Source organism: Rhipicephalus microplus, chromosome 1 (assembly GCF_043290135.1).
Source record: "Rhipicephalus microplus isolate Deutch F79 chromosome 1, USDA_Rmic, whole genome shotgun sequence".
In the NCBI taxonomy this organism is placed as follows: Eukaryota; Metazoa; Arthropoda; class Arachnida; order Ixodida; family Ixodidae; genus Rhipicephalus; species Rhipicephalus microplus.
In genome coordinates, this window is record NC_134700.1 from 290,626,734 (window position 1) to 290,698,822 (window position 72,089).

General features: G+C 45.0%; 3 protein-coding genes across 3 annotated transcripts; 2 read left to right on the forward strand and 1 right to left on the reverse strand.

Moving 5' to 3' along the window:
• Positions 1-4,378: 4,378 nt before the first annotated feature.
• Positions 4,379-18,267, forward strand: LOC142763027 (junction-mediating and -regulatory protein-like). The gene is made up of 7 exons (XM_075865117.1): positions 4,379-4,797; positions 5,989-6,149; positions 9,546-9,632; positions 9,990-10,085; positions 12,271-12,564; positions 17,402-17,577; positions 17,670-18,267. The coding sequence occupies exons 1-6, from the start codon at positions 4,569-4,571 to the stop codon at positions 17,486-17,488; spliced, it is 954 nt and encodes a 317-aa protein (XP_075721232.1). The 5' UTR covers positions 4,379-4,568; the 3' UTR covers positions 17,489-17,577; positions 17,670-18,267.
• Positions 18,268-33,731: 15,464 nt separating this feature from the next.
• Positions 33,732-35,870, forward strand: LOC142767380 (endothelin-converting enzyme 1-like). The gene has a single exon (XM_075868909.1). The coding sequence runs from the start codon at positions 33,732-33,734 to the stop codon at positions 35,868-35,870; it is 2,139 nt and encodes a 712-aa protein (XP_075725024.1).
• A 2,085-nt stretch (positions 35,871-37,955) lies between these two features.
• On the reverse strand, positions 37,956-39,206 carry LOC142767383 (membrane metallo-endopeptidase-like 1). Its single transcript, XM_075868912.1, has one exon. The coding sequence runs from the start codon at positions 39,204-39,206 to the stop codon at positions 37,956-37,958; it is 1,251 nt and encodes a 416-aa protein (XP_075725027.1).
• Positions 39,207-72,089: the final 32,883 nt, after the last annotated feature.

Below are 72,089 nucleotides of genomic sequence, written 5' to 3' on the forward strand. Positions count from 1 at the left end.
CACCATATTGGCACCATCATAAAAAGGACAGATCGGAGCTTAAGATAGCTACAGAGGTGCATTGCACCAATGAAAAATAAAGCCAGCTTCCTTCTGAGTTCTTTTTCTTATCTTTAAGCTGCATTTTTTTTAGCTTCGTTTTCTCAGCTTTAATTTTTTGAGCAGTTGCTGTAAGTCATCCCTGTGCCATTTCGCAACAAATGAAGATATAGCAATTCCATTTTCTGCACTTAGATTCTGAGACATTTGTTAGTGCTGTGAAGCTAACCATATTTGTGTGCACATCATACAGATTTTTATTTTATTTGGCTTTTTGTAAAAGGTGTTAGTAAGACAATATGCCCAGGACATTTAAAAAATCTTTTTGTGTGCTCACACAATTATTGAAAAATAAACCAAATACAGTAGACTCTTAGTAAATGGAACCTGAAGGGACCGGGAAAATATTTACCGTTTAACAGGAGTTCCGTTTACTGAGAGGTGAATATGAGCGCAGAATACAAGCCCGAAACCAAGCATTGCAGAGGCAGCAGTTCCGTTTAACAGATTTCTGTTTACTGAGAATCTACTGTAAACCAACTAAAGACGTTTTGCATTACAGCACAGAATGGGCCCTTGTGAATATTTTATGCAAAAATTTTGATAAGCTCATCTCTAATTAATTAATTTTGGGATGACGATGAGAGTATAACAGGTGTTGTAACTAAAGAACTACACTGGTTTCAGTTATGATATCAGCTTAACAAATTACATCTGTATGGCAAATTTTGTCAGATAATCTGCATAGATAACAAGAGCAGTTTTTATTGCCACATCCCCACTTAATGCTATGATTGAGTAGCAATTGAGACCATGCCACAACAAGCATGAAAAAGGAGCTGAAGTTGCTTTGTTATATCTATTTGTACACTTTAGTTGTTGCTTGCCCTTTCAGCCAGTATTGCCCTTGTGGTGACACGTATCCCAAAGGAGTACGGCCACTAGCGTGGGTCCGGTCTAGCGAGCCGCAGGGCACGCGTGAACCGTCGCCGTGGCGAGAACACGATACTGCTCAATGTCGCAACACCTTATTGTCTGTGGCAACTCCAAACGCAGTACAGCCATTGCAAAGGTGCGGCGGGAAAGCAAATAGGCTTATTCACGCCACTGGCATAAAAGTACTACACAGGGTGCCATGAGCACGTCTTCGTTGTAAAGATTATCCACGGAAACACCGGGACCAAGGCCCCGTTGCTCGAGCGAGGGCAAAGGCGCTCTCATTGTCTTCGGAGAGATACGGGTCGGCGTAGCCTGGCCATGCACTAGGAACCCGCACCACTCTTCGGCCTAGCGTTCGGAAGGGGGGGGGCGACATAGGGTAAGCGTTCACCGCGGGTGCAAGGCGCTGTTGGCGAAGTCCTAACGAGTTTCACAGGGAGCTGACGGACGGAAAAGAAACGCGTGCTTACCCCCTTGTCGTCCCCAGAGAGGTCTCTGCTCGCTCCCGACTCAGCGCGCGAAAACCTCTCGGGAGACTTCGTGCGCGACGCCACAGTCAACATCCGCTTCCGGGTGAGGGTGTTAAACGTCACTCTGCTCTCCCAACGTGGCAGACAGCGGAGAAGGGGAGACATGTCGGGACATCAGAATGGCAGAAAAGGCGGCAAAGCCCGCGCAAAGGCAGCGGGCTAGCCTCAGGGCAAGTGCTGTAATGTACGCGGATGACACAGCGCTAGTTTTCACCACCCCGTCACTTCATACTGCGGCACATATTTTAAACGACGAACTTTTAAAAATCAGCGAGTGGTTCACAACAAATAGGCTTACTTTAAACACCGATAAAACCAAATATATAGTTTTTAAATCCCCTTGCAAGCCTGTAGAATTCACTATGGGCAAGCTGAAGATCAATGATAAAGAAATAGAAAAAGTCGGTAGGATCTCATATTTAGGCGTAATGCTGGACGATGCGTTAAACTGGAAGCCCCATTTAGACACACTGGGGAAGAAACTTTCCTCTGTCTGTTTTAGCCTGACCAAAGCTCGACAGCATTTTGAAACTGATATCTTACGCAACATCTACTTCTCTCTGTTCCAATCTCAGATAACATATTGCATCAAGTGTTGGGGATTCACCCATCACACATACATCAAGCACATAATATGACTACAAAAGAGAGCCTTGAGAATAATAAACCATGTTACCCCTCGTACACCCTCTCAGACTCTATTTTCCAAAACCGCAATAATGCCCGTGCTTACGCTACGGGATTATTGTATAACTCTCTTGGTATATAAAATAATCTGTAACAACTTCCCCTTTCCTAGAACTATTTTTCAAACACCAGGTAAAAGTAGTCGCTCTGCCTCCGAAGGCAAATTTTTAACCCCCCTCTCTAATAACACATACGGACAACGCCGTCTTAAGTACGCCGGGGTTAAAGTTTGGGATGATCTCCCGTCATCCGTTTTACAATCAACCAGGGTAGATCAGGCGTTAAAAGACATCTTTTTGCATCACACAACATCCACCTTATCGAAGAACAAAAAAGTAGGAAAATAACATCAACTTATAATACCTTGTACATGTTTTTCCTACTGCTGCTGTTTTGGGGACGATGATAAAAATTGCAGCCTCTACCACTGACGATGTACTGCAGTCCTGACGTGTGGTCTTCTGTATGTGTGTTATTGCAATGAGAACTATACGCAGCTGTCTTATTTATAGTTTTTGTATAAAACGAGCGTTTGTTTTTAGCACTGTTTTATCTCGAATGTATCTTTCCTATTCATACACATGCTTTTTATGGACAATTATTGGAACACCTGTATATACTACATTTCCCCCCAAACATGTGATTGTACATACATAGCCCCTGATTCATTTGTATTATGTTTTGAATGGATCCATTACTAACCAATAGGCTAAGGATCCAGACATTTATGCATGTATTTGGTGAAAATGAAAAAGAGACAATAAACAATCTTGAATCTTGAATCTTGAATTCCCACACCCTCCAACAGGAGGAGTCAAAAGTTCTTGGTGAGTTAAGCGGCGCCACTTAAAAAATGTGCTCACATTTATAAGGCTGACAGCTTCCAACACTGCTGAACAGCGGAAGTAGTAGCAGTGGCACGCTACATGATTTCAGCCTATCTGGCACTAACTGTTCATTAAACCTTAATTATGTACTTTCTGTAATATTAATCTATAAGCACATTTGCTCCTGATTGTGCTTGTATTAGAATTTCAAGAAAAATGACATTTGCTGAATAAATCAATATTAGTTCATTATAACATTGGCCAATATAATTAGCATTAACAGTGTGCATAACATATTTTCTTGCATACAAGCCTGGTCAGAAAATGGAAAAATGTGCCTTAAAAGTGTGGTTGTAGGCTGTGCGTTGGGGTTATAGGCAGTTTTTTTTTGTTAAGTTTGGGGAGCCTAATATGTGCAGTGATAGGTTATATGCGAGAAAATATGTAATATTTGCTTGTTATGTTTTTCTTATGTCAAAAACTAAGTGATACTTAGATATAGGTTATTCACTTTCATGCCACTCAATGCTGCCATCGGAAATGCTGAAAACAAAGAAAAATGTGGAATAATTTTTGCTGCACAATTGCCTTAAGGCTGTTGCACTGACCGAGTTCCAGTTGTCTGAGCTGTGTTTGAAATTTCATTGTGTAAATTTTGTGCAGAGCAGAGAAACAGGATGCTTGAAGACCAGACAAAGTTCGGTCGGTCGACGTTTGAACTGTACGGTATGCAGCGCCTTCAGAAGCTGGAAGTGTTTGTCTGCCAGGAGCGGCTCAAACTGCTCGCTGCCATCAAGATCACCCGAGAGCTGCAGCATGGCAGAATCACCAAAAGGGTGAGCTGCAAAGAAAGGAGTTTTGTATTACATGTGCACTTCAGAGTTTCACATGCTTCTCAACATGCACGTGAAAGCACACTTGATCCATCACAGTGTCCATGATATCATGGAACAGTGCTTTCAAAGCAGGTGATACCTGTCATATATACCAAAAGCTTCAGTTTACATGCGTGAAAAAGTAAAGGTGAGGAAAAAAAGTGGAGAAAAACCAACTGTTGTGCTAGCAGCCTCCTGAAAATCTGCTAGCATTTATCTTTTTGCTACATCAAAGTTTTAGTCATGAATTTATAGTAGCTTTCTCTTTACAAACCTTTAGGGCTACAGAAATGACAACAGTCGTAGAGCATGTTCGGAAACATCCCTTTTGACTGTTTGTTGTGTGGAACATCTTGCATAACCCCCTTTTTTTTTTCCTAATATAATATTGCCTTAGCATGCAAGTTGGAAACCACGGGAAATTTTCAAACATTTCCTGGGCTTTCTTTTAAACTTGTGAAAAAGAGGTGTGTATGCAGTAGATAATATGTTGCAAATCATTGTGAGTGTAATTGTAAAGCCAGTAATTAGTTCAAGAACTATGTACTCAAGACTAAGGGCTCAATTACAGCACTGCTGACTTGTTTAGGTGGTTGGTTACAACATGCAATTCTTTCACCTTTCATAGAAGGCCTTTTCATAGTAATTGGCTTGAAATTCTCCTCACATTAATGGCATGTGAGAAGTATAGCAGAAGAGGGAGTGTAGTAGAATGTGCAGCATGTCTTGTTCTGCTGCAGCTGGAACAGCAGGCATTGCGCGGTCAGTGCACGCTGGAGGAAATGGAAGAAGAGGTGTACCGTTCTCAGCTGGGCATATTCGATATAAGCTTGGAGATGCTCAAGGAGGAGGAGGACATACTGCGAAGACAGAAGGACATCCTCGATCGCGCTTGGCAAGGTAATAAATCCTCGCACTGCTCATGCGTTGTGTTAGTGTTGATCAGGTACTTCAAGAAAGCACAGTTGACGGTGTACCGAATTTTCCTTTCTGAATAAAATGATAAAACTGAGTCCTACGTAATCTTTTTCAGTTATTTGAGTGCCTCAGCTTTAACTGCATCAAAATGGCAGCAAACCAGTGCCCTTGTTTTGACTTTGGGCAATGTGGTGCGATGTCACAAAATGCACACATGTTGGAAACTGTTTAAAATGAAGAGCTTCAGCTGCGATGTTCATGCTGGCATAAAACTCGCTTGCTACTTTGTGATGAGTGAACGATCAATTGCCAGCCATTTTTTTGCTGGTGAAAAAATTGTGCACATTGTGGTGTTGGGATGGTAGTGCATATTAAGATATTTAATTGTTCAGAGCACGTTTTGATATTTAAGACATGGGTGTATTAAAATGTGGCCATATTGGAAACAAAGTCTCGAATTATTAAAATTCAGGCTTTTATGCTGCTCTTAAACGAAATCGGTACAATATTTACATGGTCGTAAAAAAATGCAATGATTTAATAGACACTTGCTTGTTGTTTTCTTGATACTTTTGATAATCTGGCATTTAGTTAATTTGGAAATTTTTTGACAGTACTGCATTTCAATGATGACCTCCCTTAAGTTTTTCTTGGCTTCATTGCTTGTTGGTTTCGTATGGTTATACATAGCTTGCCATAAATGGGCCGCTCAACCAATTTAAATTTTTATGTTCATAGGTAGCGTTGCGCCATTTACTATGCACCCCTCTTTTAAAAGAGAACTGCGACATTCTAGGCTGCACCTTCTTGAAAAGCATAGTTTTAGGCAGCTTATATATGCAGTAGCCTTTCTAAAATATTTTGCACCTGATATATGAAGGAATGCATCATGAAACATATCAAAAATTGACAAAAGAAATGTAATGGAAGCCAAGAAATTCAGCTGCTATAGTACTGCTAAAGATCAGATTGAGTCATGAACATGATAACCAGCATCGACTCAGCTATGTGAAGTTCCTTTTATGTCTAAACTACAAGATAGATTTTCAACCTGTGCGTGCAGACCTAGACATACAAGCTGTTAGTATTGTATAAGTTTTTCTGACAGTGCTATGTTATTTGGAATCTTCAATTTTTGACAATACTTTTGGTTTGGACTTTGGTTTGATGCAGAGGAGCTGGATGAGGGCATCTTTTATGATGCAGTCGAGGAACGAGATCAGATTGAGGATAAACTTGAGATGGAGAACAGTGGCCCCATGTCGAGGCGAGACCGACTCAAGCTTCGTCTCAACAGGCTTTACAGAAAGCGAGCCATCCTCAGAAACAAGCGGGTAGGTGGGCGTGCATTCCCCTTTAGGTATCTGCCTGCAATCAGCCGTTTGTAGTGGTAGAGAAGCAAGCTTTTCTTTGTATGTCAATAACACGGTTGGTCACAGTTGTTGCTCCAAGGAAACAGTGGGGAAACATGCTGAACTCATGGGTAGGAAGTGTGAAAATGAGAGAATAAATTGGTTTGACTCTTTCATTATCATGCAAAAATGGTAATCTTTCATGTGTAGTTTCGAAGGTAGTTTTTGTAGTTTGGAACATAGTCTAGCACGCATCGCAGCATATCAAGTTATGCAAAATTAAATGCTTTTTCCCAAAAAATGTAAGTGTTAGCACAACAAATATATTTTGGAATGAATAAAAACATAAAGAGTGAATAATTTTTGGTTGCCAGCTGGTAAACAGTGTAATGAAGAACACTATATATGCAAAAATATTCAAAACGGAAAATTCAGAATATACATTTTCAAGATAAATGACCCAGGAACTGTAGAAAAGATATTAAATATTGTACAACATGTTTCTATTGACATAGACTAAGAAAAATCAGAACCGAAGTGCTGCTACATTTCTCATGCCAGGCAGTGAAGCATTGCTTGGTTTTTTTGTGAGACACAAGTGACATCGTACACGTTTCTCAGTAAATGTATTTATTTATTTTTTTTGCGATGAGAGTTTGCAGGTGTTCGGCTATAAATGGATACCCGTGATGCAAAAAAATTTGATGTCCAATAAACTTCACTTTTTCGTGTAGCATCACCTCTTCCCATGAGCCACCTCACTTCGCATAGGTTGGCTTTCCAATATATGCATCCAAGCATATTTCTTTGAATTTCTGCACATCGTATTAAAAAAAAATATACATGTATATCGTGCGCGGTCCTGGAACGTCTCATACTGCTCCGTAGTCAGGGCTAAAATGTACTCTGGTGGCCCTGTCGTGAGGAGAAGCTCTACAGCCGACGCCAGCGTATCGCGCCCCAGCGGCATGTGGACCTCACACGTAACCAGAGTAGCTATGAGATTCTGCGCAAAGGTCAGCAGCTACACACTTGCGGCAGAGGAGACAACTTGAAGCCGTAAAGAAAAACCCACGGACAGCTGCGGATGTCTCAGGCTGATGCAAAACATCATTGCCATAAAACTTGAAGCTGAGGTGCTGTCATCCTCGAACTCTTCGTCCTCACTCAATTCAGGTGCACTTGCAAGACAGTTTAAAGTGACACGTGCTTTTTATAGCACAGTTGCACACGCAAGTGAGCGTGACTACAATGCCATTGGAGCGACTAGAGACACTAGATGCAACCCTGTGTCTGATATAACAATTTAAACGAAATCAAAGGTGTTGAAAACTGTATGAGAAGGCCACCTCCACACTTTATACATGCGGTGGACCTTCGGGAATATTTTTTGTATAACAAATTTTCCAACTCCCAGCAAGAGCTTTCCATAAAAAAGTTGGCATAAATGTCTGGCAATTATTAACGCTCAACACTGTCAGATTGCGAAGCTGACACCTTAATTTGATATGCGACTTGCAAAGGCTCTTTTGATTACATAACCTTGATGTTACAGTTGCATAAAAATGAGGGGCACACACTTCTGTCAAGTGCGCTAGTCAAGTGCATTTTCCCAAGACACCTCCATTGGTATGTGCAAAAGTCTGTCAAAAATCACTATGTTGCCAGAACAGGCAGATTGAAGTTGATTCTGAAAGGCAATTAGAAGGACTAATTACTAGGAAGTTTTTGATGCTCGAGAAACAAATTAAAATGCCAAAATTGGCAATCCAAAGCATCGATCACCAGTGATCGATCTGAATAGGCATGATAACGAGAGAGTTAATTTCTAACTTATCAACTATAAATGTGTACAATAAAACAGCCTTGTATTGTGTGGTCTGGGTGGACAAGTGTAATTTGTCTTTGTTCTTGGTCTCTTCCTATGTTCTTGACTGTTAACAGATTAGTCTTCCTCCTCTCATTTTGTATTTTAAGCACTTCATTAGGGCAGAGTTGAGAAACAACTTGTGTGTAGTGCTTCACACATGTGCCTTTAGCAAGTGTAATGTATTTAAAATGAGAACAATGTGCCTAGCAAGACTTCCACGATGACTGGCGTGAGTTAGGGGATATTCTGTGGATGAATTGCAGTTTGCCGAGTTGCGTTTATGAATTTCCATTGCAGTTGCTCAAGTGGTGTTGTAATTGCAATCCTTTCTTTGCATCTCAGACCCTTTGGGCAGTCCTAGTAACCTGCACTGGCAGAAAACAACAGAAAAAACTTCATGTTTGTCAGGGCTTCTAGCATCGCCCGTACTTTCCAAATCTCAGGCTTAACTGTACATGACTGCCTTTCATAGTCATGGCCACTGATGTCTGAGGCTGTGTCATATGTGACCTCTCCTATCTGCTATGGGTCTTCATGTGTGAAACAAACAGTACTTCAAGATAAGATCAGATAAAGTATGAAGAATGGTGAACTTTGAAGGAAAGTTGGGCAAACCATAGTGCAGGGTCTTGGCAGGTCACATGCTTGAAGCTACTGCATCAGAGTGTTACATGTGTGACATAAGCGATTGAATTGTACAGCCCAGAATACAGGACGAAAGGCAAGAAGCATGCAGTCCTGTATTCTGTGTCGTACAATTTATTACATTATAAACAAAAGCAACTAGCCTGACTTCCTGCTCTGCTATGCATGTGACATCTTAAGGCAAGAAAGTAAACTAAGCGTATATTTGGTTTATTTTTCCCCTTACTAATATAAACTCAGTCAGGTAGGCCAGTCACCTGTTCGTCATTTATGGTTTGCAAGTTTGGACACCCAGCTACCAAATGTTAAGCGTTGTTAGACATTTTACTGATAAATTAATATTTTCAGAGCTATGAAATATAGTAGAAATTTCTACAGAATATAAATTCAGCTTGTTCCTCATCTTTCTTCACTTCTAGACATATCTTTGCATGCTTTGGAGCAGTTATGAGAAAATTTTTATGTCTCAATTATGAAATAGCTCATTTGTAAGAAAGGCGTAATATAGGGGGTATCCTTGATCCGCAAGAGGGCAACACCATTGCCACGCCATTTTGAAGGTCCGTTCATGTGCACCGTGCTGCTGTCCATGTTTTGGCATGCAGAAAGTGTTCCGGAGGTTTCAAGCATCCATGTTGCTGTGCAGATTTGGAACACAGCGTATGCAGCGAATTTTATGCGTGTGTGGCAAACATGCAGACCTTAAAATGGCGACCCCCAACGCTAGCGATCCTCGTAGATGACGTCAAGTGCATAACCCCTATACCAACATTCCTTTCATCGGTTAAAAATACCAGGTAGTCAGAGTAGAGATTGTTAGTAATTTCCTAGTATCTCTTCCCATTTTGTATTTTTTATTATAGAAAGCCTGCATTGCTGAACACCAGAAAAAGGTAAAGAGAAAGGGAGAAAAGAAGAATCGTATCAAGCAGCATCACGCTGTCCATATGGTAAGTTTGAAACATATAATTTGTAGAGATTTAAGTTGCTATGTGCATGTTATGTTCTGCTTATGCATGATGCGATGCAATTTGACAAATGAGTATTAAAACAGATATATTTTTTGTAGGTTAAGGTTAACTTTATGTCTGTTATTGTGGCTTTGCTTAGTTTGTTTTCGGTCATCAGCCTTGAATTTTCTAGTAAAAGTGTACATTTATTTGTCTTGCCTTTATTGTGTCATTAGTTTTTTTTTTGGGTGTGTGTGTGCATGGGTGTATCTGTCCAGCTTGACTGCTTTGTTCTTGTAGTTTGCCTGTTCACGGGCCGGTATTTGTTGATGACTGACATGAATGGGCATTTTGCAGAGACGAGAAGAGATACGCAAGACGTTGGAGATGAATCACGAACGCATTGATAGTGAGCGCAGGAAGACACTGGAAAGGCTCAGGGAATACAAAAAGGTATGTCAGCAGGTGTTACAGCTGAAGCAGTGCAGGTGTAAAATGTGGAGAGCTGCGAAATCAATGTAGAATATTTTTTTTTCATTTTTATTGGTGTATGTAGTTGAGAAAATTGGTGAACATTCAAGCTTCATCAGAAAGATTTGGAACGGAATAGCGTTTTCTGCAATACACGCTCTTCATCGCAAAATCATAGGAGGGCAGTGTCATCTTCCCATAATGCTCATAACCGCAGGTTGCAGTGGTTGCGAAGTGCTCTAAGAGCAGCGACAATGTCAGCGGAACCCTCAAGGTCTTAAAATACTAGTGCATATGCTCATTTGCTAGGTTCTCTTTGATTCAGCTTTAACTGCTGAGTCATTGTGGCTGTTAGGCCTGTATGGGATTTCACCTTCGCCCTGTAGGCCTAAGCTCAACTTCCATCCACACCCAAAATTTTTTCAGTTTAATTACCTTGCTTGCAGGAGCTCCGCCAAGTAATATGCCATCAGTCTGAGCATGTCTGTTATAAGAGTTGTCAGTTCCGCTTGGGGGATTCTTTTTTTCACTGGGTCGCTTGTCGAATTTTCCAGTCGCTTGTCACATTTTTTGGGATTATTTGCACTTTCCTGCAAATATAGTATAGTTAATTTAGTCATAATCTCATCACCAATGTGTGCATTTGTTGTTGACTAATAGTATGTTTGTTGATGACTGAGCAGATGAGTGCATAGGCAAACGCAGGGTTCCCCATTGAGAGGGGCGAAAATTCATCGCAGCCCCCTCCCCCCCACTCGTCCAGCGGGTGCGGCTGCCCCCCCTGAGCCCATGGTTGAGTGTTTGACCATACATTAGGGGCAATTCATGTAAACATTCAGTCAAACAAACGTTGAGGAAAATCACAAGTAAGGTTAGTCATGCGCTGGCAAATGTGCCTTCAACCAAATGGAGAAACTACTCAAGCAACAACGTTTAGTAGTAGCTACACTATATGCTTTTGTTCATGGTACATAGTTTTTTTTCAGCACAAGGCAATTAGGTGATTTTTCAAACTACCCTTTGTGAGTGACATTTAAAGAAATAATGATTAGAATTATTCTGAATAATGGGAAAATACATTGCGTCTACTCTTTTGGGCTTCTTTTAGGGGTGAAGCACCTTAGTCTCGACCCCTGTTTGGTGTCCATTGTCACGGCTACATTATTTGGGACAACCCTCAAGTATAGTGTACAATATAGTTGAAACATATGTGAGACACAAAAAAAGATTTAATAATAGTCTTATATTAATCATAATTGCGAAAGAACAATATAAACACCTACAAGCGCAAACCCTTTATACTAGTCAGCGACTCCGACGTATGGAGCTCGAGAGCTGGCTTCGCCTACTTGTCATGATTCACTTCGCGAGATGCGGGGATTTTTTGTGATGAGTATTCACTTATTTGCTTGGTAGCATATGGCAAAACTGCCTGTTGCTATTTTTAGCATCCATAAGAATTTTTTGCTCATTTTGACTATGGCAGATCTTCTGCATCTTAACACTCTAGCGGTAATTTGATACTTGCGCTTAATATTGAAAAACGATTTCCTGTAGCGTACACTTGAGTAGTGTATATTCATACGTGATCAGCACAACTTAAGTGCAACAGCCTACACTAGTTGTTAAGGAAGCAGTTTAGAAAAAATTAAGGCAGCAGTTTAGGAATGTTGGGATCCTTAGATGTTCATCAGTGAGAAATATGAAGCTAAGCTGAATTTATGTGTTGGATTTCTGGATTTGAATGTCGTTGATCTCGCTGGGTTTCGGACTTTAGGAATGTCACTTAATGTAGTGCATTTGGTGAGCCGATAAAATTCGAGACACACAAGACTGGCTGGCTATGGTGCACTGAGTGCGTGTGCTACCTACTTGTGAATTCATGGATAAAGACACTCATTTGGGACTACTGAAAAAGTTAATGTTGCATACTAGAGCAATTATAGATGCAACCTAGTGCAACCTTGCAATCACCAACTGCTGTGCTGCACTCACTGTGTTTAGTTGCATAGCAAGCATACGTCTTTTATAATCTTGTCATCTAATACATTCATTGCAAAAAGCAAGTGGGATAGTACGGTAGTGAGATTAGTTTCCGACATTGTTACAGCAACTGCTTTTGTGCCGTTAACTACGCATGACTTCATATGTGCTCCAACTGATGCAGAAATATCAAAATGGCAAAAGAAATGCTGATGGCACTCTGCTGGAGCCTAGTGAAGAGCGGATATCGAGGTCACCATCTCCGAGGAGCCCAAGGCAGAGCTCAAAACTCCAGAATGGCACTGCAGCGGACAAAAGAAAAGCATTCAAAAACTCCTCCGAAAACACCAAGACCAAGAAGGATGACCTGTCTCTGCCTGTACCCCCTTCATTACCACCGCCTGCTGTGCAACTCCCACCGCCACCACCGCCTCCTCCTCCACCGCCTCCGCCACCACCACTGATGCCAGCATTAACGGTGAGTCCGTATTGCAGTGTATCTGAAAAACAGTTAGGCCTGGGAGAGCATAGGTATTATTTGTAGTCTTCAGCGTTAATGTTGCAGTAAGAATGTAAATGGAAATGAATTAAAGAAAACAAAATGTCTCCCTTTCTCTTGGTGGGATTCGAACGCACAATTGGCAAAACGTGTCCAGTCTTGTACCAACTGAGCTACAATAGAAGGCGCTTCTATATCCATTTCCTTGGGTAAAGAATTTTTGTATATGTAACCGCTTGAAGGGTTAGACAATGCCTCCCGTTGCCAAGGCAACAAGTGGGGGACCTTCTTTGTGGGAAAGGGTACCATGGGTCACATGATTTTTGCATGAGGTGGAAGCTGACCAATGAACCCTTACTAACCTAAGGCCGGCCTGGGTGAGGCCCTTTCTGTGAAGGAAGAAGGGGAAATTTTTTCGGTGGTCTGATTTCTTCTGCGATTTGTCGTTAACGTCAGTGGCGGGAACTCTCCTGCAGAAGATCAAAAGCAGTAAGCAATCGGTGGTAGCAAGCACGGGTACTTGCATCGTAGGACTTGCAGTGGTATTTTATTTTCATAAGGTGACCCAGAACCTCAAAAAGGTGGCAAGCAGGTATGATCTCCTTGTTCTTTCTGCCCCCGTAAAGCCATCTCAGCTCTGCCCTCGCACCACTGCTGAAGGATCCTCAGGCTGTGGTGTTAAACATGCTTCGGCTTACTCTAAATGTGAGGCCGGAGTTATCTACCAATTCCCCTGACTTGTGGCAGGTATTACGTTGAACGTATGAGCCATGCAATATGACCGTATTCTAGTGAAAAGAAAAGAACTCTCACGTGTTCCTGCAAACTGCAACGTCTGCAAATGCTAACCACAATTTTATGAGGTGATGATCCTGGGTTAGAGCAAGTATTACACAGCATGTGAGTAACTAGAAGCCTTTCATACAGGAAAACCCCCGTTGATTCAGACTTCACGGGACCGGAGAGAAAGTCCGAATTACCCGTGGGCACCAACTATCACGAGTACGAACAAACCACTTGAAGAATGTCTCCTACACCATCAGACTTTCATTTCTTAAAAAGTCTGTGATAGCAGTTTGCTTCACGAACGCAATGTGCGACGCAGTCACAATTTTGCGAAGTTCCTGCAGGTGGCTTAGTCTGCGCACACTGTCTGAGGAAAACATGCACATGTCCTCCAAAACGGCGAACGCATGCGCAGCCTCTGTCATTATGTGGCGTCGACGCTCGTCAGCATCACTTACATCCTCGTCAGCCGATTCCACTTCGCTGTCCAAGACTTCTTCAACGATATCGCTGTCGGTCACTGTGCCGGCCACGGCAACCAAGGGGCACATGAGCTGGCATGATGCTCACATAGCGGCCATCTTGCTCTTCGCCACTTTCCTCACCGGCCACCACACCCGGATTAGCAGCGTCGTGCACGAAGGTCATGCCTAAAGCAGTTTGCGACTACTGCAGGCTGTGTGTTGTTCCACATGTATGTCAGCATTTAGATTGCGCTTAGCAGGCTTACTTCGTACTGCTTGCCTGACTCCATGCAGAGCAACATCCGCTCGAGTACCTATCGTTGATAGCAGCTTTTCACGAACTGTATGATTCCCTGGTCCATCGGCTGCAAGGGAAGCCGTTGTGTTCAGAGGCAGAAATAGCAGTTCAATGTTCTCGAGCCCAGACACATTTGTGTGCGTACTACAGTTGTCTAGCACGAACAACACCTTCCGAGCCTTGGCCGCAAAGCGGCGGTCGAGCTGATGCAGCCAGGCTTGAAAGAGTTCGGCAGTCATCCAAGCCTTTCTGTTGAACCGGTAGTCGACAGGCAGCTGCTTAATATTCTTAAAACATCTTGGCTTCGCAGCCTTCCCGATCACTAGCAGCGGCAGCCGCTCTGTACCGGTCATGTCAGCAGCCAAAAGAACTGTCACGCGCTCTTTACTTCGTTTTTCATTGACGCACAGGTTCCCCTTAAACACAATTGTCTTGTCAGGCACAGCCTTATAGAACACCGCTGTCTCATCATTGTTGATAATGTTGCACGGCTCGTACGTAGAAAGGCGCGTGGATAGTCCAGACCACCAGTCTTGCACTACACTTTCATCAACTGCACCTCTTTCACCACACACGTTGCGGAACACCAGCCCATGTCGCTTCTTGAAGTGGTCGAGCCAGCCTTCCAACGCACTGAAAAAGTCAATGTTCATGATCACCGCAAACTTCCCTGCTTGTGCGCAGATAAGGAGGCCGCTCAAGGGCAAACGCGCATTGCGCGAGACGGCGAACCAGCGCAACAGTGCTTCTAGCTTGAAATGCGCTGCCGTTCAAAGCCTCTTCTTTTGGTCGCCAAGCATGTACCCATCATATGCTTTCATAATCTGCTCTTCGTTCTTCACGCAAGTGCTCAGTGTGCTTTTCTTCACATTAAACTTTTCCATCACTTCTTTTCGAGATGCTCCCGCTTACAACGGCTTCAATATTTTCACCTTCGCAGCCAAATCCTTTGCTTCGTACTTCTCCCTCTTCGCTGCGGGAGTTGGGGCGGTTGGGGCCGCAGGAGACGGAGGGGAAGCCTTCCAGGCGTTGCTTGCGCGGTGGTCACGCGCACGCGAACGAAGTAGACAACACACACACACCCACACACGCACACACACGTGCATGCGCTCGCGCGAAAAAAAAGCACTGTGATAAAAATGAAATAAAAACCGGCGAACTCTTTAAAGAACAGCAAATAGTAAGACGGCAGATAGAACTGATCATGTACAGACAAATAGTTTAAAGCCCACTAGAGGTGAGCAATTCAACTCAACCGTCACGCAAACGGGTTCGACGCGCAAGAAAAAACGAAACTCAAATCCGTGGGTTGCTAGTAGCTGATGACAGTAGCGATGCACTGCCTTCCATTTTGGTTGTTTAAACCACCCTGTGTTTTTTTTTGTGCCTTCGAGATGTACTACCCATGAACGAAGTTTTGAATCAGACCGCAATCCGGTCCTAAATTTGTCTAGGTACACGGTCGATTTGGCCGATAGAATCCGCTGCTGCTTCCCCGTCACGACTCGACCGCAGTCGGGTGTTCGAATTAACCAAAGTGCGGTCGAATTTGTCCGAATTAATGAGAGTTTTCAGTCATAGAACAATGTAAATTTTGTACGTGACCAGTTGCCATGGCCGAAATAACCAAAATTCCAAATTAATGGGGGTAGAATTAACGAGATTTTACTGTATCAGTAAATTGGGGGATGAATGTATGAGTGACACGTAGATAAAATTGCTATCTTCTGAGATTAGATTGTTTGAGAGGTGGGTAGGTTAAGGAGTGTTGCTAATCTGTGCATGTGTGGGTCATTTATATATATCGCTCTGCTTCATACTTGGAATAAACCAGCTGGAAGTGCCACCCATGTTGCCGTGTTTGTGTCTTTCTTGTGTCTGGGGTTTTTACTAGCGGGAGAATATTATGCAGTGACTTGTTCTGCCATCTAGTAACATAGTACTGTAGACTCTCAGTAAGTGAAACCTGAAGGAAACGGGAAAATATGTTCTATTTAACAGGAGTTCCGTTTACTGAGAGAAGAACATTGGTGCAGAATACAAGCTCGAAACCAGGCATAGCAGAGGAAATAGTTGCATTTAAGCAGTAGTTCCGTTTCACAGAATTCATTTTACTGAGAGTGTACTGTATAACACTTTTGTACTTGTAAACTCTCCCAATTTATGCAGAAGACACCTGGATCTTGAGTAATGTTTCCGATTGTTTGGGCACAACCACAGATCTCCCCGAAAAGAAGTGTAGCCCTATCGTGAAAAGGAAATAATGTCAAAAAAATTCCGCCTACATCTTCCCAGGGGGAACTCGAGTAAATGCGTCGCAAAGGTGGGGGGGGGTATCCAATGAGTCTTGCATAATTGAGTATGGCTTGGGAATTCTTAAATCCTTATTATGTTCATTTATTAAATGAAGAAGAAGCATTATCTTCAACGACTGGTGGGATGCTGATGTGCAATCCAGCGCCTACATATATGGGGTGGCCAGGGAATGGTTGTGCAGCTCGAGCAGTCTGTTTTTACTAGCAGACGCTGCCTGCGTCGGCCTTTCGAGGTGAGAGAGGCATGTGGCACGATACGCAAGGCACAAGCATGCGTAGTGGGGGTTGGACATCACTGCCAACCGACGCACAACGCAAGACATCGTGCGACTAAGAAATGCTCCGCATATTAATGCAGTGTTCTGCAGTTTTCTTGGCTTGGTCTTTCACACCCGACATGCTCAGGTCACCTCGCTGCAGTACATTGGTGACATGTAGGGAAGCTTATTAAAACTGAAAGAGGCCTACTAGTGGTCACGAGACGTTGCAAATTTCCTGCTTTATTACACACACTTGTGCGCCCCATATAATCATGACTACCTGTATGATTACTGATGTCTAAGAACTTCACTGAACTATACTGGCTATCATTCAGAGTTTTGTGTAATGTTGCTGCAGCCTTTAGAAACAATACATAAAAACATAAGCCAGGTTTTTTTGTCGTATATTTTACCCCTCCTCACACTTTACCGATATCCAAAGCTTTGAGATGCCCAAGTTGGCAGGTATGAACTTTGCAACAGTTTGTAAAACCTCGAATGAGGCTACATTGCTCAATACCTGCAAAGTGCTTGACACTGCATTCATTTCTGCAGTGCATGGGGGGATCATTGCAAATTTTATGAGTTTTAATATTATTACATTGTGCTCCAAGTGATAGGGTTATATAGCTGAATACTGCTTGCAGGCAGTTGCATATTGAGAGGTTTACTGGATCTGATTGTCCATTGCAGCCAGCTGCCCTAAATCCCATTCCACTGACAGCACTCAAGAAGCCTGGACCAAAGCAAGATCTGTCAAAGCCTAACCAAGCACTCTAGCAAGACTATCAACCTCGCAGAAATTCTTGCTGCTCGTGGCAAACTCAAGAAAGCCGCTAACTCTGACGATGACAAAAATAGAAATTCAGGTAGTCATCTTTGTTATAATTTCACGCAACGCCATCATTGAAGAGCACCTTTACAATTGTAATTCATTCATGCTTTTTTGTTTTTTTTTCAGCAACTGGAGGTCAGTCCAAGGACTTCAATGCAGTTCTTAAAGCAGCTCTTACAAAGATTAACATTGCCTCTCATGGACCTGATAACTCCGACCATGAGAGTGAAAACAGTGATTTTGAGTAGGTTGCACCCCATAAAATTTTAAAATGCTGAAGTTTGCACTTCAATTTCCGTCCTTAACAGGTCTTGAATGCATTGCAATGCAGATTATGCGCAGCTTTTATATTTGTGAGTGCTTTTGTGGTGCTGTGTTCGTGCACATAAGCAGTCTGCAGTAGTCAAAACACTTCTTTCCTCGAGCATTGAAAACTGGGTGAGCTAGTAAGGGTTCATCTTCTGCACACTTTCCTAGAAGATGAACAGCTTTCCTCATTGTGAATGCTCAATGCATCAGATCGTCTGCAGCATTTTGCTTCATTAGGTGGAGTTATTGCTGTAAAGGTGTGCTCGTAATATTTGCTTCACAGAAATTAATCACTCATAAATCTCTGCATGAAACGCGTGTAGCTGTCTGTGAGGGTCTTCATTTTACGACGGAAAGGGGGCAAAGTTATGTTTGATTTTGTGCTTGTTTAACTGTGATCAGCGCTTTAAAAAAATTAGGGCAGACCCTGAACTTCTTGAGATTATAGTCATTGCAAGAATTCACATTTTTTTGCAAAGCTATTTATAATAGGGCTTGCTGCTACATGCCTGTCAAGGGAGTGAAAAAATTTTTGCTTCCCATTTGCCATGTAACATTTTCATGCGTTAGGCTGGTAACAAGTATACACTGGCAGTCTTCTCATGCCTTGTTAGGTGAGAAGGTGTACATCAGCTATTCTCTGCGCTTACTTTGATTTACAAACTCCTCTAATCAATGTTTGAAATTTTTCTGGTATTTCAAAAAAATTGTGCATGTGAATAAACCGCCGGTCTCGTCGCTCTTGTGCTTCTCCACTTCAAGGCGCAACTAGTGTTACCTCTGGCCTATAGAGCTTCAGAGGCAAGCTAATCTCCTCTACAACTTGTCTCCGAAAATTCTCTTTGGGGGTTAGGTGCTGTTGTTGTGGTTGGAGGGCTAATGCTTTGGGCAAGGAAGGGCACATAGGGAGTCATTATGTGGTGTACAGTTATGTCGTTCACCTCTTCAGAGCCTAGACAGGGCTGCTGGAGATAAAAAGAGTGAACTAGTGTGTGTTTTTTCTTTGTGCTAGCCTTTGTACAAAATGGTGACCAAACTGATTTCAGTGCATATGCGAATCTGTTTGAGTGCGATGGGGTGGAGATATGTGAAGACGCGAGGGTGAGGAGCGGAAAAACAGGTGATGGCCCGTTCTACAATCGCCGTGCTTATGATTTCAAGTGCAGCTGTGTGGTTTGGACTCTTGGGCCAGTGCACTATGTTCCTGTTAAAACGTGTTGGTGTGATATGACATACAGCCTATTAACGACTGCTTGCAGCTTTGTGAAGCATCCTGTCTGTGTGGCTGGTCATGGCACTGGTGTGCATCACCTTGGAAGATTATGTATGTGACACTGTTGTCGAATGCCAAGAACTGCTCTATTTGCAAAAATGTAGTGGCATTGCACTATTGATGTTTCTTATTGTTTTAGGCACACAGTGTCTGTTGGCATAAAAAGTGCAAGATTACGGCATAACCTAATTTCACAGTGTCAGTGGTATTCAGTGAACAATGTTGGCTGTGTTCTGACGAGCGTGATACCTCTGTTGAAAGAGAAAAGCTAGTTATAAATTATTTGTAGTGGTAAGAAGTTATTATATGTGGTGAGATCATTTATATATTACATGTTAGCTTGATCAAGTAATATAGAATCGAAGAGTTCTTGTGTGGTTGTTTTTTGAACACCAGTTTTACGAGACCGAGTTGTTATATGTAAATACCTTTGCGTTTAGCATCATACTCGGAGTGTGTCAAGATATAGTTGTACATTTTCTATTCTGTAATTTTGTGTACATTGAGTCTTGATGCATCTCTACTCTTGTGTGGCTGCTATTTTGGCGGCAGTTCTGAAATAATTGGTTCCACCGAAAGGAAGAAACAACTTTCATGTGACCTTTTTATCATGCATGAACTTGGCTTTGTGCTGTCTATACTTGTGGTTTTAGTCTGAAATGGTCTCGTGAACATTCATTTCATGAGTGCACTGTTATGTGTTGTGTTTCCACTGGTGTGTCTGAAAATATCTTAAGAGTTTGCAGGCTGAATGTTGACTCCCCTTCCCGCAAGATAACTTGAGATATCTTTTTTGTAATTTAATGCCTAAATAACAAAAATACCCTTACTATCTCTTTTATAACTTGTCAAGGTGGGGGCTGCATCTTAATGTGAAATAGTTTCTACTTTATGAGTGTGCACTAACCCAATTTCTTTTTACTCCATGCTTTCAGCTTTTTACATAAAGTGTAGCATATTTTTTTGTGTGCATGCACAAAAATGCCACTGCTATGCCTCACCTCCCCCTCCCCCCTCCCTTAATCAGTTGTTCAAATGCAGTCATTTGCACAGCGGTCTTGTAAATCTATAAACCATAGAGTATAGTTAAGTTGAAAATGTCTTAAATTGATGTAGCATATATTTTTTTTCTGTCAAAATTCGAATTAAAATTTCATTTACTGTATTGTTTTTGTTTTCGTGGTGTACTGCAAAATGCAGGTTTTGGATACAATTAAGGCAGATTCTTCAAAGAATCTGGAAACTTTAAGGTTAGAAACTTTGGTTGAAATATTTGTCTCAAGCTTTAGCAAACACATCTGCAGGAAAATTTCTCTTGGTTTATTGATTACTACAAAGTTTTGTTCAACATGCTGGCAAAAAATATTGGCTTTGTGCTTTGTAACCTGTGTTTGTGTACCAGGGCTTGCTGGGTACAAGTGCTTTAAGAGTCTTGGAGTTTATAGTGGGTTACAGCCTAAGAATAAATGCAAGCTCCATTGCCATCCCCCCCTACAGGCAGAATTTTCATAAATGTCGCACTAATTGCAGTCGCTTAATTATGTGATGTTGGGACCTTTTACGTATTTCAGGCAAATGACTTGGCTGTAGAGGCACGTGTTGTTCATTGCGACAGTTTTCGATTGCAAAACATTGCTTTTTCGCTAATTTCATAAAAAATTACAAGTTCACTGCTCAGCCAAATGCAACATTTTAACAATAAACGATGAATCTTTAATTTATTATATGCATAGTATTTGAATTAAAAGCAAAAAAGTTGTTATGGTTTGAACAGAAATCGCCAATCATTGCTCTGTTGCACAGGTAAATGACAGGGGAACTGCAGTACTGGGGGCAGATCGGGTATTTATTCTTAGATTGTAACCGACTATAGTAAAACAGCACTCACTTATTTTTATTACAGTGCATGCCTTCTTTTTCTGTGATCTCAACTCAAATTCTTGCTGAATTTTTCTCTGTTGCATTATGTTGACATTCATATTATATGCATGGTTTTGATCCCAGTTGCTTTAACTAAAATGTTGCATATTTTTCAATATTTAGAACTGTGCCTCGAGCCTTCCTGAAGGTATCGCTCAAATATCTCACCTGCTCTTTCTTCATTTCAGACACTTCAGGTGACATATAAATTGCTCCATGAGGCGCCTTTTTTTTGGTATATGTACTGTATTGATGACTGCTGTCTATTGTCTCTTTCCAACTATTTCAAGATCTTGACATATATCTGTACTCGTTGTTTTTGTTGAACTCGGTTTCTACTGGCCTATTCTAATGTGCGAGTAGTTGCCCAGTCAATTTATGCAGCATCTGTTCCTTTGATAAGTGTATAAACTTGAGTGCTCTACAACCTGAATGTCTAATATTAGCACAGGGCTATGTTTTGCTGGCACCTTTTAAGTGCCAGCAAAAAAGTAAACAAAACTCAGAAAATTACTTTTTTGTTGTTGTATATTTAACAAGTGTTCCGTTCTTTGCTGCATCAAAATTTGTTTAGCATGCTGGTAGTAATCTTGCAACCCATCTTTGAAACTCTAAATCACGGAGTTTATCACAAAAATACCTAGAGGGCAATCTGGCGCCGCCTTCTATTCGAAGATCTTAAGGGGCGCCGTTGGAATGCTGGGAATGACGGTACAGGTGCCTGCGAGGCTTGTGTTCGCCGATGTGAAGAGAGGTTTTAACTTAAAAGTGGATACGACTCCCCAAATAAAGCTTCTCAAAAACAAAAGTTTTATAAGTGGATATCATTTAGGCATAATATATTCCAAAATGGAAGTCCACTGAGCTCTGCGGTATAACCAAGCGGCGAAATAAAGAAACACACAACTAGCAGTGACAGAATTAATCCTGGCTTTTTCGTCTGCCTGCCAAGTTTAGCACCCATTCATTACCTTCTACGCTTCGTGAAATTGAGCATCAATGCAGAAGTTCTCAATGTTAAATAAAATTTGTTTTTGTGAAACGATAAAAAATAAAGAGCTTACTTTGTGCTCCTTTAGTAAGAAATCAACCATTTTAACACAAGGAACGCATTGAAGCTAGATGCGTCTTAGAGGTGTTCAGACTCTTCGTGAACGATACAAATCATAGTCAAGTTCGAAGCTCACATTTCCCGGCATTCCCATGCATCCAACAGCTTGCAGCGCCACTTTTCCTTCTAGGTAAGTGTAACAAACTCTGTGCACTAAATAGCCGTGCGCATTAATTGACATATGAGTGCTTATGATGGGCAGTCTACTGCTGCCTTTCATCCCTGGACACTGCAGTCATTGGAAATGCTTTCATGAAGAGTACACCTGCGTTTCAGCGAATTGAAACCCATTGCTTTGTTACATAAGCAAATATAGCTTGAAACTGCCGCTTTTACTTCTGTGGTATGAATGAACTCACTAGGCGGTATAGTGGCCAAACAGCAGGCTATCCAGAATGCTAAATTGGTGTGATAGGACTGGTCTCATCTTTGGCACCTTTTGCAGAAGATATTGTGAACATGCAAGACATGACATAAGACATGACAAGCATCACATATTATGGGTTAATCAATTGCATTTTTTAATATTAGAAAGACAACTTCGAATACTTTTATGCCTTGAGCATAACTTCATTTGCTTGTCATTGCCAAGCGGTGCAAAGTGCCTGAGTGTGCTTGGAGTTCCTGCCTAATGTGAATTCCAAAGTATTGGTGGACCATGTACTGGTGCAATAAGCCTGTGTCCTTCTAGGCAGTGCAGATACTTTTTCACAAAGTCAGGCTGCTTGCTGGAACTGATGAACATGCTTTTGGTCACAACACAATCAAGAATAAAGCACAAACAATGACAGGAATTTGTGGCCAGCTACCATTGATGGAACGCTTGGGAGAGCTTTTGTATCACAAGCATTTGCAGATTGCATTGTGCTTACGCAGCAACTTGCTTGTTTCCCCTCTTTATATATGTGTATAATATATGCCTGTATACAAGCTAGTGAGCTTGTCGGAATTGTGTGGCTGTGTGCTAGTTTCTTGTAAATTTCTTAGTACGGCAACAATCTGTTAGTCATTTCCATAAAGAATGAAAAAGAAAAGTGAAAGTAGCGCAGACAAATATGTAAATGAAAAACACAAATTGTTGTGTTCATCATTTTTTTGCCTGTACAATACCTTCACATTGTTTTATTTGAGATGTGTACACTTCAACCTGCCCGCCTCTCAGTTTTGAAGCAAATCTGTTGACAGGCTTGAATTCCATTCTTTTCCATTCATTCAACAGGTGTTAATGCAGGCTAGCACTTGCCATATTTTGTGGATCAGTGCTAATATTCGGTTTATGTTATGATTTGATGTTTACATTTCTGTGTACCACACTTCTGCATGACTAATTAACAATGCAAGTTTTGTAGCATCGATGAACCAACCTGTACCTAGCATGTTACTTCTGTACAATACAGCACCTGACAGTTGTGCGTTGAAAACAAGCTAGCTTCTCTGTGCTTTAACATTGATGTTTATGATATGCTACGCTTGAGGTGTTGACAACAAAACTTCAGTTGCGTGATTTTGAACATCTCGCTATATTTGTACCATGGCTTCAGTTTTGGTGAAGTTTCTGTGAATGTGCTAGGTGATGAAACAAGAGTTGAGCTGTGAGTAACAGTGGCCGTTGATAACAAATTGTGGCTGCACAGTTTGCAGGAGCAATAGCATAAATTGAGACACTATTGATAGAAGAAAAGAATTGCAATTTGCTAGCTTCATGGACTGAACGTGCAGTGAATATACTCTTTCTTTTTATCTCATAATAAAGCTGTTCTGTTTTTACAGGCATTGCCTCTGCTATACATGAGTGTTTGATGGCATGTGCTGGCATTATTGTCAAGCTGGTGCTTCGGAGCACCAAATTACAAGGCTATGAAGGCTGTCATCCGAAACTGTTGCAGTGCAGTTGCTATGCTTTGTCCTCACACTGGCTGCAGTGAACTGTATGCCCTTTTAAAATGTATATGTTCTAGGAAGCATATTTTTGCCTTTGTTGTGCATAATAAAGCATCTATCGCTTATTGCCCTTATTTGTGTTGCGTGCCTAACGTTCAATATCGATAGCATTGTTGCAATGTAATATTAACATGTAGATGTTGGGGTGGAACGAGCTTATTGAATTAGCTCTATAGATCCTAAAAAAATCTCATCCCAGTAAGATAGAATCACAAAGAGAACTGGTACCTGTAATTTAAACATCAGGCCGCCATTTTGGGGTGGTCTAAATATTTAAAATTTTGTATACAAAGCAAAATTTTTATAGGAATACTTGACTCAAGAATTCACTATTTGGAATTGCTGCGTAAATACTGGTTTCATTTGTATTTTTAAAACGACACTGAAATGAAAGAACGAATGTCTTTATATCGATAATTTCTGTACAACGAAACTATAGTGAGATTAATTTGACTGTGTCTTGAAAAACGGAGAAAAAAATTAAAATGGGAGTTTACTATTAAGGTTCGCGTTGAAATCTCCACACCTGACGTCACAGATTTCAGTCTTTTTGTCGCATTTCGGCGGCACTGCAGTGTCTTCTTTAAAATAGGCTACTGGCACCATTTTTCGGAAGTGTGTATACTCTGCGATACAAATCTCCTGGTGGCGCACCTACAAATATCGACGCCAACATGACGATAGGCTAGTGATTCTGGTGACTTCGCGCGCAGGTCTGAATAGTTGCGATGATGTCAGGTACCAAAGTTCTCAAAATTTCCGCTTGCATGACATCAAAACATTCAAAATGGTCTCTTTTGCGTCATCAACGAAGCCATGGTGCGAAGCGGCCGTGGAAACTCCCGGTATCTTGCACGAGCACGTGACGAAGAGCTCATACTGTGTTGTGACGTCAGCGTACAGTAGCAACCACCACTATTTTTGAAAACATGCTGTAGTTACTTTTACAGGGTGCACACACAGCTGTACATAGTCTAGGCTCTTGAGGGCTCGGCCTTTCATTAAACGCAAGAAGCGACAGCTCAAAAGTTCCGCGTCACTACCCATTTAAGCATTGATTGAGGGAAGAAGAATGATGGAAGGACTGCCCTGAATATCCGCTTGTAAAGGGAAATCCCTAATTACTCGCGAATTACTTTCCCGGAGCGTGGCGTATCCATATCCCCCGCCTTTATACACTTTTTCCACGGGGGCCATCTGTTCTGTAGAGGGTGCTTCACTGCAGTGTTATTGTGTATGCGGCGGAGATTGTTATACAGGTTGTCAAAGCAGTGATTCTTAATCTTACCGTCTCATTGACATTAGTTCGCAGAAATCAAATCAACCTCGCCGTGGAAAACTTTCATACACTGCCGAAATTCGGTTAAATAAAATTTCAATAAAGATTACAACACTACCTAATGCGAGAGTTGGGCGCAGTTCTGCACGTGCTTTCGTTTCGCGATTTACTGGCAGACGCGGGCAGTGTCTCTTACGGCAGGTTGCAAACGTAGCGAAATGTAACGCGAGTGCCTTGCTGATCGTCGACTTCGAGATCTCGAGAGCCTGCGCGTGGGCGCGATTCACAACAGCCTCCCGCGCCGACAGACGGCGCACCGATCGGGCGGCGGTTCACGCCACTTAGGCGTAGCTCGTGATGAAGCGCTAACCATATCTCGCTCGGTCCCAGAGTGCCCAATTGTGTACCGCTGCTTGAAAGGCTGCAGACCACCACAATTCGATATCCGCGTGTCCAAGTGTGTCTTGTAACAATAAGCATGAGTTGCTTTCGCTAAGCGCCGTGAAGTGGCGCCTTGTGTCCAGTCATATTCAGAAAGCGAGTGAACCAAAATGGCTGCGTACCGCACGAGCGCTTGACTGTGTCCTCGTTATAAGTGAAAACTTTTTTTTATTAGTTTTAGCGTGAACGACAACGTCTATAGTGCATCTCTTTAACTGTGCATGCCCTGAATATCATATTGATTGTAATTTCGGTCTGATACGTTTGTTGCACGCAGTTATAAAGACTTCAACAAAAATTCAGGAGTACCCAAATGGGTACCATCACATTTTGATACAACTGTTCAATTTTCTGAGTTCATAATACTTCTGTGTTGATTTTTAAGGGCACGAAGCCAAATAATCCAGTCGGCCGACAGCTTTTTTCACTAGTGCAATCTCGGAACTAAGGAGGCTATAAAGTCAAAGGCTAAATATCACTCCTGCTTTGATTTTAGACACCAGTCATAACCTCTGCTAGGTTAATTCTGAATGGGTCTATTTTATCTTCACCGTCTCCAAACCTCAATGTAGTTCAGCCTCATTTTTTATAGCTGTAGGGTGAATGCCTTTACAGAGAAATACCAGTAGTTGAACCGTTCATTCCTCCTCTCCACACGCACCACGCTGTGTCTCTTCGTACTTGCCTTGGTACAAGTTGTTATGGTTGAATTAACTTTATTATGCTCCAGAGTACGCGTCATTTTTCGTAGATCTTTTCTTTGCCAATTTTCTGGTTTTCGTTGGCTAAGCGACGCGCCCGACTCTGGCCTCAATTTGGGGTCTCGCGCGGCACTCTGGCTTCCTCTTCGCCGTTTTACCGTCCTTTAACTTCGTTCGCTGCCACTTTTCACTGTGTCCTCCGAGTAACGACGGACGAGACGCACCGACAATGCAAGAACTGTTTTTCACAATTCCAGTTTACAAATCCGTTAGAGCGAAAAAAGAAAAAAAAAGAAATGAAGAAAGAAGGAGAAGAAGAACAAGAGAGAGAGAGAGAAAAGAAAACCGGATATAGTAGCTATGGAAATTGCCGACGTTAGTTCACTAATTTCATAAGTTTACAGCTTGTATAAGAATGTTACCTCGTCAATGACAGTGTTCAAAAACTCCTCACAAATAACAGCTGAGCCATTGAAGGATATCAAATAATTTTCCCGCTTATGACCTATCGCGATATATTTATCGCATTTCTTGTTGACAAATTATAGAATTGTTAGCTTGATAGTGTAGGTTTTCCATTAAATTTAGCAGTTCCAAAGAACAAAAAGATAAGCGGTTAAAATAAAAAGAATGAGAACTCCCGCGCCATGTAAAGACTACATATGAAAACCGTTTTTCTACACCCAGCAACGCCACAAGCCAAACTTGTCAAATCGGTGCGCTATAAAGGAAAATTTTGCCCACGCAACACCTTTTGGACCTTTCGTTTGTGTATTCATGGTACGTGCGCAAATTTTTCATTATGCAGCCAAACCAACTAGCCCGCCATTATCGGCGCGCTATGGCACTGAGACCGGTTGTGCTCCAATTACTGTCTGCGGAATAAAGCGACAGAAATATGCAAGTGCATGCAGATAGCGGGCAGACTAGTTGTCGCCTGGCTGTCATATATTTTGCAGCCGCGCCATCATGACGTCGCGCTGCTCGCCGGAACGATCACTAATAGGCATGTCATGAATACGTCCTATTGTCGTCAGCTGCACTCTAGCGTGGTAAATATACAACTTGGAAAAATTGCGATTGAATGACACGGAACAGTGTGATAATGCGAGTTTGTTTCTAAAAGGGAGGGCCTATAAACATATCGCGAAAATAGGACTGTTGACGAGAACACTCGACAACGCGAAGATATGTAAGCAAGGTTACTAGCGTGGCATAAAATGTGAACTGATATAATCAAGGGAGTTTACGGTGCATGCACTACAAAGTCAGTATACGCGTTCGAGAACCATCCGTGAGGCCTTGTATATGTACCGCAGAGAGACAGACAGGCAGACAATGAACATTATTGAGGTTAAAATTAACACTTAAGAGCAGTAGAGTGAACGGCGGAAAAATTGTCCGATACTTTTTAAAATATATGCATGCGAATACTTTTAGCAAAAGCTTTGATTTATTTGTTGGAATGTATTAACGCGTACCTTGGCCAACTAACTATTCAAGGTATGCCTTAGTATCTCAGCTTGATTGTGATAATGATTAGCAATAAGCAAATTATCAACATTTGAAGTATTAATTTTTTGAAAATTTCAAAGCCCGTTGAGATATATCTAACGGTGTACTCGCAGAAATGAAAAAAAATATGATAGCAGTGACTGTAGTGGTTGAGTTTTCGTAAAACATATCTGGGACAGTTTTTTTTACATGTTCCTCTCATGCTAGACTTATCCGTCGTTGTATACATCCACCTAAGTATCATAAGATGGCTGTAAGGCGAAAACTGTCCTTACTTTCTTCACACGTCACGAAAATGCGGTGGTGCTATTGTCGGGTGTTCCGCGCGGTGGGCAAAGGCCGCCGTGCCTACTGCTGTTGCTGCTGTGTTTTCGCTGGCGCGTGCGCTGTTTGTCGTGTACCGATGCGCTGTCACGGTTGTTTGCGCGGAAAGGAAAGAAAGATGAATTAGGCATTTTTTTCTTTCTTGGGGTACTACGATGTGAAGATTTTGGTCTGTCTGTCTGTCTGTCTGTCTGTCTGTCTGTCTGTCTGTCTGTCTGTCTGTCTGTCTGTCTGTCTGTCTGTCTGTCTGTCTGTCTGTCTGCACATTTGTTTGTTTGTCCACCGTAAGGATACCCCAAATGGCACCAAGCGATACCCGGTAATGGCTAACCCCATCCGCAGCGCCCACCAATATTGCTCAAGTTTCAGCGTTCATACTTGTGCGATTGTCAATTAAAAAGCAATTATTGTACATATCTGAGCCAACACAACACGCCAATATTTTGTATATGTGTCTTTATATTAGAGAAGGCACACATAAATAAATCTAAGGGCCGTATAGCGCTAATCACGCAGCGCTGACAGTGCAACGCGAAGCTCAAAAAGGCATGTTTTTGAGCATCGCGTTGCGCTGGCATCGAGTTGGAAACACGCTTTGGTAAGGCGACACAGTGATGAACCTACCCGTCGCTTTGCGTTCTACACCTTATTGCCTCCGAGACAGGCGCGCATCTTTCTCCGTGCGTGCGCACGTCTTCCTTCGTTTTCTAAGATAACTGCCAGATAGCGCTCGTGTATAACGTGCCTCGATATACTCGTTCACCTTCGCTGAATGAATCGAGACTCTCTAACGCAGTGCTTCCAGAATACAATTCACCGATTTTCTCGCGCAGAACATCAAAGTAGCGTTTTGTTAACTTTCTACACACGCATGACTATCGTCTTTCGACGACATTTGCAGTGACACATGCAGATACGGAGCCAATTTTTATGTCTACATTTTTCTGTTTACGAAGACCGTCGCAAGAAAATTAGCCACGGCTGTAAAACGCGCTAACTTGCCTCGTCGGTGATGTTATGGAGCCGATTACCTAGCAAACATTATTCGCTTTGTCATCGTATTGTGGCGCATGACATTTAAAAAAATAAGCATTGCGTGGAGGCAGAAAGAACACGTTTACCTCGAAGCAAGTTAACGTTGTGGATGTATTATTGTCATATGCGAATTCATCATGACTGCTATTGTTGATATAACTTCTACAAGTCTTAGACGTGTCAAAAGGATTTCATTGTACTCGCGTGAACTAAAGGTGTCACTCTGTCATCGAGCATGTGTTTTCTTCTGCGTGGACATGGTTCATTATAGCTATTTCGAACATAACTTTAAAACGCTTCATGAAAGAGAAGCAAAATGCAAATGCGACACCGCGAAATGATTCAAAACTCTGTGAGATGCACTCCGCTATCAGTAAAGCACCCTGCTCAGCAAACACTCACAGACTTCCCGTTGAATGCGTGTTTTGGGGGTATTTGAAATCTGAAGCGTTGTTCCGAGAAGAAATTATATGGCTTATCGATCGTTCCGAGTGATGTATACTGAGGAACGCTGATAGAAGGAGACTCGTTCGTTTGGTTTCTGTATGCTACACGAAATCGTTCCTGTGCTATTCTTGACGAAATCAAGCTTTTATCTAAGGCTTCTCATTCGAGAACCGTTTTTGAATTTTGGCGCGAGAAGCCATTTGTTCAAGCGTCGCTTTCGGGCGGGTCTGATCATCCCTCTTAGCATTTTCACTTGAACAACTTGCGTAGGTAGAAGATGAATCTCTTGAGCCGGGCTTCTTGGTTCATTTGCATAGTTATGAACATCTACGTGGTCCTACGTTCAGTGTGTCGCTCAATTCAACACGTTAAGTGTCTTTGTTCCACTCAAAAAGACAAAAAAATGAAGGAAGACTGGGGCATCTGTGATTGCAAGCATTGATCGGTATGGTTTATTTAAAGAGAGCTTTTTAATTAAAGGTGGGAGTCAATTATACAGCTGCTTTGTGGCTCAGAAACGGGAAACAGTTCTATGCGTGTCGTTTGGATCGTGCACGTTCTCGCTTATGAAAGAATTTTTTTCGCACCGAACTCCGCGCACATGCGCACAATGGATTCAACAATGCAGAAATCGTGCACAGAAGTGAAGATATTGCTTGCGCAATTGCTGTTTGAGAATCGTTGATTAGTTTGGCTGATATGATAAGCAAGTAAACCAGAGAAAAAAAAGCCTTTTTTTTTCTTGCTACCACAAAGGACTTGTTGCTCTTCAAAGAAAAAAAAAAAACTTTCACCCCCATGGCGTCAAGCGCAAAGACCGTTCGGTAGATACTATATGCAAATATCGTTTCGTAAGATTCGCATGGATTTATGTAATGCCTTTTATATGTAATGTAATTCTTGCCTGTCTCCTTACACACTGTTTTATTGCATAAGTGCACTGCGACTGTTTTATTGCTTAAGCGCACTACGACCCCTTCTCTTGCACTGCTATGCGTACTCCGCCCGTAACGCAACAGCAAGTAAGCCGATATTAGGGAGCTTTAGAATACCATTTGCAAGCGCTGCGGGCGTTGCGGGCGTAGCGAGCGCCGTATGAGATTTAGTATAGCGTTTTCCCTGCTTCGAACCGGAACGCACGATTGCAGCGACACCGTAGCCTCGAAACCTGCGCTTGCGGGCCACATGCGGGCCGCCATCACCGCACGCAATTTCGGATTTTTCGCGTGCGGTCCGCGAACGCGAACGCCGACTCGCGTTACGACGCATGCGCAGTGGTAGCGACCACACCGCAAGGGCTCGCGGTGCGCTATTCTAAAACTCCCCATTGGGTATAAAGAAGTAGGTTCTTACATTTGCCCCCAGCAAAGCTGCTATATGCTTAATGTAGGCACTTTAAGCTCCCGTTACTAATTGCAGCTTTTATTGACTGTTCATCGTCGCAACCCACTTGTGAACTTATTAATTTCAGCTCGATACCAAGCTGGCAAGGCGTTGGCAACAGAGACAACGGAGGTACCAGAACGAGCCTACGGAGGGTTTAACGTGTGTGATGTGTGGGTCGTGTGCCTAGTAGCTAAGTCGAAGGCAAACTTGAAAGAGTGAAAATTTCGTTACCAGCTAGCACCGAACTATGGCTAAATGAAACGACAGAGAGCGAATGGTTCTGCGCAACGAATCTCTTTACACCGAACACTCGCAGTTCATTATTATAGTATTTTCGAAACTGCATTACTGAAACAATGCTAGTTTGCGATATGTTTTGTTGACGTGGTATTGAATAAGAAAAACAAATTATAATTAAATTACAAAATCAAATATTGGCTAATCTCCCTGAGTGGGTATGAGCGATGTTTGTGGATTAATCATAATCATCGTCATTATCAGCGCGAGGCATGCTTTGTCTCGCCGTGAACGCGCTACTGAGGGCAGCTGCATCACATCTCCAAGAGACGATCATCTCAAGGCGCACACAGCCAATCGCTTTTGCAACAGGCTCCCACTTTGACGCTTCTGCTGGAACGGCCTTCACGGCATGAGCAGCACTACCGAATAAGCATCATCCAGTACTGACGAAGACAAGTCAAAGGCCGACTCTGAACATGGCACGTCCAGAGTGAAGTCGTTGGCCGCATACAGCGAAGCTCGACCCGAGACGGCGTCCAGCGTGACACCTGGGAGCCACGCTGCGCAAGTACGCGAAGCGTCTAATTCTGCCAGCGGGGAACTACATCGAGTTTGCCGCAATCCGCTTCTGGACTTGATCCTGTTCTTGTGGAACAAAAGAGCGCAGGCACCTCATCGAAGGCCGAGGAGAATCGGGTCGCTATGGAACAAAAGGCCCGACCGAAAGGCGGGAACGTTAAAGCAGAGCCGGTCTCCCGCAAGCCCGACGATGAAGCAAGCCGTGGTCAGCTTGGTTCAGGTGCACCACAGAACAAAGAGGTGAACCGTAGTTCCCCAAAGCCTACTGAAGAAAATGCTTCAGCTGCGATGAAATCATTGGTCGGAGAGCATGCTGGTTCCTTGGCCTCTGGCAGTTCCACTACCCCCGAGAGCAGAACACAAGCTATAGCCACAAAGGAAAAGCGAGGATCCCTCAGGAAGCAAACCTTCAAGTTCTGGCACCGATCCAGGGACGTCTGATGGACTGACTTCAACGAATGGAAAAAACGCAGCTGCGCTATCGGCGGATCAAGTCCGAATTAATACCGTGAAAGAGAAACAGTTGGAATTCAAGCCCGCGGCCCGTGTGGGAGACAGCTTGGGAATCAGAGGTGAAGGCTCTGGTCCGGCACAGCCGCGTAAAGCTCCGAGACAGGACGCAGTAGCGAGTCACTCATTCACATTCGACACAAACGAAAACCTGTCGACAGCACATAAGACCAAAGAAACCCCAGGCACTGAAGGCGAAGACAGATTGGTGAGAAACAAAACGGGTGCTCGTGTTTTTGATTTTAAGAGTCCTATCAGGACCAAAAGCCAAAAAGGAGGTGATCGTGACACGTCGACTGATTCGACCCTTTCATCCATCGAAGAAGCGACGAGCGCAACGAATGCGGAGAAAAGCTCCACGGTGAAGGAACACGGACCGCATAGTTCTTTTAAGCCTAATGATACCGATGAAGTTTCCCATGCTGAAAGGCACCATCGGCTTACCGAGGCAGCGTTAAAACGCAAGCGATTGGATGATTTATCAGTTGATTCTACAAGACAATTAAGCGTGAGCTTTCATCCTCAGTCAGTTAGAGAAAATGTGTCTGAGAACGCCGTGGAGAAATGCGAAGTGAGGTCAGGAATGAATGTTCAAGAAGGATTATGTAAGGAGAGCAGCAACCAGAGGACACCCTCTCAAACTTCGAACATGATGCCGTCACCATCTTCGGCGCATCTTCCTTTTGGTAAAAGTAGTACGTTTTCTGTAACTAAAATACCTAGGTCTGATCTACATTACAATGCACCGGCAGCTGCTACTTCTACGAAAAGAAGAATTTCGGCTGCGTCGATCTTTACCCCCGACAAGGGTTCACCAAACACTGTCAAGTCGAAGTTGGTTCTCGATGACCTGCCTGCGACAGCGCTGAGCGCTGACCGTGTACATTGTACAGGAGAAGGGGCGAGCAAGACAGACAACAATGAAAGCAAAATCACAGCCGAGAGGACTAGTTCGAATGAGCTGCTGCACGAAAATCATCATTATAACAAGAAGCTCTCCTCAAAATTTCATCATAAGGGAAGCAAAGCATCACCGGAGGGTGACGTAGAACACGTTCAATCAACTGCCCGCTTCGGTGTGAGCGCCAAGTCGGAGTCGAACAAAGAAGCAAGCCTATTAGGTCGAAGAGCATCGCGCGCGTCGACTGCAAGGAGCTCGCGCAGCCACAAGAGTACGATGCCTCCTATGCTGCCAGACATGGCACACGGAGACAATATTGCGATCGCCGAGCCAGGCATTCCTAGAGTGAACCAACCAGCGCCCTCAGAACGCTACCTGTATTCGATGGCTATATGCCTGGCCATCGCGCTGGTGTTGTTCCTCGGCTTTCTCTTCTGGCCGTCAAGTAAGCATCCAACTCGAGACGAAGATAGTGCGCTTGGTCGGCACAGCGTGAGCTGCAGCTCCTCCAGCTGCGTACAAAACGCCGTATATCTCAGCAACCTGCTGTCCTGGCGGGACGTCAACCCATGTAACGATTTCTACGCGTTCGTTTGCCGGCGCTGGAAAAGCCGCTTCGCTACGCCTTTGAAGGACACATCGGTTTCGACGGACGATGATTACGCCGCCTTCCTCGAGGACGTACTCTACACATCGATTCGCAATGACTCCGGAAGCTCGAAGATACTGCGGCCACTAAGATATCTCCACGACAAGTGTATGAATGTCAAGTTAATCGAGGATGGGGGCTGGAACGCACTTCTCGAGCTGATGTCAGATCTGTCTCTGGACGGCTTCCCGCTGACGCCACCTGTGCGGGACAGCCTCTCTGTGTGGTCGACAGCCGCGAATATATTGCGCATGTCAGGTTCCGCTGCGTTGCTCAGCGTAGGCGTCGCGTCTCATGCTGCATCTCCTAAAACAAACATCGTCTCGGTAGGACCTCCCGAGCTTCTGATTACTGCAGCGAACGTGGGCGCCAACGAAGCGATCAGGTTGTACACAGCTGCCGTCTTCGCTGCAATCAAGGCGCTCAAGAAGGACTACGTACCTCCCGTGGAGATCCTTGCCATAGTGAAATTCGCCAGCGATCTTGAGAAACTGGGTCAGTCCAGGATGAACACAGATGCTTCAAAGATCGATATCCTGGACTCACGGTCGGATATGTTTGAATTTCTGACTGCAGTATTTCGAGAACGCGAGAAGTCCATTTTTACCGGTGCGAGGTCATACATCGCAATCCATTTACCCGAATTCGTCAGTGACGTCATAGACATGGTTGCAAACTCAGAACCTCACACCGTCATGAATTACTTGGGAGTTCGGTTGATGATCCAAATCGCTCCATTTATACCGGAAGCTGGGCTGACCAACTTCTACACTACAATGGTCTTTGGCAAACACCAAATGGATCTGCCTCGTTGGCAGCTGTGCGTGCGTGCTACGGAAAAAGCCCTGTACCCGCTTGTTCACAGCGTCTTATTCCACGACACCCGGCTTAAAGCATCCATGCCATCCATTGTCGAAGTCGTCAGCAAAGCAATCGTCGCATTTATTGCGGAGGTAGACGCTTCGTCATTATTCGAAGACAGTTCCAAGGCTGCGATTCATCGCATCCTGTCGAAAGTCGCAGTAAATATCGTCAGCCCTAGCTGGATCAACGACACTGCTTCTATAGCGAACTACATCGATGGTCTTCCCGCTTTGAAGGCGACGCGGCGCGGGCTGGAGACGTACGTGGCGTTCTTCCAGCACACATTCTTCGATACCTTGAGCAGGGGAACGCGCACACGATGGAGCCGTTCCATCTTCAGCGCTACTTGCTGGTACGAATCGTACCCGAGGACCATCTACGTCCCTCTAGTCGCCTTCAACGTGACACAGGCGTTTCAAGGGAGCGACGATGACTACGTGCAGCTGTCGCGCTTGGCCCCGCGACTGAGCAGATGCTTGCTGGATATGCTTATGGAGGAGAGCAACTCGACGGATGGCACCGTTCGTTGGCTCACAGAAACGTCCCAGTCGAGGCTGGCTGGTGCCGAGAAGTGCCTGCGGGGTCGCGCGAACAGTGAGGGCTTGCGGCGGCTCCGCGACGTTCTCGCCGCACGCGTTGCCCTCCGACTTTTTCGGAAAAGCGACGCTGCCAAGCAGGACCTCGTGACGTCGCTGATGAACGGCCGCGTCATGACCAGCACCCAAGTGTTTTTCGTCTACCTCATGCTACAGTCTTGTGAAACGGTTGACGGACCTGAGCACTCTTGGCCAGCAGGTGTTGACGACTGGAGTATCGCGCTTCGCGATAGCGGCGACTTTAGCAAAGCGTTCAATTGCACAACTGGGTCGCCTATGAGCACGAAGCAAGGGTGCGTTGGTTGAACGTGCACTTGTCGGCTCTGCGATGGGGCTCGCGAATGCGAACACTTCGTTTGAACCTTGACGCTATTTTCCGTGACTACGTCTATTTTTTCAAGTTAGGGCGACAAAATCTAATCTGCAACGATCGGATACAACTTGTTCGTGCTTTTTTGAGCTCTGTAATGTTTTATTTTTCCCACATACTTTTTCAAAACTTTGTCTATTCTATATATAGCGCGTATGCACTATAGCATCACTAGTCCCACGACGAGAGTAGTTTATACCGCGAGGTCATGTCTTCTATCCCTGCCGGGACAGTACGCAACAGCCATGAATCGATTGTGATGACTTCGTGCTTAGCCGAGTCATTGAAAGCAGTCCCGTGCGATATCGTACCCGAGTGAACAGTAGCCCAAGAGAATGTGAACTGACGTATATACTTTCTTAGCAAGCTTTGAGTGCAAATTTCATTTCTTTACATAATTTTATTATACAAGAGTGCTGGGATGGTGTCAGTGGTGGCACATATACTCTGTTTTCGTGACTGCCCCTTGAGTGTTATGTACTGCTGGGTGGTCATACTTCGAGCGGGCGACCAGGCAGTACATAACCTGGCTTTAACTCAATTGAATAAAGGGCGAATATGTGTTCCCCGCTCGACGTGTCAAGTCCATACGACCGTGAGACGAATCTCTAAGTGCATGCACATGAAAAAAAAGAAAGCTAGGAAGATGATTCAGACTGTAAAACCAATCATTACTCCTAAAATACTTGTTTCCCAATTGCTTTCTTTAGTCATTCATTTATTTATTGTTGTCGCTGAAACTATCTGTTTCATTCCATATATCCGTAATCGCCGACGCCTTTTCATCTTCGTTAACATGAAATGTCGTTCCGTCACGCACTCGAACATTGTGTTTCAATGCAATGCATGTGAAATATCTGCAATCAACATACATAACAAAGCCAATCGGCACTTTGAGGTTGCAAGCCTGACATATTAGAGACGCATCCTATGCTACTCGTTGCTTCAAAAGCGACTTCTATCGTTTTATACGTCTCACGATACCATTAATAGAGTGGTAGTTTTGTCCCGTGGGCCTTTTACGCGCACAGTTGTTTCTATAAATATTACTGACAGTTGTGGATGCAGAATATGCAATGCAAACACACTATATCCACGTACTAGATCGAGCAGAGTACGCGTACTTATGTTGTCATCCTACGTATCTTAACATTTGGCACCAGGTGGCCATACATGGGAGTTATTTTGAAGGGGTCAGCGTTTATGCGTGAAAATACCAAATCGAGGTGGATCTGCAAAATATTACCGCATCTTTCAAAGTATAACCGCATGCTGCGCTCTAAATTCGCCTCTTACCGTTCTTCGCGTTTGCCCATTTCCACTACTTGGTTCATTCTTTCAAATGTGTGAAATATCATCCATTGATTCGCAAAATGATTGACGAACACAATCACTGAACAAGCTGACACAAACGCGTCACAAATTGCGTGTTTTTTCTCCTCGATTACACTGCGCAGCAGGCGCCTTGAAGCCGCAAAGGGATGGGCCTCGAACCAGAAGTATCCGTAGCAGACGACGCCCCGTCTTGCTATCCACCTATTCAGTCAAGGTCACCTTTGATTGGCTTTCGCTGGACGTGCAAAGGAACGGTTCTACTTGATTCAGTAAATAAGAATAAAATAAAATAAAGACGAAATAACAAGTAAGCATTCCCGAAAATTCACGCGATACCCCTCCCCTCCCACTATGCGACGCATTTACTCGAGTTACACCCCGTGGAAACATGTGGGCGGCATTTTTTTTTATTAGCAGACGCTGCCTGCTTCGGCCTTGCGAGGTGAGAGAGAGGGAAGGGAGTGACAGTTTTGAGGGTGTCTTCCTGAGCTGGCACGGGACTCTATCATGCACATAATAGAGTTTCATACAATTATTGTATGAAACTCTATGATTCACAGTAAAAGTGTTGAGCATAACCGCCGACGCCTAAGCGCGACATTGTGCGACAAAGAAATGCTCCTCATTTAAAAGTATTCAGGCGCTGAACCTTTAATGCATTCGCGAATCACAAAGTCATTGGCCAGTTATACGCCACACTTCCTCGCCGGGTTCATCGTTGAACCACGGGGACAACCGAATGCCACTGACAGTTCGGGATCGTTTCCAAGTGCGGCGTTCCACTCGAGTTCCGAGCTTGGAGCGGCGTCTTCAGCGGGCCTGCTTTCGCAGGACTGCAGCACCAGCAGGACGAAGAAAAGTTGCTTGGCGGTAAGCAGTTTGCCGTTGGGAAGGCTAAGCGTAAGCCCGCTTCCGGACGCATTCACGCTTCTCTGAAACTGTTCGTACGCGAGACGAACCGACAAGCTACGCTTGACAATGGCGAGAGGCTCCCTTATGTTGCCTCGCCCTGCGATTCTATTGAGACAAGCCTCACTACTTTCTAGCTTATGCTTGGTCGCTTCGTCCAGCCACCACTGCAGATGGTCGTTCGCGAAGGCGGTATGTCCTAAGAGCATCTCCAGAATGCACTCTTGCACACGAAAGCCGGCCCGGGAGACTTGCAGAGACTGGGTATCAGGGTGGGACCAAAGAGTCTCGTTGAATGTCAGCAGCGGAACGTACAGAGTGCGAGGGTTCAGCTCGTGCCAGCATTCGGTCGCGAAGATGGACCGCGTCCATTGCTGCGAAAAGCCACGAGACAGGGAGTAGAGAAAGCTGGCTTCGTATACGGCCGTGTATGACTGCAGAGCCGTGTGTGCTGGACGTATGGCCGGTAGAGTTTGAATGTAGGCTTCCATAGCAGAGCTTTCACTCACCCAAGGGGGTCCGAGTACTCTAAAATGCGTCTTGCTCAATACGTCTCGGAAAGCTGCCTTAGAGAACGCAGTGAAGTACGACGAATCGTCCACGCCGCGGAGAAATTCCTGCGCTGCTTCGCCGACGAAATCAGCAAACTGCGACGATGACGCGTGCAGGTTCTGGTACGTAAAATACGAAGCGTACATGAGGGGAGCTAGCGCTTGTTCCACAGCTCGAAGACAGATTTTCCAACGGGGTGATGTCATCGTAGGCCGGGCTGTAAGAAAAGTGTAGAACACCTGCGCCAGGCCTGTGTTGGGAATGAACGCCGATACCTGTATCATAAATCGTAGCGCGAGATAGTTTATGGCCGTGTGTAGTTCGGTGCTCTCCACGAGTTGGATAATCCGTCTTATAATATTCGGTGACGATACCAATACGTCCGAGTCCAGTTTGTCTGTATATCCGGGCCAACGATCGTAAAAGACACTGGACATAAACTGGGCAATGGGCGATGAGGAGTTCGTTGTGGACATGGTTATTGCCACACTTACTGCACTGTGACTAATGGCGTTCTCATAGCTGGCGGCAAATCTCGCGATTTCTAACAGGTTTTCAACTGGAACGAATCTTTTTTTCAAAGCCTTGACTGCAGAAAATATGGCGTTTGTGTATAGTTTGACGACACTGTCGGTACTCATAACACCGTGCCGAGGCAATTCTGGAGGGCCTACCGCTAGAATACTATTTGGCGAACCTGATGGAACAGCGCCGACGGTTATAGCAAATAAAGCGGTGGTTCCTGTCTTCCTCAGAAGCCGTCCAGCAGACTTCCACACTGACAGGCTCCTTCAAACCGGTGGCGTCATGGGAAATGGTCCAACCGACGCATCTGACATTATTTCTAGCATTGAGTCCCAACCGTCACCGTCTATTTGGTTCTCGCCCATGCACTTATCCATCAGATCTCTCAGCCATGTAACGCTTTTCAAATTTTCCGCCTTGGTTTGCAGCATAGCGTACACACTCCGTTCGAGACTTGCGATGCTGTCATCGTCTTGGGTGAAAAAGGACGAATGAGGCACCTCCAGGTGCTGACTCTTCCACCGGTGGCACACGAACATGTAGAAGTTGCCACAGGGTGGATCGTCTTCCCAAGAAAGCAGCTGGCCGAGGTATTCAGCGTCTTTTACACAATAGTCGGAGACACAGACAAGTGAATCATGCGAGCCAGCTTTGTTTCTACCATGTGTCGATGCCAAAAGGTAGAAAACAATGAACAGAAGCACTACGAAAACGCCAAGCAGAAGGAACGCCACGAGGTATTCTTTGTAATCAGGTTCACCTTCTCTGCTGACTACCCTGAGGTCTATGTCTGCAATGTTGTTAGCAGCTAATGATTCGTTCTTCCGTCTTGTCGCCGCCGTGGATCGCCGCGCGGATCGAGTAGATGCCGTGACAGGTGGTACCGCTACTGCTTGGACAGGTTGTCGATCATCAGGAGATTCATTTTCGGTCTCCGAAGGCAGAGCAACCGCGGCACTCCCGACGTTTTGCTTCGTCATCGAGCCTTGATCTCCCGTACCTAAGAATTGTGCCACAAGCTTTGATATTGCTTCGGCCATATCAGATGTGACAGCGGGAAGCTCTCTAAGATCATCATCTTCGGATAACTGTTCTATGTCTTCCCGGTTCGGCAGCTCTCTGCTCGTAGCCTGCGTGCCTGTAACTGCTGGCGCTGTCTCATGCTTAAAGGAGTGGACGTCTCTTGTGTTCAGCACAGGCTTCCGAGTCGCGTGGATGACAAGGTTGCCATCACGACTTGACAGGCAGAAGTTCTGCGGTGAGCAAACGTCTTTGGGCACGCTGGGTGTCGTTCTAGCGGCTGTCAAACGAGTTGTTGAGAACGTAAGACCTTCAGATGGCGTCGCATACCCGGACTCAGGGATCTTGTCGCTTCTTGCGCGGACTTGCTCTGGCGCCGTTGACTTGGGTGGTGGTTTAGACTCTGTAGAATGGAAAGAGTCCAACAACGAACTTATTGCTGTGCTCTTACTTTGTTTCGGCTCTCTGAGTCTAGCCTGGTAACGCACTCCTCGTCGACTCATAACTGCGGTTAAATATTGAAGTAAAACTGCCTATACGTAGAGTGCCGCTGTTCAAGCCTCGACAATGGCGCCAACTTCTTCTTCTTCTTCTTTAACAATTACGCAGCGTTCAGAATAATCAAATGTAACGTTCAGTAAGAACACATCCACGCACAACATCGCACATTTTACATTATCAAAGAATTTAGGCTGCGATGAATTCCAAACAGTGGCGTAGACAGAAGTTTCTTTCGGGGGGGGGGGGCACTACCTTGGAGTGAAGTGGGGGTCGGGCAGGCAGATGTGGTCGAGTGTTACTTTGTGCTCTATATGCAATGACAATAACATTTTTTTGGGGGGGGGTTAATGCCTCTTATTACAGACACCATGCTGTTAATAAAGTGTAACAAATGAGTGGTAGAAGTTGCAGAGGATTGCTTAAAAAGTTCGGCACATCCCACGTACCTTGGGAATCGTCGTTATGAGAAGCATGCCGAGGGAAGATGAGCGTGTCCCAATTTTTTTTAATTGAACGACACGCCATGAAATACGCTAAATATATGTACAAACGTCGCACTCACAGACATATGTGAAAAAGTTGCAGATGTTTATATTACCAGTTGTTTGCACTTGCGCAACGATACAAACAGGAACATGCGTATTAGGAACACCAGAAGCTGACATATGAAGGGCTGATGCTCGCGAGGATGCTGGCCCTGGACACTGCTAACTTATAAGTCAACTTCGGTGCATGGTACTTAACCACAACCGACGTTAACCCGACGTGACGGCTGTATCAATAGAGTACATATGTAATGTTTATGAAATTGTATAGGCAGCACTGCAACCACTATTAATATTTAACGAAGATTAGCATGTATTTGAGAAGTAGTTCCAAGATCTGGCGTAGCTCTGCGGTAGCATGCTTCCTTGCCATGCAAAATGTTTGGATTCGATTCGAGCTGGGACCCTGACATTTATTCTTTGCATTCTTGACGCTGGCACTTCAAAATTGCCCAGGTGTGTTCTCGTCGCTCCTCGGTAGATCTGTGGTACATACAAGCATATCACTGTCACATACTCGCTCGTGGGTACGTGCCACTGTCTGGCGGGAAGTGTTTGACTGCGCACGCGACGAGAATGTGACATTATTCATGTTCTGACCAGCACGTCATATTCGTCAAACCATCTTACCCTCCCATGCTAATTATCACGAGAGCACACAAAGGTAAGCGGCTAGATGGATAGATAGATAGATGGATATGGCTAAGAAATTTTAAATGTTTCTTTTTAGTTCCGTTACTCTAAGGATCCTGCCACCTGGTTCTTGCTCCTTCCCCTTTGTGGGTGTGTGTCAGTCATATGGGGTTGTCGTCGTCGTCGTCGTCATCATCATCATCATCATCATCATCATCATCATCATCATCATCAACAACAACAGCAGCAGCAGCAACAACAACAATAACAACAACTGCAACGAATTCATGTTTGCTTATTCAGAACCTGACCATAAGATACATGTCTAAATATAGTCAACAGTTCGACAAAACCTCGTCTGTTAAGGTACGATGTTGCACATACGGAAATTGTCACTGACCAGATAAAAAATTGCCAAATTTTTGGCAAAAATAGCTGTATTTCTTCTAGAAGCTTTACTATATAGTTACACACATCGAAGAAAATTTGACCACCTGTGGTTCTTTACGTACACACAAATCTGAGCACATGCGCCGACCGCATTTCGCCTCCATCGAAAATGCAGCTGCCGCAGCTGAGATTCGATGTCGCGACCTGCGTGTAAGCAGCCGAGTACCTTCGCCACTAGACCGCCGCGGCGGGGCTTTATCGTGTTCTACTTTTGAGAGTGAAGGACAAGCGTCCTCTCTTTTTTCCCTCAAAGTTATGGACCAACCAGTCCAGCGACAATTACATCTTACTTACATTTCTTTGATAGCGCCCAGATTTTCGTCGCATTTTTTTTTCTAGCACGGTGCCGGGGCTACAAGTCACACATATATTGCCCCTGCTTCGTGTTGTGCAAGATGTGTTGCCTTCTGTATTAAAAATGATCTGGTGCCCCTATAAAGGTGCGAGGATTGTTTGTATCAGTCAAGCTTCCAATAAGCCATGCGACGAAGATACGCTCCTTTCCTGTGCCTCGTTTATTTCTTGGCGGTGCTTAGGTGTATCATTCTTTCTCTAATATTTTTGTACCATTCAACCCAGTCCAATATTCGCTATAGTAAACTCACGACAGTCGGAGCATCTGGTGTCCATCTTCAGAATAGTGGAAGGGTCCTTCATATTTCTTCCTTCAATCGGGCTCATATTATTGCGGAAATGTTCCAGAAATAGTCACAAGGACGCAGCACAAGTGAGCGTGTTAATAGAGTTTATCGGAAATTGTGTGTACGAGTGAAATTGTTCGAAGATTCGCGCTTTTTTTCGGTTTTTAAAAAAAGGAAAAAAATACTCTCGTTTGGGTATACATTTCCCAGAAGAATGTTAAAAAAATCACTGCATATCCACGGAGTAAATGATGATGAGTGGGGCGAAGTGCTTGAGGGTTTCATCTCAAAACCGTGAACAGTCAACGAGTATCGCCCACTACATCACAAAAGACATCACAATCACTGTATATACCAAAAATTTTATTTTTCAGAAGTGGTAGCTCTACGTCACTTTCGTTCTCCCTTCAATATAACGGCTTTATGGTGGGTGAAGTGGTGGATCAGTGATGGAGCGTAGTGGGATGTTTGCAAGGACGAAGCAATCGGCACTTTGCAAAAGTGCTACTATAGACGGTCACGTACAAACAAGATATGGGCACAGTGTGGGGCAATCTATGGTTCTTTAACGCGCACATACGAGTACACAACCGTCTTGCATTTCATATTGGCTACTTCTCAACAGTATTTGCTTTATGGTTGGTGAAGTGGTGGATCGGGGATTGGGCGTAGTGGCATGTTTGCAAGGACGAAGTAGTGGGCAGTTGGCAAAGGTGGAACTAAAGGCGGTCACGTACATACATGCATGTGATGGACAGACCAAAGCTTTTAAGAGCTTCGCCCCTACAAAAAACCATGGCTGATCTCACCGTCATAGGAATCAGTATAAGACTATATGGAAAGTTTCTTCATAGAACTAGTGCCTATTGTGTAGTGACGTATGAGAGTTTGTACGATGAATGTTCGACGTGGACGAACCCATACTTGACGCTTATAGAGGCGCCTCTCAGCCGCGGGGACTAACACCCGCGATCTCGACTTGACCATTCTGGGCACTATGCCCAGAAAAAGAATATTGTGAACCCCGTGCAAAGATGACATGAACAAGCACGCATTAAACACCGGTAAATAGCGCGAAAAACCACGTGGATACACAGAGTGCACGTGACGTTGACTCTGAACAATTGTAGAGTTGCTGAGAGTCAGCGCTGTGTGCGTGTACACTTTCTGCGCATCTTGTGGTTTTCGCGCGCTGTTTTCTGATCGCGCACAACCAACAAGCCCAGTTCTCTGCACTTTCGAAACACTGGTACTCGATATGCGGGTCTTCCCGGCGTCGTCGGTTGCGGAGAGAAACGGAACGCTGAGCGATGCTGTGCAGCAAAGGGTAATGATTCTACGCCTCCGCTTATGCATACGCTATCGCCTTCAGCAACGGGGCAGGCAGAGGCTCGTAGCTTGAACCGCAAGCACGTCACACGTCTCGCTGGCCTCTGCCTCTCTCCACCAAGGCACTACCACACAGTGACCATGCCATATTCAAATGAAGGCCTTGCGTACGCAGGCGGTGTATTAAGGTATAGTCGCTTGGGAGGTATAGAATTACTAAACATTCGGCGAACGCTTGTTAAAGAAAAGCTGTATATTAATGGCGGCCACAATCCATAGCTTGCTCGTTTTGATAAAGTTATCTGGCAACGATGCTTGTATAGTAAAGTACGACGCTAATCTCATCACCCACATCTTTTCTTTTTTTAGTCGTCCTGTTCGGTTAATTTTACGTTGACGACATCCCCCCCCCCATCTTTAAGCGTTCTTCACATGCTCCACGCCCTAATTAAGCTGCCCCTTGATGCTTCTTAAAAAAACTTTTTCGACAGCATACACTCGTCAATATTGCCACTTGTATACAGGAGGCACTGGTCACACGTGTTCCATTCTTTTACATTGTCGTTTTAACGCCCCATTACTATGTAACTGCTACCTCGCGCAAAGCGTGTCCGAATGATTGCGATCTATCGAGATAATGTTGGAATGTTCCAAATCAGATTACATGCTCCGCGCAAGCATTACACTTAGTTCTTCAACTTTCGCGGCCGCTAGCGATAACACTGGAATCTTCAATGATTTGGTGTTAAAATCAACGTACTTGACAGTTGATCGATATCGATGGCCGACGCTCTGTTCATCACTATCAGTGCAAGTATGTATTGCGGTAACCTAACTTTACGTTTACCAGCCACCAAGTTCAGTCAAATAAACAGTTTCCTTTTGAAAATACAGACTGTGGCCTTCGCCAACGTCACGATCGCGTAAAAATATACTCCCAGTTAAGTTAAATGTGTGCTTTAGTTTTATTTATACAACATGCTATAGACAAAGTATTGTAGTAATGGCTGTTGATGATGTTATCACAAGGCTTCGCCTACAAGTGTGCTCGAGGAACTTAATGTATGGCCACATCCTCGTATAGCCTTTGATAATAATCTCTTCCGCCCATATTCAATAAACTGATCCTTTCATAGGGGTCCACTCCATTGCTGTTATAGGCTTGCGCGCACTTAGCGAAAGCAGAAGGCGATTTTTCACAAGGATATTGGATAGATTTGTCGCCTCGCGCACTTCGAAATGTAGAAAAAGAAAGCAAATGGCAAGTCATAAAATCCGCGAGAAAAAAGGTGCACTTTTAATTTCACAAGTATTATTCATTTACTTATTTATTTACAATACTGTAAGCCCTCGCGGGCTGTTAAAAGGGCGGGAATGTAGATTATACATTATAAAAATGCAGTACTACGTAAAAATAGACTCGAAATGACGCTGAAAAACTTCAGCTGACTCCCAATCGATAAATTCACTGGTATTAAGCTTGTTCCAATAATTGTATACGAGGCAGAAAGGAAAACTTGAGCACGTCAGTTATCGAGGCATTACAAGATATCTACCGCGCTGCTGAGCCTGAGGAATATTCATAGACGTGACGCGGTTGCAAGGCCAATCGTGTGTTGGTGGTGCGTTTAATTAAAAAAAAACCTGTGCTAGCGTATATACGGAACAGCCTTTAATGCAGACTGTTAATTATCAACAAAAACTGGGGAGGAGTGAAGCATGCAGGGAAGGATGTGTCAGCATCACTTATTACGTGGTCGGGCTAACTGTAACCTTTTTTATTTTCAGTGAAACGTGGGCGAGCAGTGCTATTTACCCAAATTTTGTGGCACGATCCTGTTTATATAGAAACCGTGACTGCATGACATGCTGTCACGATGTTATGCACCGGCAAGTCAAGACCACGCAATGATTGCGTCACAAACTGTGTCGACCTCGTGTTTTTTGATGATGTGATGAAAGGAAGACGTCATCACGCCAAGTTAGCATTATGATTGATCATGACTGCATGACACACTGTGACGACAGGGGACGCCGACAGGTTGAGCTGCGAAGGTTATGCTCGTGTAACAACTAAACTGCAACGTACATGGAAAGCTCAACTGCTACTCGTAAGTGGGGGGACTGAAGTGACAAAAAGGTGCCCCACTTGGGCTCCCCGAGAAGCGTATCAGAATGGATATCTGCTGAATTTTAACGGAACTTTTTTCATAATTCAAAAGTGTGTTTTCCAGCACAGCGTGTTCACCCATATAATCCACGAATGGACCTTCCTTATTAGCTCATCACCGCTGTCTTATTATTTTATACTATCGTAATCTTTGTATCATATCCTTATTTATATTAGCGTATGTATGTCTTGGCATTATGTTGCACTTTTTGTTTACACATTAGAGTTCTTTCTGCGTTATGTATGATGTTTTGTATTGGACTTCATGTTTTGTATGTAAAATAAGTGCAAGGATTGTATGGTGCTCTGCTGTATGTTAATAATAATAATAATAATAATAATAATATAATAATAATAATAATAATAATAATAATAATAATAATAATAATAATAATAATAATAATAATAATAATAATAATAATAATAATAATAATAATAATAATAATAATAATAATCTATGGGTTTTTAAGTCAAGAGATCTGAGTCTACATCCACCACGTACGTCGTATAGTGCAAGAAAACTGCGCCTAAAAATGCCGTTTAAATGAAGTGGCTGGACGCCATTAGTTAAGCAAACTGCCTAGCAGTGAAAATGGTTTTACAATTGAGAACAGGGTAGGAATTGTGGGTTGTGCTTACAAATCCTGTTACGCGGAGGATAACCATCGTCGTCACCGACGACATTAACGACCAGGTTTCTCGGTAGTTCCAGCTTCAACATTACCGCATAACAAACAAACAAACAAACAAACAAACAAATAATCACAACGTAAACGTGTTTATCTAACGCTGGCGCAAGAGTTGGCCGGTAGTTTGATCAACGAGAGCGCGGGACGTCCACGTGCGAGGAGTGATAGAGATGAATCGACTAGATGTGACAGAGAGAGTGCCGCACTACACCGTTCGTTCCTCTTAGCTACAAAACAAACGAACAATGAATAAAAATTTTGCAACACTTGTTGGTAAGATCAGGCAGCGTGATACAACAAAAGCTCGTCGATTCGAACTTGGTTAATTAAAAAATCGGATAATTTGACATTGTTAACCTGTTTCGGGCAGCATATGCATTGTTCAATGGCATATACTTTCTACTGCGGCATCCCTCGTACACGAATCGTGGTTTTAGGACACAAAACCGAAAGAATGATCAATCAACCTGTGCACTGGAAACCCATCGTTCCTGCCAAATCTCCTATTTAAGCGTTGTTTCCTCGCACAACATGTTTCCGAAATTCGAGTACCTATTAAAGCTCCAACGTACAATGACCTTCCACGAATAATAATAATAATAATAATAATAATAATAATAATAATAATAATAATAATAATAATAATAATAATAATAATAATAATAATAATAATAATAATAATAATAATAATAATAATAATAATAATAATAATAATAATATATATATAAAATAATAATTTATTGTACACATTCATAAGAAATACTAAGAAACAGGCCTGTCTAAAGTCCCAAGTACTTATGCGACTAGGCCCGGCAGAGCCGGTTACAGCGATGTGGATACAAGGTAAAAAAAAAAAACTATTGTTGGTTCTTTGCCAACGAACAGACAAATGATTGACACCGCTGCTTTTTTACAGGCAGTAAATAAAAAAGAGGAACAAAGGAGGGACCCAGAGCATACTTGGCTTACAAGTAGACCATCTGATTTTACAGCTCAGCCAGTAATTTCTTTAATTGCTTTTTTGAACTCGCTGAAAAACAAAACAATTCAGGTAGTTCGTTGAAAATGCTCTGAATATACACACTTATACATGCTTCTTCATATCTGGTAGAAAACCTGGTTACTATAAAACGCTTTTTTTCTCTCAGAGGTCGACGCTTTAGATGTGGCACTTTAAAGTCATCACACCAATTGTATCTCAGCACAACTGTTTCGTGCCGCTTCAACGCCGCACGAAACGTTCTCGCTTGAACAGTGCGAATAGATGGACCTGTGGTGAGCGTCGGAACACGCGCCTCCACGTAACACAAACTACGTTCGCTGAGCTCTGCGTGTTATCTCTTACACAGTGTTTTTGTATATGCGTAAAACATCCTCCCTTGTACGCTTTCCTCCTCCTCTTCTCCTTTCTCTACTTTTGCGGCGGCGGCCCGCACTCGCTGGCGCCACAGCTTGGCAGACGGAGAATACACAACTATACCGCACGGACGTCTTGTCTCGCGGTCAGTCAATCCGCCGCATGCCCTATACAGACCACCGCATCAATTTCTACGATGCTTGGGTCATCGACACGGAGAGTGGTCACACAAAAACACAGTTCTTAGAGTCCTGGCACATCCAAACAACGCCTGGAAATGTTAACCGCTCAACGGAAACCTTACCCAGTGTATACGTGCGTGCACGGTCGACAGAATTAGTGGTAAAAAACACCACAGCAACAACAACGGCGGAAAAAAGGACGATGGAGTGGGCGACACCACCAAGAAAAATCGCTAGCTTCGGAGCCGGCCGAGCAGTCACCCCTGAAGAAGGGACCGAATCGGTCCTGAAACTTCGAGTCTGTTTACAGTCTTTAAGTCTCATCTTTGGCTGGAGAGTTCATGTTAATGGTATGAAAGTTCATCTAGCTGGACAGATATCTGTCGAAGATGTTCACATATAAGTGTTATATATGTACCTACTCTTGTGACTATTGAAGTACAAAAACCTGTGTTTATGTTCCAATATAGGATACTGATGTCACCAGTACTGCTCTTTTTATCTCTTGTGTTTATTTGCTTTGCAATGATACGCCTATGTAATATTACGCACTTTCTAAACCTTGTTGTAATCTTTTTTTTTTCAGTGTTTCTCTTAGTCCTTCTTAATGTGATTGTGTACTTATGCTTCTTTTTTTTGCCAATGCAGTCGCTCTGTGTGAAGAATGTACGGTGTGGTGCTAGAGGCCTTGTCAGGTGACTCATGATGTCGCCTTTCATCTCCTGCCCCACAGCAATCATGTATTGTTAAATAAATAAATAAATAAATAAATAAATAAATAAATAAATAAATAAATAAATAAATAAATAAATAAATAGTCATATTGGGGTTTTCGCACGTAAAACCTTGATGTTATTACTAATACAACGACGTGCTAGCACGGGTATAAATTTCCCGGCAAATCACTTGATTGCAGCAACTGATACGGTGAATGACGCCAGCATGAGATCTTTGAAGTATTTCCGTACGTAAATAAGAAACAGATGATTGTGCCAGCGTGCCGTGATTATTACTACGCCGAAATGAAACGTTGCATTTATACAACAGATAATGCTGTTTGCTACATCATGATTCAACTTTGGTTCATGAAATTCTTGGCTTTTGCATGCAAAAACACGAGGCGATTATGAGGTATGAGGCAGTAGGGCACTATGAAATAAGTCTGATGATCTACGTTTCTTAAGTGAGCACACACACCTGAGCACACAGATGTCCTTGTGGTTCACGTCTATCGAAATGCATCTGCCGTTTCCTGGAATCGAACACGACTGTCGTGAGCGATATGAGCTCGAATACGTCACCGCGTGGCAAGTAGCCTCAATACCAAGATAACGTGATACGTGGATGGCACTGCCGAAACCATACGAGAACAGGGGGGGTGCTCTTCCACTGTCTGTTGGCGCTCCCGCTTCGCTATAGCGTTGCAAGCAAATGGCAGATGATTGCGTGCAATCTGCCGCTAACGACGATACTACGAATAAAATGCACGAAAAGCAAAGTAGGTGAAAGACGCGCACCCCATGCGTATCCAACACGGCCTACATATAATACAGGCATGGTATCACGGCAGCCTGCGTCACAGCTGACATCTCAGCAGCTACATGAGTGATTCAGTGGGACTGTGCGCGCTTCGCAAGTTCATATCACCGCTGGCAGCCACGAGCATGCAATAAGTTGCCGTTTTGTAGCAGGTGGGAGTGTCAACAGATACCCGAAGCGCGCCACCCTCTTTACTTTGCTTTTGACAACGGCCGCTTTGAAACAGCCAATGTATACGGTTCGAGCTATTCGCCATGCGCTCGCGTCTTCGAACTCATATTGGTCATGGTAGTACCTACCTTTTTTACAAATTGTTCCAAAGTTAATAACAATAATAATAGTTGAGGTTTAACGTCCCAAACCACATTATGATTATCAAAGACGCTGTAGTGTAGGGCTTCGAAAATTTCGACATCCCAGAGATCTTGAACTTACTCCTAATAGTAAGTGCATGGACTCCGACGATTTTTGCCCCCATCAAAAGTGCGGCCACCACGGCCGGGATTTTATCCCGCGAATTGCGTGTCGGAAATTCATCTTTTTAACCGCTAGCCCACCGAAGCGTCCCTTCGCTCTATTAAGGTGAAAACGCAACAAAGATAGGTTATTAGTGAGCGTTTTGTATCTGTCCACCAGCCTTCGTCTCATATATAGCGTTGTTGGTCGAGGTTCCTTGAGTACAGCCGCCTGATTCTATAGCGTGCGCAGCAGTGACGTTTCCTTACGTCCGTACCATAGGATGGAACGCAGCAGCAGCTAGAAAGTTTTGCGGGCATGCACTTGACCAAGCCTTTTTTTTTCTTTAGGGGCGAAGCTCCTTGAGGAGGGGGGGGGGGGGGGTTGGTCGTCACCTGTATGTATGCATGCATGTAGTAACCACGTCACAGCATATCCGAGGAGTGAATAATGATGAGTAGGGCGAAGCTTCGGAGGGTTTTATTGGGAAACCACGAATTATCCGCTGGCCGCGTCCGTCCATAGTCTGTCTGTTTGACGCACGGACGGACGCATGGACTGGCGCACGAATGAACGTATGGGCGGATGGACGGGTGGATGCATGGATGGCTGCATGGACGAATGGACGCACGGACGGACGGATATAGGCATGGACGAACGAATGGATGGACGGATGAACGGAATAGCGGACGGACTGACGAACTGATTCACGCTACGCCCCACGCATCATCAATCACTGCGTGGATATGGTGTGATTTTTTTGTTGAAATTATTCCTGTAGTATCGTGAAGGTACACACAAAAAACTGCCACTAGAGCATGTTAGTTAAAATTTGGTCGGCCGTTTTTTTATCTACGCCCACAAAGTTCATCCTGGCATAGCCACTTTCTGTGTATCTCATACGTGAATGGTGGCACGTAAAAGAGCTCATAATTTAATTAACTCAGAACTTGTGGCAGCGCTCGTGATCAGTGCACCATCGCAAGTCTGAAGGCGGCCTTTTAGCGATACTTTCAAAAATATCCTCAATATCTTAAAAAAACAGAAGCATGCATTTTGCGCGCACATACTGAAAATAGTTTGCATCTTAAAAATTGTGCGTTAACGTAGCACTTTTGCGGATTTCTGCATTTTACGTGGGTTAAATGAAGGTGACAACGCTCACGACGCACTTGCTGCCAAGGAACATGAGAAGCCTCGAGAACATTCCACGCACGGCTGCAGCATGCTGGCGCAACTTTCTTAAAATATTCTTTTCTACATTGCCAGTCACGCTGATCGATGTGATAATGGCGTCGTGGAAACGCCCGACAGTGACGTAGACGAGATTCACTAATGTGCGAATAAAGAAAAATTTCCAGGCATATCTACGCATGCACCAAGCATCATGAGACTATGATTCTGGTGGTCAGGTATTATTTTCCCGGGGTATATGAAACTGCCGTTCTGCTTTCTGCTCTCAACTTTAGTTGTGCGCTACGGAGTTATGTGTCGCATTACTGTTGTATTTGCCCACTGAAAGAGCCTTTACTTGGTGACGTGGTTCCCGGGTTGCCTTGCGTCTTCTATACGGACTCCAGAAGAACTCGCTTCAAAAACAAGCCCCCGGGAAATGCCGCAATGTGTTCTGGTGGTATAGCAAACACTTCTGAGAGCTCGACATATGCCAGAGTACCAACTTGCCATGGACACTAATTTCAACCCTCAAGTTGCTCCCGCACGACAACTACCGCCCTTCACGCAAGCTTCTGAGATATGTGTCAAACTTGGCAAGTTTTCACATGCCTCACGCTAATGGCGCTCCATTGAAGCCGGAGAAGCGAACTTACAAGATACAAGTCATGGCTGCAGTGGAGTCGCTTTTCGTTGTGCGCGTTTACTAACCGTCAGCAGAAGCCTGGACAAAAGACGTTGATTCATGGTGAACATCAATTCGACGACCGCTGAGGACAACCTTCTTCACGGAGTGCTTGGTCATGGGTGAGCAAGTAAAATAAGGAATTCTCCGAGCTCGTGAGGGTTGTACACAGCTTATTCTGCCAGTTCAGTATCGTATACATAAGGTATATCTAATTAGTACGCGCTAAGTGTTTTGTTTACGCGCAAAAGGTTACGTGAGGTTACCTACAGCGTAAAATTAAGTACGGATCTTTTCTGGGCGGGCCGCGGCCATGTGTCGGGTGTTCTCCGTGACAAACTTCGAGAGGACGGGCCGCGTAGCTGGTGCGAAGACGCATATCGCTTCAGTTCAGTTAGGCAAGCAGCTGACACATAGGCAGGGCAACTTGATAGCCTCTTAAGCTCGATAGCTTTGTTAATGCTATCAAACTTCTTGAGGTTGCAGATCATTGAAGATCAGCGCTTCCTTCCGCAGCATATGTGAGCGGTGGTCAACCTTGTCTCATTTCAGCGTGTGTGGGTGGGCAGCCTGTTTGCCCATTACTGTGGTACGCGCCTCGTTTGCTTCGTTGGAAGCGCCACCCGCTTTGGTTGACTTTTGGTAACACGGTCCGCGTACGCTTGTGAACCACCTGGGGTTCTTTAACGTGCACCCAAATCTGAGATGTGCAATAGAACACATCACATGGTGTATGAGCCAGGTCACGTCTCTCACATCTAGCGTCGTATATATATATATATATATATATATATATATATATATATATATATATATATATATATATATATATATATATATATATATATATATATATATATATTTGGAAGTCTTGGTTTGGAAGACCTTTATTAGGCCCGAAGAACCGGCAGCCGACAGCTGAGATGAACGGACCAAGATGATGATGCTACGTGACAACGATGAGGATGCATGAGCAGCACATGATAATGATGATAATGTACAGATGAAGAGGATTGGTATACTAAATGCCCACACTAATTCCCCCCACGTGAAAGCGGCCAGCCTGGCGGCGGCAAGTCAAGGGGACAAAGAACGTCGCATGAAGGGCTTCATACGGGAGACATGGACGACCTCAGTAGTTCGATAACGGCGATCAGCTGGGGCTACAAGTGGCGTCACGCGATAATTCACTGGTGAAGTTTCTTCGAGAACTGTGTACGGCCCGATAAACCGTGGCTGGAATTTGTCGCACAAACCAGGTGTGCGAATAGGTGTCAAAAGAAGCACTTCGTCTCCAGGTTGAAAGGCTACAGCACGATGGGATTCATCATAAACCAGCTTTCTGTCTTGCTGTCGGGCTTCAGTGTTTATACGAGCACGTTGGCGGCTCTCTGCGAGCCGTAAAACGTATTCCTCTGAAGAGGATGGAGATGAATCCACATGGCAGGTAAAGAAAGAGACGTCCAGGAGAGAAGTAGGGGAGCGTCCATAAACTAGGTAAAATGGTGAGTAGCCGGTTGTCCGCTGAATAGCCGTATTGTAGGCGAAAGTGACGAATGGTAGGACTACATCTCAGTTCTTGTGGTCTGGTTGAATGTAGGCGGTGATCATGTCAGAAAGAGTGCGGTGGAATCGCTCAGTGAGGCTGTTAGTTTGGGGATGATAACTAGAGGCAGTCTTGTGAGTTGTGCCAGAAGCGCGAATGCCCACACTAATTCCCCCCACGTGAAAGCGGCCAGCCTGGCGGCGGCAAGTCAAGGGGACAAAGAACGTCGCATGAAGGGCTTCATACGGGAGACATGGACGACCTCAGTAGTTCGATAACGGCGATCAGCTGGGGCTACAAGTGGCGTCACGCGATAATTCACTGGTGAAGTTTCTTCGAGAACTGTGTACGGCCCGATAAACCGTGGCTGGAATTTGTCGCACAAACCAGGTGTGCGAATAGGTGTCAAAAGAAGCACTTCGTCTCCAGGTTGAAAGGCTACAGCACGATGGGATTCATCATAAACCAGCTTTCTGTCTTGCTGTCGGGCTTCAGTGTTTATACGAGCACGTTGGCGGCTCTCTGCGAGCCGTAAAACGTATTCCTCTGAAGAGGATGGAGATGAATCCACATGGCAGGTAAAGAAAGAGACGTCCAGGAGAGAAGTAGGGGAGCGTCCATAAACTAGGTAAAATGGTGAGTAGCCGGTTGTCCGCTGAATAGCCGTGTTGTAGGCGAAAGTGACGAATGGTAGGACTACATCTCAGTTCTTGTGGTCTGGTTGAATGTAGGCGGTGATCATGTCAGAAAGAGTGCGGTGGAAACGCTCAGTGAGGCTGTTAGTTTGGGGATGATAACTAGAGGCAGTCTTGTGAGTTGTGCCAGAAGCGCGAAGAAGTTCGTTCACTAGTTGTGAAAGGAAGGCCCTTCCACGGTCACTGAGCAATACACGTGGAGCACCATGACGCAGTATAATGGCTCGGAGGATGAAATTGGCAATTTCAGAAGCTGAACCGGTAGTGACGGATACCGTCTCGGCGTAGCGCGTCAAATGGTCAACGGCTGTTACTATCCATCGGTTTCCAGCAGCACTGACTGGAAGGGGGCCATAAAGATCGATGCCTACAACTTCGAATGGTGTGGCTGGGCACGGAAGAGGCTGTAGTGTACCGGCTGGAGCAGATGTGGGTAGTTTTCTAGATTGACAGGTAGTGCAGGACCCAACGTACCGAGCTACACTAGTGGTAATACCTGGCCAATAAAACCGACTTCGAAGGCGATCGTAGGTTTTGTGGTAACCAAGATGACCTGCCGTCGGATGGTCATGAAGTGCTTTGAGGACTTCGGACCGAAGTGATCGGGGTAGAACGGGAACCCAGCGCTGACCGTCAGGATGGTAAATTTTGCGGTACAGCACCGAGTTGTCCAGCTTAAACTGCGAGAGTTGGCGACGGAGCCTCGCATTAGGTGGACGGGAACTGCCAGTGAGGTAGCCTATAATACGTCGACAGTATGGGTCAGCTAGCTGTCGAGAAGAAAAATCGTGCGGGTCGTCCGAAGGCAGCTGGTCCATAGAGGCGAGAGAGCAAACCGCCGTAGACGTGGTCTCCGAGGGCGTGTTGTGCAAAGTGATTGCGGAAACGCTGAGGGGAGCCGCTGGTAGTGGGCAGCGAGAGAGAGCATCGGCGTCGCTATGCTTTCTGCCACACTTGTATACGATGTCAAAATCATACTCTTGTAGGTGTAGAATCCAGCGGCCGAGGCGTCCCGACAAGTTCTTGAGTGTCGAAAGCCAACATAAAGCATGGTGGTCGGTCACGATGGTGAAATGGCGGCCATGAAGATAGGGACGAAATTTCTGCACTGACCAAACGATGGCGAGGCACTCCTTCTCGGTGATTGTGTAGTTCCTCTCGGCTGCGGAGAGGACGCGGCTGGCGTACGCAACGACTCACTCTCGCGAAGAGTTGTCGCGCTGGAGGAGCACGGCTCCTAAACCGTGGCCGCTAGCGTCTGTATGGAGGAAGGTCGGTGCACCAGCGTGAAAGTGAGAAAGTACAGGATCGGTCGTGAGGGCACTCTTCAATTTGTCGAAAGCCGATTCACATTCCTGAGACCACTGAAAGGGCGTACCTGAAGCAAGTAGCTTATGCAGTGGTGCGGCTATGGAGGCAAAGTTTTGTATGAATCGCCGAAAGTAAGAGGCAAGACCAAGGAAACTTCGCAAATCTTTCGGCTTGTCAGGGCGAGGGAAGCGAAGGACCGCAGCAGTTTTCTCAGGGTCTGGACGAATTCCGTCCTTGCTCACAACATGACCGAGGACCTTGATAGATCTGCTGGCGAAATGGCACTTCTTGGTGTTAATTTGAAGACCAGCGCCCGCAAGGCAAGTCAGGACCTCGTCCAAGCGTTGCAGATGTTGAGAAAACGTCGATGAAAATACAACAATGTCATCGAGGTAACATAGGCAAGTTTTCCACTTCAGGCCACGCAGTACGGTGTCAATCAAGCGCTCAAAAGTTGCGGGCGCATTGCATAGACCAAACGGCATAACATTGAATTCGTATAGGCCGTCCGGGGTTGCAAACGCAGTTTTTTCTTTGTCCTCTTCGTGCATGGGGATTTGCCAATAGCCGGAACGCAAGTCGAGGCTTGAAAAGAATTCAGCACTTTGTAAAGAATCGAGGGCGTCGTCGATACGTGGCATGGGGTATACGTCCTTCCTAGTGATCTTATTGAGTGCTCGGTAATCGACGCAAAATCGTACGGAACCGTCTTTTTTACGCACCAGAACCACTGGAGACGACCAAGGACTGGTTGAGGGTCGGATTATCTCCCGTTGCAGCATATCGTCTACGTTTTCCTCAATGATTTTTCGTTCGGCTAGGGAGACGCGGTACGGACGACGATGCACAATGGATGTTCCGTCGGTCTGAATACGATGTGCTGTAGCAGTTGTCTGACCCAGGCTGGATGAATGAACGTCAAAAGAGTTTGCATGCTTTTGCAACAAATCAAGCAGCTGCTGCTTCTGCGAGTCTGCCAAGTCCTTGTTGATGGCTGCTGTAAAGGCCGAGGAAGCAGCGTGATCTCCAGGATGGCCTTTAGAGGAGGCAGGGGTAAGAGGCACGACGCATACAGGCTCCAGATCGGCAACGCAGGCGACAGTAGTGCCCCGCGGCAGTAAAATTTTATATGGTGTGGTGTTCGTAGCAGCGAGGACAGCTGATCCATCGTTGAAGCGAGCCACACCTGATGCGAGAGCTATGCCTTTATCAAGACAACGGGGCGATGGAGTGACCAAAATGTCACCAGAGTCGACGTCGTTGGACAAAACTGTGACTAATTGATGTTCGTTCGGGGGTAACTCGATGTCTACAGCAGCGATGAGTCGAAGTGGCCTGTAGGTTTCGTCACTAAGCAAGTGGTCTGTGTCAGTAAGATGGACGACACGTTGTGCACAACAAATAGCCGCGGAAGCAGACGAAAGAAAGTCCCAGCCTAAAATGAGTTCGTGGGAGCACGGGGACAGGACAGCGAATTGTATGTGATGAAGAATGTCGTCGATTAGCACACGGGCAGTACAGAGAGCGGAAGGGCGAATCATCGTTCCCTGGGCTGTAACCAGTGTTGGTCCATCATAAGGCGTCGTGACTTTTCGAAGACGGGTACACAAATCAGCACGAATAATAGAAAACCCAGCCCCAGTGTCCACCAAAGCATCAACGTCCACTCCCTCAACTGAGACTGCAATCATATTGTAAGGGCGCGCTGGAGGAATTGGAGTACTGTGAAGGAATGCAGTTTGTCCTCCAAAAACTGCATTGCTTAGTTTTCCGGACGCCGATCGGAAGCGAGGGAAGCAGGCTGAAGAGGAGAAGAAGAGCGACGGTAGGGCGATGGTGAACGGCATATGGTTGATCGAAGACTACTGCGCAGTTCACCGGATGCTGGCGGAGATGGAGACCGACCCGGCGGTGACGAATAACGACGGCCCTGGTACAAGGCTCCTGCGATATAGTCTCGTTCGCGTATGTCGTACCCTCGGCGCTCATCTTGCTGGCGCTTGTGGCAAAAGCGTGAAATGTGACCACAATAGCCGCAATAATAGCACGTAGGGCGAGTCGATCGATAAGGAGGGTGGTAGCTTGTGTTAGATGCACCGGGAGAGAGAGCAGTGAGAGGGACAGATGATGGCTCAGGCATTGGTGATAAAAAGCTCGCGGCAAAGCTTCTGGGAGGGGCGGCAGCAGCCGACGCGTACGTTCGTGGTGGCGACGTCGAGCTGACGGTGCCTGATGGTGCGGCGACGGCATGCGAGAACGATGGGAGAGTACGATTGACAGTGGGCTGCAGGTGGGCCATACGGGTCATGGACGTAAGCTCCTCCCTGATGACATCCCGCAATGACGTTGAAGAAGGTTGAATGGTACATACTGAAGGTAGTGTGAATCCCATTGATTCTAATTCTTCGCGTATTATCACCCTTATAGTTTCTCGTAGGTTTGGATCAGTCGTAATACGGGCCGCGTCACTGTCCGGTTGTAGGCGCATCGACTCAAGTTCTTCGAGGCGCTGACAGGTTGTCGCAACGTCAGCAACGGTAGCCGGATTCTGGATTGCAAGGGCATTGAATGCGACGGGTCCAATCCTTTAAGAAGCTGGCGTACCTTGTCTGACTCTGTCATTGGGGTGTCAACCCGGCGGAAAAGTGAAAGGACATCCTCGATGTAGTATGTATACGACTCCCCGATGTGCTGTTTCCGAGTCGCAAGAGCTTTCTTTGCAAGAGCTGAACGAACAGCCGGTGTGCCAAAGACATGGCGAAGCTGATCTTTGAAGGCTGACCAGTCAGGGATGTCGATGAAGTGGTTGAGGAACCACGTCTTCGCGACACCCGTGCGGTAGAATGACACGTAAGCGAGTTTGTAGGTATTATCCCACCGGTTAGCAGCGCCGACACGTTCGAAATCGTCCAGCCATTCCTCCGCATCTTCCCCGCGCATACCAGCGAAGGGATAGGGCTCACGCTGGAGGCTGTTAATGACGTGAAAAGGCGCGGCACGCGGTGGCGGAGTGGGAACGGTTGCAGCACCGACCTCTTCTTGGTGCGACATATTTCCGGACACCTGGCCCAAGTGGCGGCCTGAACGTAGCTCCATGGGGTAGAGTGGTCGAGAGGATGACGGGGGATCCAACAGCACGCTCCACCACGTATGAAGTCTTGGTTTGGAAGACCTTTATTAGGCCCGAAGAACCGGCAGCCGACAGCTGAGATGAACGGACCAAGATGATGATGCTACGTGACAACAATGAGGATGCATGAGCAAGACATGATAATGGTGATAATGTACAGATGAAGAGGATTGGTATACTAAATGCCCACAATATATATATATATATATATATATATATATATATATATATATATATATATATATATATATATATATATATATATAATATATATAACCCACAATAAAACTAAACCATGAAGACACATCACACAGCGCCAAGCATTTTTTTTTGCAAAAAACAGCGAAAAATCCTAAAATGGGATGCGTCTGTGAGAGCGATAGTTGATTGTGGGAATAGATTCCGTGGGGATGTGGTTTTTGGAATGGAGGCATGTGAATAGGTGTCTTTAAGCTATATTCTTTAGCTTTTAATTGATAAAACTCACCCGGTAACTAGGTGAAACTTCATCAATAGGAGAATATGCATGCAATCAAGAGCACAACAACAAGGCAACAAAAAGCGTCTTCCTCTTCTCTTGGGTGCATGTTTATCAATTTTGTCTCGCAAGCCGTATGAGGTATTAGCAGCTTATCTTTACAATAAAAGCTTCAAGGCGTCATCGGGTGTACGTGTGTAAAGGAAGAAGTGATGCTTTCTAGAGCTAACAGTGCTCAAAGTATATGCTTGTTCCAGATGACATTTCGTCCGTACTAGCTCCGCGTTATCCTTGTGGTTCGCGTGCTAAAGATTGGAATGCGCGCGAAATCTATAAGTGACGTTTACCTAACGCGGTGGGTATTTTTTCGTAATCATACATGCACGCGGGCTTTTTTTATTGTCACTCCTAAAACAATATAGAAATTAGATATATAAATGCCTCCAGCACGTGACGCTGTAGGTTCAACAAAAAATGACACATTCTTTTTGCTTCTCTTCTGAAAAGGCACAAAATTTCGATAACGTGTTCATTCGACAGCTAAAAAGAAAATACCGCGTCCCATTGTACTTCTCTTCGGCCGCGCCTGTATAGGTACGCGACGTTTCTCGACGCTGATCAATAAGACGTCATTCTGTTCCCGCTCTTCGAAGTAACGTTCTTTAGAAAAACAGTTCGTTGAAAGAATCGGTAAACCCTCACCCCTCACATTTATGACATTGTCTCACACAAGCAAATATTATTCTTTCTCCATGATCTGACGTCTATTCTCTCCCAGGAATTTTGAGTCATTGTCCTCATCGGGGATATATTGCAAGCCGGGTGAATATAATGGTGGTTGTTGTTGCAGACTTTGTTCTCCATTTATTTTCCTTTGCAGAATTTGGTATTGGAACTTCGCCATTTCAGAAACCGATAGACTTAGTGTCTTAGAAAACTAGAAAAGTGAGCGTCGGCGGCGTAGGCGTCAACACGAGTGAAGCAAAGGACAATGATTATGTGACAGCATGACCGTGATACGTCATCGTGATATCACATGATGGCTTAATCCATGACGTCATAATGACATCACTATTACGTAACCTAGCAAGACGTCATGCGATAACGTCATTATAGTCCCGCCGCGGTGGTCTAGTGGCTAAGGTACTCGGCTGCTGACCCGAAGGTCGCGGGTTCGATTCCCGGCTGCGGCGGCTGCATTTCCGATGGAGGCGGAAATGTTGTAGGCCCGTGTACTCAGATTTGGGTGCACGTTAAAGAACCCCAGGTGGTCAAAATTTCCGGAGCCCTCCACTACGGTGTCTCTCGTAATCAAATGGTGGTTTTGGGACGTTAAACCCCACAAAATCAATCAACGTCATTATAAAAGGTGCGCTGATCCAGGAGGCACTGCAAACGTCCTTGAGTAGCAAGAAACTTCCAATAACAGATCACGGAGGCCATGCAAAAACACGTTACGTGTACAAAGTTTTAGGGAAGAAGGTGTGGGGAAAGGATGGATCAGTACAACTGACTGTCAAAGAAAGAAAGAGGTTGGCGTTTGGTGTCCTGTGGTCTTAGGCAAATGCGTATGTGACCGGTCAAGCTTTATTTTTCAGTGCACCAGGAATCCTCAGCCGTACCTTGAAATTGCACAGTTCTGGCATTGTTGGCATGATGAGAGAAACACGTATAAAAAAATCAAGCAACAAACATGTAAGAGAGCAGCGTTCGAAGTTTTGCGCTGTTCTATTGCAATGATTTTTTATATACGGCGTTACGCTCATTGAATATTGTACTTGCTTTACAAGACATGTGTTGTGTATGAATCGAAGCAGTGTTATGTTGTGTCTTTTTGTTGCCCACGCCATATATTTGGTGCTCGAACCCACATTATACATTCACACAGCAAATGAAGAAAGCCATAGCAAGTGAAGGATAGGTTCAACGAACAGGTATAGGTGCCTCAGACAGGGCGGCTGGCGTTTGATAGAGGAAACTATATTCGTCAAAGTCATTTTAAAAGTATACGTCCTCGTATCGGAACGACGGCCAGCCTGGCTGAGACGCGTATACCTGTTAGTTCAACCTGTGCGGAGATTTCCGACCGCCGGCTTTTACCATCACTACAAGAGGTTGAGAGGAGTTACAAATATTGCACGTTTAACTGTCTTTTGCGCGCGATTTCCAAGCTCTAAGTGAGCTGGATTAAAAAAAAAGTTCAAGGATACTCCCCAACGAGAGTTGCTGTCGTATGACAGAAGCGGTACACGAAACGCGAAGACCTTATAAGGAAGCAAACTCGGTATGCAGCACCCTCTCCGTGTAAGACAGGCACAATGACGGCTGTAACAGGAAATTGTGCAATTTTCCGGCACGAATCGTGGTAAATCAGAGCCCTTTTCGTTCATTTATGCCCGACGTCCTTGCGTGGTTGCGTGCCATCTTTACGCACGGAAACGTACGGGTAAAAAAAAAGCCTTCGTAGCACGTAGGAAGGGATACTTTGAGGGATGTCAATGATTTCCTTCATACGCGGTCACGGTCAATTGAATGTTGTCGGTCGTAATTGACATAATGATAAACAGAGGAGCCTGTCTCGCTTCGTGCAAGCGACGACAGTCACTTTCCATTTGGTTGATGCTTACTACTTTACTACCATACAAAATAAAGGAAGAAAAGAGAGGACCTGATTGCTTTGGTCATGTTGTACGCCCAAATGACTGGGAGCATTACTTTGAAAGGTGGCCGGAAGTTCGCGCGTGCTTTTTTACTGGTAGGTACACAGCGGCCGAAATTGTCTGCCTTCAACAGGAGCCGTAAACGAATGCTGTAGTTATATCGGATGCTGGACGTACTTCGCTGAGGCCGTGCAGGGATAAGCTTCTTGAAGGCAAGGGAAGTACGCATTCGCCTGCGGATCAGCTGCACTGTGGATACGTGCTGGAAAGTGTGTGCAGTTATGCTTCCTGCCTCTTTCTCATTTGCCCTCTCATTGTCCCTCTACGCGTATGGCAGCCATCTTGACGTAGTGTTTTTGGTCAACCTCCCTTTTCTCCATTACCACCTCTCTTTCTCATTTTCATATTGATTTCTGAAACACTCGAGTCTTATCGTTATTTATCAGCCGATCGATTAGACATTCATTCATAAGTATTTAGTAGCTTGCAAACAAAGCGCGGCCCCCTTGCACTCTGCCCATCTTCTGCCGGTATTTCGCTCCTTTTTCTTGCTTCATCGTTTGTTGATAGTTTCTTTTTTAAGGCGATGCGCCCGTGACTTCCCAGCATAGATCAAGGAATCCCATTCCCTACCCGGCTCCCTTCTTCGTTCTCCACCCACGCTGCAGTGTTCGCCCTTCACGGCTCACTCGCGCACCAGCTATACATACTCACGTCGTATAGCGACGCCCCTCTATCGATACACGTCATCGCTGACGGCTTGTGAGAGTGGGATCTGACGAAATAGTGAGGCTACATGCAATGGCGCATGAGGATCTCGTCTGTGCTTTCAAAGCGGCGCGCAGTGCTTGTTGCGACTGCTAGGAATCCTGCCATCCATCTTAACCGTATAATCTGGCGCGGCAACCGTATCAATTCTTCTAGGTGTACTGTTGACTGTATACGTCGCTCAGGACGTTGCCCTTCCCCAGTGAGCGAGTGGTTGCGATAACAGTAGCAGCAACAACTATAGGCACCCCAGGGGCATTCGTGAGATGTATAGGCTGTCATCGAGATAACCTTCGTTAGGAAACCCGTCCTAAGTAGAGATGAAAAGCATTGGGACGCAACTTTGAGCATTTGCACATCGTAGACGAAGTGTAGCGTTTGTAGGCTTTACTCTTGACACGTCGGTGATCTCACAAATGTCTGAACTGTCTGGGCAAAGAGAATGACGAGTCCCTGTACTGCGCATAATCACTCTTAGCCGCAGCTGGGTGTTTCTCAGGCTGAAGCCCCAACGAACATTCCATTTTTTATGCCTTCTTGTTCGGAATATTGCTGTTTCTTTCGCCTTCCTTAAACGGCGTCGTTGTAGGTTAAAAGCTGTTTTGCGTATGAAGGAGCCAACAACAAGAGTGCTCGTCCCAGCACTCGTGTCATCGTCATTTTTAATACAGCACACTGTAATTACTCAGTATTGTTGTTGTCCTTGTTGTTGTTGTTGTTGTTGTTGTTGTTGTTGTTGTTGTTGTTGTTGTTGTTGTTAACTTTGTCTAGAGGGTTCAAGATGGAAGTGAGTTGAAATACGTGACGTCCATAGCATGGCAGTGAATTTTTCTGTGAACGCCACTGGACATAGGTTCATTGATTTCGTAGCAATAGATACGTCGGTGGTGTTCTCTCGATGTTTGTTTGTTTTATGAAAGGCATTACAACGTGGGGGCATGACGAACTTCGCGTAATGATATGATACGCCGGGCTTTATACGATAACCTAGATTAAACTAAATAGTCCACTTCGCGCCAAATTCCCAATCAAAATGAAGAAGAAAAACATATAGACACCGCACGTGCTCGAAGGCTGCAAAAAAACAAAACAAAAAGGCATGCACGGCTGTTCACGAAGTGCACCACTGGAATGGTTTACGAAATTGCTCTACCAGATAGGAATAGCTATGTTGGCTATACGGGGCGCTGCGTTAATGATCGAGCAATGGAAGAATAAGGACGGCTCGCATCTAAGCGTGCATGTCACAGTTTGTAGATGCACACCATACTTCACGCAGATTAGGATCCTAGGAAGAAGTAAAAGCAAGTTCGCATGGGAAACTTTGGAGGGAAACACGTTATCATGAGAGCATGTGTCCGATAGCGTGATTAAGTAAGAGAAGGACTGATCATGTTGTGCATGTGTCGACAAAAAGATGGTTTATATTAGCCTGTTTCCTCAAGGAATAAACAGTTGTAAGTGAGCGCCTGTGGCGTCTATGTGTTTTTATTCATCTGTGTGGTTGTAGATTCAGCGCGAAGTTGAGTAATCTAGACATGCACCAACTTGCCCAACCACGAGTTCTACTAGACGATAACCTAATTTCTAATAAACACAGATAAAAAGCTACATAAAGCTTATATGTTGTGACGAAAGTAGAAGTGCTGAAAAATAAACGTATAGAAGGGTTTTTCTTGTTAAATATATTGCATCGTGTATATTTTTCTTTTGATGAAAACTGGCCTTGGTATGTGTCACTTTTGTATCAAGCGTATTGCAAGGCGGAAGTTGTTTTGCGATCTTTGGTCATACTCATGATGGCAGCAATGAAGCAGTACACTGTACCTCTTTCGCACGAGAGATACTGGGTTTAATTCAAAGATTCGCTTGACACCTACTTCTTTTGTCATTGTGGAGAGATGAATTCCGACCTGGCGCTTGGTAGCGTATCAGTACTAATCTCGATAAGTTTGCGTATTTTTCTTTCTCTCTGCTGTCTTCCTCTCTTCCACAATTAGGCAGCATGCTGCCTTGTATGCATTGCAAATAATTGGCGTCTCTTCTAAACCCAAAACACAATCTCTTAAGCTCGTCTTTGGGTCGCTCCCTCTCACTACCCTTTTTATAATTCTAAATTTATGTAGGTGTGAATCCATGAGTTATAATTCTTCGTTGACATTAAATATAATTGGCATGGTCTTACTTTGCTAACAATTGGTAGCATTTCTATAGTTTGCAGTTTTCATGTCATTTACTCAATCCCGCATTTCATCATTACCACCAGCCTGACTACGCCCACTGCAGGACAAATGCCTCTTTCACGATCCGCTAATCAAGCCGGTCTTGTCTTTTCTGCTGCCACGTTATTTATACCTGTAAACTTTTTAATCTCATCGGCCCTCCTAACTTTCTGTCTCGCCTTCGTGTGCTTTCCTTCTCTGTTAATCTATTCTGTTACCCTTATTGACCAGTGGTTATCCTGCCTGCAGCTTCGGTTCTATAAGTACCTGCGTTACGAAGAGTAACTGCATACTCCTAAAGCCACATTGTCTTCCATAGCTCATCGCGCACTAAATGATATCTCCACAAATTATGTGCACCCTTAGAAGCTTAACACTAGCCCCGCTGCGGTGGTCTAGTGGCTAAGGTACTCGGCTGCTGACCACAGGTCGCGGGATCGAATCCCGGCTGCGGTGGCTGCATTTCCGATGGAGGCGGAAATGCTGTAAGCCCGTGTTCTCAGATTTGCGTGCACGTTAAAAAATCCCTGGTGGTCGAAATTTCCGGAGCCCTCAACTACAGCGTCTGTCATAATCATAGGGTAGTTTTTGGACGTTAAACCCCACAAATCAATCAATTCAAATAAATCAATCAATCAGAAGCCTAACAATATGCTCAGTGTTTTGTCTTGTCCGCGAGCTCAAACCAAATGTAGAGAGTACGAAGCCGACGAAACGTAAACCAACAAACACGAAAGTGCATAACCCTGCCAGACACACGACTCGACAGGATTGAAAAGTGAGTAGGCCATACATAGGGCCACATACCAAAGTTGAGATGACCGCAGTATACGACTGCGACTCGCTGTACCGTTGACGGTCGGCGTTAACCACCAGCGGTCCGTAACGGAGCATCGGCAAACTTGTCGCCATCTTTCTCGCTTATGTTCATACGTATATGCATCCTTCGTCACACGCACTCTCTCGGTGTCGACTCTTGGCGCCGGCTTAGCTTGCTTTATCGTTTCTCGGCACCACGTCCCGGACCGTGTGTCCGGAGGGAAGCACCGCCGTTTCCGACGGCTCTATCGACTCCGCCAACCAACCAGGCAACTCAAAGTGGCCCGCCTACCTTCTTGCTTGATTTAGCCGGATCACTGCATACGGCTAGATTCTGTTTCTAATTTTGTTTGGACTCTCTCTCTGTATAGGAAAATTCCGGCAGTATTCTTGCTGCTGCACATCTCGACCAGTGGGACAAGAACGGCAACTTACTGCAACAGTGACACTGCGTGCTTGGTTTCTTTTCTGTTTTCGCATTTTCGCCTCGTTCACTCGTTCAAGGAATGCCAGTTACTTTTTCTCGCCGAGGCTTCTGATGCAGCGCGACGAAGCGTTTAACTGAGCGCGGCGTGCGAGGCTTGCACCGGCACGCCTTCCGTTACTGTTCGGGCGTTACGGGCTGCCGGACACGGTTGCATGCGGCCTCGGCGACGTTTTATGTGTCACCATGAATGCTTCGTCTGTGTTAGACACGTTATTGCGAGATTAGAAAGCCGAAGAATGGCATCGTTATGCGAACATGTGTTTTTTAGCAAGGAAGCTGCGCCTGTTGGAGCTGTTTCCTAGAATTTCGCGTCGTTGGAAACACTCTCCGTGGAGCTCTATCCGTTATATTGAGCAAGCATGGAGGAAGATCGTGCATTGCAAGCCTATATGTCGAAAGTTTGTGCATTCTTTGTGTGAGAAATCACCTGTTCATGGAGGATCACACTAGAGCAGAAATCTCGCAATATACCACCTTATATTTATGTAACTCTAAAATTATTTTTTGTTAAGATGTAGGAAACAGGTTGAGTATTTACAACAACTGGTCATAGTTTCAATTGTACATAGATGTTCGCAGTATAAGGCTCATGAATGATTTGTCAAATGCTTCCACGATTAATGCAATGCAAGCATGCGATGGATGCGCCGCTTATATTTCTAGCCGACTACTTTTCATTCAACAGTCGGACAGAATTTAAGCTGCAATACTGACCTTCCATTGCTACGGCTGCTGCAAAGAAAAATATGTTCGTCGGGTTGGTTTATGCACCTATTCTCAAATTTCCCAAAGCTCATTTGTAAACTTGTAAAACAAACTTAGTTGGCGAAATTTCCCGCCACCACGTACGAAACTCACGAGCCCGCAGTCCACCACGCTCTGATCCAAATGGAATCGTACACATCTCCGCTGATATTTAAAGTATTTATGAACAGCATTGAGCCAAACTGCCCTAACTGCATGGAACGACGGAGTACGCTCCCCCACATGCAGTGGTCGGCACTTCATGACGCCTCGCTCAACTCTTCTGAGACATGGATACCGGTGGTCACCAGCCCGGACAACAACGTCTAAAACATTGGGCTGTCCAGAGGGCCCATGACTTGGCAGCGCGGCTCACCCTGCCCATCGGCATATGTGGGTGCGGCCCGCGTCTGAACGTCCTCAATTGAGGGAAATGGGCCCCTCACGGCTTCAATAAAGTTCTTCGGCTGATTGACTCACAAAAGCCGGCGTGTTGCAGTACAAGAAAGCACACACAACGTTCAGGTGGCATTTTCCCACCATAAAGCATAACAAAACGTGTCCAAGAGTGGTTGATTTATGTAAGGAGGGCAGCCATAAAACATTTATTGCTCATGAAGCTGGAGTACGAGAATAATTTGAAAACATGTCTCTTGTGTCTTTTAGCAAGCAAAATATTAATTGGTAAAATCGTGGTTTATCGCTCACTCAAAGAATTAGTTATAACGCAAAAGTGGAACATGTCTTTATAAAAATAGTGCTTATTGTGTAGTGATAAATGAGAGTTTGTACAATTTATATTGGCGTTTTGCACCTATAGCACCGTTTGACGTGGACACAGTCACGTTGACACCTATAGTGGCACATCCCCATCGCGACGACTAACACTCATGATCATTTATCTGCTGTGGTGACTGAAGTTTTAAAAGGGCCTCTCTGTAACCTCTTTTCTCTCCTTCATCCCTACCCCAGTGCGGGGCAGCAAACCGGATGTACATCTGGTTAACCTCCCTGCCTTTCCTTGCATCTTTATCTCTCTCTCTCTCTTTCTCTCTAAAGGGGCCCTGCAAAGCTTTTCGAGCATGATTAGAAAACACTGCTGATCGGTAGTGGAGGCTCCCAATAACACGAGAGCCAAATATTATAGCTCAGCACGCGGCCTAGAATTCACAATAAATTATCAAATTCAGCTAAAAATTACTTTCTCTTCTCTTGAAAAATGACGGAAGACGCTCAAAAATTCCTCGTAGAAGGCCATATATCAGCTATTGGCTGATTTGAACATGGCGTGCTCGATCGTTACAGGGATGACCGTGAGGGGCTACTACTTGTCCACGCGTACGCGCGTAAACACACTGAAAAAGCCGCGTATTAAAAAAAAGAACAAGTGCTCAAGGTCGCGAGGCGCACTTGACGTATTTTCTTTGCCCCTGCCATCCCTCCCTGCTTAGCTTCCAGCGCTTTGATCGGCACGAGAGAAAAGAGAATGCATTTGCAGCGTGTGACAAATTTTTGTAACTCCGCTCGTACCGGACGAATTCTTAAAATTCTTGCGGCGTTGAATTTGTGAGGCAATAAGCTATTTTAGTGAATTTACTCCATGATTACTGAAGAAATGTATTTCAGGGCCCTTTTAATGTATACCTGAACACATTGTATCGGTAATCATGCACAACAATGACGTCAATAAGAACACACTAAGCACTGCTACTCAATATGCGGGTCTTAATATATCGTCAATTATGCTGTTTCCTGAAACCCCAGTAGTATGCGTGAGGCCAGCGCTCACGCATACTGCGCTTCAGCAATGCGGGACGCAGAGGTTCGTAGCATTGAGCCACGAACGTGCACCAGCGTCTCACGTCCTGCTGGCCTCAGTTTCGCTCCACCAATGTACTACGCTTCTGCCGACATCATTGCCTTGCTGCAGCAGTTTTGTCATATGAGCCGGTGCTATCACCGTCGATGTAGTCCGCGGTGAAACATCGTTGGTGCATGTGGAAGCTGCACGACTTTAACAACGAGCTGTCACGCGCTAACATGAAGCGAAATGCAAAGGGCAGAACTGTGTCGGCGACACTCTGATGCTCACTTGGTCAGAGTTTTCCCCTGCTATCTAAAACCTTTAACCACGGCCTCCAAGCCTGCGCACCGGCGTGCAGTCTCTGACGCCATGCTTTAACTGCGTCATGCCGCATTACTTCTCTTGAGCACTCACAGGCGGTAGCATCACCCCACTTCGCCAACAGAGAGCGTGGAGCGAGGGAGAATGTGGGAAAGAGATAAGGTGTGTTCGCACTGCGGTTTCAGCTATTGCCTCAATCGCTCAGCCGGTAGAGCTTCGGGTGCTCTCCGTCATTCCCTAAAGAGCCAGAGGCTCGACGCCCGGAGGGGCAACTTTTTCTAGAAAGTTTTTAGATTAAAAGGAACTCTGAGTAGCCTGTGTGATGCTGTCCCTCCGTGTTTCCGTGCGTACGCACCGCACCACGCTCCCCTCGCCGCAAGTGTTGGGTAGGTGCCAAGTAGGTTACGCCTTCCCTTGCAGTGCACGGTTACGTCTCTCTCCCTCGCCTGCCACGTTCTCGCCGTGTGTCACCTCTCTCTCACTTCACCATCTCCACCGCTAGCAACGTTCGAGAGCATATCGAGTGAACCCTCTTTCGACTCATTTATCGCGATGGAGAGGACGCCGGAAAGGGAAGCTTCATCACCCGCCGAAATACGCGCCGAAGCGATTTGGTCTAACCCGGCCGTCGTTGGCATTGCGAGGGTTAGCAGAGCTGATCATGTTCGCGATTGCTGACCTCGCGTCTGCAACACCGACGAGGTGCGAGCCAGGCAAGCCGAAGACAATCATCGACAGTGGAAGACCAACAGCACTGGCGAGGTGCAAGTAAAGCTGACTGATCACGTTCGAGAATGGAGACGGCGCGCATGTAACACCGACGAGACGCGAGCCAAGGGAAGCCGAGCGAAAACGTCTTCAACGCTAAAACTGTTTCTTGGGTGAGTTGGTTCATGATTATTTAGACTGATTTATCAGCGCAAAAAAGACAGGTCACATAAAAAGACACACACACCGCGCTGACAGCGTGGTATGTATGTTTCTAAATGTCCCGTCTTTTTTGCGCTGATAAATCAGTCTAAATAGTCTTCAACGCGTCGGTAAGACCGACGAGACGTGAGCAAAAGTAGCCGAGTGGAGAGAGAAAGAGGGAATAAACTTTATTTCAACAGGCAGTCCAGGGTTTCATTGTGGCTGGAGCCCTCTTGTAGAGCACCACTGGCCGCGGCGGCTTGAGGGGTCTGGTCTAGGGTCACCAGTTGGCTCCCCAGTGCCAGCTACAGAAGCCGTGCTTTCCAAGACCACGTTGTGAGTGTTTCGCATGAACGCACCAGCTTAGATACTGCATGGGCTGGTTGCTCTGAACATTGGTAGGTGATGTGTGGCTGTGTGGTCGCTACACCAGGGACACATCCATGTTGTGTATAGCTGAGGAAAAATCGCGTGTACTCTTGATATGTGCGGATATGTGTTTGTTTGAAGGCGGCGTCAGTACCTGGCTTGCTGGCTGCTTAAGTTTAGGTGTGGAAGGGCGTACTTCTCTTTTGTAAGGCGTTGGTTTTCCAAGATCTGCTTGCTTGTTGTGTTGTGTTCTTCATGGGGCTTGAGAGGTGCCCTGAGGAAGGTCTTGCGTAAGCGCCGACAACGGAAGGCCAACGTCGGCAAATTCTCGACGTCGTCGTCGTCGTTGGCAACGTCTCAAAAGCGCCGCGCGCTCTCTGTCGAATCGCCTGCTGATCGCCATGCGTAGCGCTGCTACTTCGAGTCCCATCACAGTCCCCTTTGAGAAGATGTTGTAAATTTTTTTAGGAGCGAAGCTCCTTATGGCGTGGCTTGGGCGTCTTTCGTATGTAACCACCAGTGGCACATACCCGAATTAGGTATAACACTTTACCTCCAAGGTGGTGCCAGTGAGAGATTTTTTCTGTGCGTTGTTTAACAATAAAAAATAGTGCTCAGTGTACATGGCAATGGCTGCTAATGGGGAATGAGAGACATGAGCATTCGGCTTTTAGTCAACGCGCACACTGCGATCCCCATTAGCAGCCATTGGCATGTACATTGAGCACTATCGGACAAGAAAGGGATGCTACATTATACTCGCTGGGTGAAACCTCCTTAGCTTTAGAAAGGTTTAGCGAGCATTGAGCCGCAGTGCCATGAATACAATGAACTTGTATATACCATGAATGAACTCAAGGTGGTTAAAAATGAGTAGATACGAAGCGCAAGCCGTAAGAAAGTAAAAGCCGAATTCTCCTGTCTCTCATTTCTCATTAGCAGCCATTGGCATGTAAATTGAGCCCTATCTGACAGGGAAAGGTTGCTACGTTATACTCGCTGGGCGTAACCTCCTTGGTTTTCGAAAGGTTTAGCGAGCGTTTGGTCGCAGTGCCAGGAATACAGTGAACTAGAATATACCAAGAACTCGAGGTGGTTAAAGGTGGGAAGTGGACCCAAAGCGCAGGCCGTAAGAAAGTGTGCGTGTGCCACCTCTCGTTTATTCCTTGGAATGTGCGCTGGATGGCGGTGCTTCTAT

Bases quoted from the DNA above. Each gene is read 5' to 3' on its own strand.
- LOC142763027 (XM_075865117.1), top strand. From the start codon at position 4,569: ATGGCATGTGAGAAGTATAGCAGAAGAGGGAGTGTAGTAGAATGTGCA. The intron at 4,798-5,988 runs GTAATAAATCCT...GGTTTGATGCAG, and splicing joins CCTCGATCGCGCTTGGCAAG to AGGAGCTGGATGAGGGCATC. The intron at 6,150-9,545 runs GTAGGTGGGCGT...TTTTTATTATAG, and splicing joins CCATCCTCAGAAACAAGCGG to AAAGCCTGCATTGCTGAACA.
- LOC142767380 (XM_075868909.1), top strand. From the start codon at position 33,732: ATGCCTCCTATGCTGCCAGACATGGCACACGGAGACAATATTGCGATC.
- LOC142767383 (XM_075868912.1), bottom strand. From the start codon at position 39,206: ATGTCCACAACGAACTCCTCATCGCCCATTGCCCAGTTTATGTCCAGT.